Genomic DNA, 72,089 nt, shown 5'->3' with positions numbered 1-72,089 from the left:
AACATAACATCCATCCCTTGTACTCAGTACTTTGGTTCATGAAGGCCAATATGCCAAAATCTTTCCTTCCGTCCCCATCGAACTGTGACACCACTTTCAGTGATTTATAGACCCGTATTCCCAGATCCCTTTCTCCTACAGCACCCCTCAGTGTCCGACCATTCACTGTGTAAGACCTTGATCCTACCAAAGTGCAACACCTCGCACTTGTCTCCATTAAATTCTATTTTCCATTTCCCTGGCTGGTCCAGATGACACTGCAAGATATTAAATTCTTTTTTGCTGTCCACTACACCCCCACTCTTAATGTCATCCAGAAATTTGCTGATCCAGTTAACCATGTTACCATCCAGATTACTGATATAAATGACAAACAACAGATCTAGCACTGATCCCTGTGCAACACCACTAGTCACAGGTCTCCAGTCAGAGAGGCAACCATCTGCTACCACAGTCTGGCTTCTCCCAAAGACAGTGTCTCATCCAATTTACTATCTCATCTTGAGTGCTGAGTGACCGAACCTTCTTGACCAACCTCCCATATGAGTTTGTCAAGTGCCTTGCTAAACTCCATGTAGACAACATCCACTGCCTTGCCTTCATCCACTTTCCTGATAACTTCCTCAAGAGACTCTATAAGATTGGTTAGACATGACCTACCATGCACAAAGCCATGCTGCCTATCCTTAATCAGTCCACATCTATCCAAATACTTACAGTATATATCCGGTTCCTGCACATACGTTCCAGTAACTTTCCCACTACTGATGTCAAGCTCACCAACATATAAAATTCTAGTTTCTTTTTAGAGTCTTTCTTACACGTGGAGCAACATTGGCTGTCCTCCAATCCTCCAGTCGCTCACCTGTCACTGAGGATGATTTAAATATCTGTGCTTGGGCCCCGACAGTTTCTGCACTTGTCTTCTGCAGGGTCCTGGGGAACAACTTGTCAGGCCCATGCTAATTTGCCTTAAGACAGAAAACACCTCCACCTCTGTAATCTGTACAGGGTCCATGAAGTTGATGCTGCTTTGCCTCACTGCTATAGACTCTGTGTCCATCTCCCGAGTAAATACAGATGCAAAAAAATATTTAAAATCTCCCCCATATATTTTGTCTCCTCGTATGGATTACCATTCTGATCTTCCAGAGGAACAATTTTGTCCCTTGCAATCTTTTTGGTTTTAACATATCTGCAGAATCTCTGAGGATTCTCCTTCACCTTGTCTGCTGGGGCAACCTCACCTGAATTTCCTGTACCTCATCAGTACCCCATTCACTCCTATCTGCCTGTACCCGGTGTGCACCTCCTTGTTTTTTGATCTGGGAGAGGAAAGCCAAAGGGGTAATAGAGGATGCATGAGTTTGGGGAACAAAACAAGAATGTGTCTGATATCCCAATGGTAAGACTTGCTAGTGCTGCACGGTGTGTGGGGTCTGTGAAACAAAAGTTGCGGGGGGAATGGGAGCCTGAAGAACAGAACAGATAGTGGAGAGGTTGTGGAGACAGATGTTGTTCAGACTTCAGACAAAGTCAGGAATGAAAAAGTTGAGCGTGGTGCAGTGAATATGCTGAGGCCCATATATTTCAATGCAAGGAGCAGCATAGGAAAAGCAGATATGTTCAGGGCATGGATCAACCCCTGGAATTATGACACTAGGATCTGGCAACTGCAGACTGGGTTGGGCTGCTTTAAGGCAAAGGTGTGCTCAGTAAATGGGAGGCCTTCAAAGCGAAATTTTGAGAATACAAAGTGGGTATGTGCTTGTCAGAATAAAAGCTAAAGATAAAAACTGCAGGGAACTTTGGTTTGCAAGACATATTGAGATCCTGATGAAGCACAAAATGATGATGCATAACAGGGATAGGCAGGTAGATTCTTATGGAGTATAAGAAATTCAAGAGAACACATAAGAAATAAATCAGGATGGCTAAGAGAAGGCAAGAGGTTGCCCTCACAGAAAAGAGGAAAGGTAATCCTCAGGGATTCTAGAGATAGATTAAGAGCAAAAGGATTGCAAGGGACAAAGTTGGTCCTCTGGAAGACCAGAATGGCAATCCACGTTTGGAACCAAAGCAGATGGGGGAGATCTTAAATATTTTTCTCATCTCTATTTACTCAGGAGATGGACACAGGGTCTATGCAGTGTGGAAAAGCAGCATTAAATTGGTGGATCCTGTACAGATTAAAGAAGAGGAGATATTTGCTATCCTGAGGCAGATTAGGGTGGAAAATCCCCAGGTCATGACAAGGTGCTCCCTCGGACCCTATGGGAGGCAAGTGCTGAAATCGTCCTTAGTGACGGGGGAGTTATCAGAGGATTGTAGGATAGTCAAAGTTATTTTGCTGTTCAACATAGAGCATAGAAATCCACAGCATATTCCAGGTCATACAGCCCACAGTGTTGTGCCAACCATGTAACTTACTCTAGAAACAGCCTGGAATTTCCCTAGCACATAGACCTCTATTTTTCTAAGCTCCATGTCCCTATCTAAGAGGCTGTTAAAAGACCCTGTTGTATCTGCCTCGACCACCACTGCTGGCAGTGCATTCCACACACCCACCACTCTCTGTGTAAAAAACTTACCCCTGACATCCCCTCGGTACCTATTTCCAAGCACCTTAAAACTATGCCCCTCGTGTTAGCCATTTCAGCCCTGGGAGAAAAAACCTCTGGCTATCCACATGATCAGTGCCCCTCTTCATCTTATACACCTAAAAAAGGCATAAACAAGGAAATTATATACTGCTTTGAGGATTTGTTGGAAGTAAGCAACATTATGAGGGTACAGATAGGGTAAATGCAAACAGGCTTTTTCCACTGAGGTTGGGTGGGACGACAACCAGCGGTCATGGGTAAGTGACTTCCCCATTTAATGAAAATTTAACAGGAACACGTGGAAATCCTTTTCACTGAATTAATTCTGAGAGTGTGGAATGAGATGTCAGCACAAGTGCTGCATGTGAGGTTGATTTCACCATTAAGAGAAGTTTGATAGGTATCTGGATGGTGGGGGTATGGAGGGCTATGGTACTGGTGCAGGGCATTGCATTGAACGGCTTAAATGTTTCTAGTATTGTCTAGATGGGACAAATGGCCCGTTTCTACACTGAACTTCTCCATGTTTCTATGACTTGATTGGAAGGGGAAACTGGTAGGAGTGACAACGGAGCAGCAATGGCTGGAGTTTCTGGGAGCAATTTGCGAGCTGAGTGCACGGCAGATACATCCCAGTGAAGCACTCTAAAGGCAGGAGGACACAACCGTGGATGAAATGAGAAGCCAAAACCAACATAAAAGCCAAAGAGAGAGCAAAAATGAGCAAAAAATATTGGGAAACTTTGAAAAACCATCTGGGAAACGGTACTGCAGCATAAAAGCCAGGACCAACAAGTAGAGAGTGGTGCAGACAGCCCAGCGCATCTGTAGATGTGAACTTCCCACTATTCAGGACATTTACAGAGACAGGTGTGTAAAAAGGGCCCAAAGGATATTGGGGACCCAATTCACCACAACCACAACCTGTTCCTGCTGCTACCATCCAGGAAACGGTACCACAGCAAAAGGACCAACAGGCTCCGGGACATCATCTTCCACCAGGCCATCAGACTGATTAATTCATGCTGATACAATTGTATTTCTATGTTATATTGAATGTCCTGTTGTACATATTAATTATAAGTTACTATAAATTGCACACTTAGACAAAGACGTAATGCAAAGATTTCTACTCATGTATATGAAGGATGAAAGTAATAAAGTCAATTCAACTGCTCCACTATCTGTTCTGTCATTTTGGCTCCAATCCTCCCTGTAACTTTAGTTTAACCACCACCCCACAGGTACGCACTAGCAAGCCTTACCACTAGGATATTTATCCACTTCTAGTTCTGTTCCCCAACTAACAAATCCCCTATCATCCATCTGAATTTCCTCAGTCAGGTAACCCCCACCAAGAGTTTCTAAAGTGGTCTACCTGCTGTTGTGGGGGATGGCAACAAGAGTACTCTGCAATGGCTGTTTACCCTCATTCCCCTTCCTGACTCACACCCAGTTTCCTGTGTCCTGCACCTTGGGTGTAACTCACCTCTCTTCATGTCATATCTATCACCCCCTCCAACTCCTGGATGATCCGGAATTCATCCATTTCAAGTTCCAACTCCTTAAAGTGCAGGGTTACAAGCTGCAGCTGGATGCACATCTTGTAGGTCAGGGCATCGGGGACACTGGAGGTCTCCGCTCTAATTTCTAATGACCAGTGTGCGGAAAAATCTTGTGCTGTGCAATTTTTTGCCCGGTGACAACGTGTGGGCACTAAATTTTATATTTTGAGGTATTCATTTTAACAGCTAGCAAATCACTGTCAATAGAAACTTTGATGTCCCCTGGGTTTGATCAAGTTCATCTGCACTCTCACATAACCTATGTGGCAAGCCTGTAGTGGGTAATGAAGCATTTTCTCCCCACAGCTTTTGCACACCGTCCATATGTGATTCTCTTGCTAAATAATGCTTGATAAAGTCAGATTTCCAAATATCACTCCACTTCTTCCCACTTTCAAATTCTCCAGTAACTTTTGCATCTCCACAATACACACAGGTAACACCAGTTTCTGTATTGTACAGAAATATTTCCCCTGAACCCTCCCCCAGGTGACTGACGGTGGTGAACTCAGTGATGGCAATGCCAATGAATATGAAGGGAAGGGCAGTAGTCTGTCTCATTGGAATCTGGCATATTTGTGATGTGAAAGCTACTTGTTGCCCAGGGCAAAGGTGTTTGATATCATTATGTATGCAGAGAGAGTGGGACAAAACATGTTCTCACGGGTAGAAAAGTCCAGAACAAGAGGGGGTAGAACAAGCAACAGACACAAAATGCTGGAGGAACTCAGCAGGCCAGGCAGCATCTATGGAAAAGAGTACTAATGCTGAGTTCCTCCAGCAATTTGTGTGTGTTGCTTGGATTTCCAGCATCTGCAGATTTTCTCTTGTTTGTGACTGGAGGCAGAACAAAGGTGATTTTCTCAACAGCTGATGTAAAAGATTTTGTTCCCTTTCTCCGAGTTCCCGATCCTTGCATTTAGACAGCTGGAGCTCAGCTCTGTCTGAGAGATCCATCGGTTCCCATTCCCTCATCAGCCGGAAGCTCCCCGGGGCCCGTGTACGGATGGTGGGGCTGAGAGAGAGGGAAGAGAGCAGGACTGTCCCGGGATTGCGGGTCACGGAGTCCGGAGCTCACAGCAACTACCCGAGATAATCGCTTACCTGCAGCCGATCCTGCAGCCGCGATCCCGAGGCCTTTGTGTACTGTGCGCATGCGTGATATTCACCAACGTCATCAACCTTGACGGCTGCGCACTTGATCGATGCTTCAGCGCCGGCGAAATTTATAACGCGATGCTTTATGGGTAATCACCGTGCCATTAACAGTTTTTTCAAACACTGGTTCTATGTCCATATCTCAGTTTTTTAGTGTCTGTATAGAAAACTCAGCAGCTGTTTTAACGGAGAAAGCGGCTCCAATAAACAATATACTCAATATCAAAGTGTATCTAATGCCAAAGTACAATTCTCTTACAAAGGCAGATATAAAACACAAGAGATTCTGCAGTTGCTGGAAATACGGAGACGCACACATACAAAATGCTGGAGGAACTCTGCAGTTCAGGCAGCAACTAAGCAGAGGAGTACATAGTCTAGGAATTCTGAAGGAGCTCGGCCTACACGTTGTCTGTTTATTCCTCTCCACATTTGCTGCCTGATCTGCTGATTTCCTCCAGTGTTTTGCATTTTTTTAAAAATCAGTTTCCAAATGTTTCTGTTCTTTCATCTGCAGGCACATCTTTTTGGCCTGATTCCTCTTTCTACTCCTCCTCGTAAACTCTAGACCCCATATCTCTCTGGAGCCCCAAAGCACTGACTCATGCTGGCAACACTTTGGTTTCCGACTCTGCTCCATCGAAGATTCACTCACCAGTCTGCTGTCAAACTTCAGAGGCGCATTGCAACAGCCCAGCTGTCTGAAGCACAGTCCTTTGAAATGAGTGAAAATGTCCCAAAACGTTCAAAAGATCAGGGAAGAAGGAGTTTAACCACCTTCGGCCGGACCCCTGGGGAACGTCAAAACCACAGTGAGCTCATCATCTTATTCAGTCTGGAGAAAAACATGCAGGAAATTCATGTAGGTGGAGAAGGTGATAAGAGCCATTGGTCGTGAGAGTAGCCAGAGGCTTTTTCCCAGGACGGAAATTGCTAACACAAGGGGTAAGTTTAAAGTAAGTAGTTGCAAGGGAGATGTCAGTGGTAAGTTTTTTTTACACAAAGAGTGGTGGGTGTGTGGAATGCACTGCCCGTGACAGTGGTAGAGGCGGATACAATAGGGTCCTTTAAGAGAATCTCAGATAGGTACATGGAGCTTAGGAAAATAGAGAGCTATGAGGTAGGGTAATTCTAGGTGTTTTCTAGAGTAGGTTACATGGTCGGCACAACATTGTGGACCGAAGGGTCTGTCATGTCCTGTAGGTTTCTATGATTCTATGACATTCAAGGGAAATCTCTTCTCCCACGGACTGGTGACTAGTTGCAATCTGTCATCACAGGGAGAGTGAGAGGGGGACGGCAGGGATGGATTTTAAAATACTGATATGGAACAGAAACATGGGCAGGGATCAGATGGGCCGAGTGGCCTCTCCAGTGTACAATGTGAGTGTGGTAGAGACAGTAAGCACCTAGGACACGGAATTTGATAGAGAACTGATTTATCTTTCACAGATCCACAATATTAAACACCAGTCTAGTTTAAGGCTAACATCAGCAGAACAGACTCCTCCAATGCTCAGTGACCAGGGTTCAGTCCTGGTGCGATGAGCAGCCACAAGAACTGCAGATTCTGTCAGTAACAGTTCCTCATGACCCTGCAGCTGCCTTCAGTCACCGTGATGGTTAAATATTTAACACGGAGCTTATTTGATCTCCTCGCGGCTCCCTGATGTGAAGTTGCTGGTGCTGCAGCAGCTGGGATGATTGAATAAAACTCTTCACTCACTCCGGACAGAAATGTAGCCTCTACTTACTGTGAACTCACCGGAGCATCACAGGTGGGTTAACTGAATGAGTCTCTTCGCGCACACGGAGCAGGTGAACGGCCGCTTCCCAGAGCGAAGCTGCCGGAGTTTTGGACAGAGTGAAGGATGTTGTAACGGTGCATCAATCGCAGGGTCAAACAGTTAAACAAGGCTGGTAATTGTATTAACAAGTGAGACAGAGAAACACACACACACACACGCACGCACGCACGCACAGTAGAACTTACAGACACTGGATAGCTCGGAGTAACTCGGCCGGAAATTCACTCGGCAAGGATCAGACCGACCGAGCCCCAGGAATTCGCACTGCCCCTTTAGATATACTCCAGGGCACGAAGGAATCTGTGCCCAGACTCGGGACAAGTTTACAGGTAACCAATCTGAAGAGGAACAAAGGTTCATGGATATTTACTTAGATACCTGCAAAGTCTCAGGGAGAATTAATTAGAAGTATCCAAGGATAATTGCATCGTGATTGTCAACTATAGAAGACACAACTCTAACATATAAAAATCCCCGAAGCGCAACAACACATTTGAGTTACAATTCATAAAACTCAGAGAACTGACAAACAAAACAGCAAAGAAAAAAAACAGAGACCTGAGAATACTCTACCTCCGACACGAGGGTGCGACAAATCCCGTCCCACCACGGCCGCATCTGACGGCCCAGTACTGTCTGGAATGTCCTTTGGAATTCTGAATTAAGGACAGGATCCAAAATATTCCTCCCGAACTAGCAAGATGATCCACGGTAGTGAGGGGCGGGGGGGTGGGGGCGGTGGGGTGGCGGTGTCGTGGCGCGGAGGGAAAGGCATGTGAGTCTTCCGATTCGGGGCCAAATAGGGACAACGTAAAAGTTTAAATCCCGATAGGCGGAGTGAATTTTTAGAGAAGAAGGAGGATGTGATATATATGTTGCCGGGACAGTTTTCCTTGTGACTTTAAAGAGGCCGATAAAGCGAGGGGCTAGTTTTCGCGATTCAGGTTTGAGTGGACGAACTTTACTTGAACAGAGACCCGCTAATCAATATTGAAAGAGGGGCCAAACCGCCTTTGTCTGTTGGCCTTGGCCTGCTGCCGGGCTGAACTTTCTTTCAGAATCCTTTGCCCTTGAGACACCTTTAAACAAGTTATTCTGCGGAGGGCAACCCGACATCTAATTCCTGATCAGGAGACAGAGCGGGCAGAAACTCAATGTGACACGAACTGGGTCATACCCAGTGGTGAATGCTGAAGGGTGCTGTGGGTGAACTCGGCCCAGATTAAATGGTTACTCCAAGAGGAGAGAGGCAGAGAAGAACCTGTTCCAGGTCTTGGTTCGTCTTCTCAGCCTGTCCATTAGTGTGAGGGTAGAAGCCTGAGGAATGACAGGAGGTAGCCCCAAGCAGCCTGCAATGTGCTTGACGGAGATTGGAGGTGAATCGGGACCTCGGTCCAAAACAACATCTGTGTGAAAACCTTCATATGAAAACTTGTCTGTGAGAATTTGTGCATCTATCGGGAGAATGGGAGTTTATTTCGAAGAATGTATCCACAGGCCTTGAAGAACTTATAGAACACAACTAAAATAGTGGTAAAGGAATGTGATGGGGACAGGCAGATAATGATATCTACAGAATGGTGAGACCACGGAGTGAAGATATGGGTAGATCTTGTAGAGAAACTCGGCTCATCCCAAAAACCCCTGCATTTACCAGGCCCGGATGGTTTCGTTCAGAAACGTTGACAAATTGTTTTTCCTTTCAGATTATGCCTGACCCAGTCCTCCAAGAGATGTCAGCTGCTATAGAAATCTTGACTTTTGCCTGGATGTTGCATCCGGTAGCAGGTCCAGTAGTTTAGGAAGTACACGGAAGTCAGCATGGACACTTGAGAAGCGGAGTTTACCCTGAGTACAAACACAGTTCAGGTCTGATTTTACAAACAACTTAAAACATTTGAGTTGGTGTCAATATGACAACATGCTGGTGGAGGCTTTGTGGTCTGAGAGGGAGAGATTGACGGTGACTGGAACATCACGACATGTCTCACAAAGTATCAGGGGCTGTGATTTGGATGGAGCTCTCTGATACTCTGATGGAGATGGGTTCACCAGGAGCCTTTAAAGGTAACTGCGTACACAGATGACGGGCGATTTATGTGTAGATATCGAAACAATACAGGAAACAAAGTTAACGAGACGGTCCAAGTGATAGTCAGCGTGAAGAAGGTAAGACCATGAGATACAGGCGCAGAATTACTCCATTTGGCCATCGAGTCTGCTCCGCCATTTCATCATGGCTGATCCAATTTTCCTTTCAGCACCGATCTCTTGCCTTCTCCCCGTATCCCTTCCTGCCCCGAACAATGAAAAATCTATCACTTGCTGCCTTCAATATCCCTAAAAACGTGGCCTCCGCAGCTGCGACTGGCAAAAATTTCCACAAACGCACAGCTCTCTGGCTAAAAAAAAATCCATCCTCTTTACCGGACTTAAAGAGCGTTCCTCTATTCTGAGGCTGTGTCGTCTGAACCTGGACTCTCTCCCCGGAGAAAGCATCCTTTCTGCATCCACTCTGTCAAGGCCTTTCACCATTCGATAGGTTTCAATGAGGTCACCCCTTATTCTTCTGAATTCCGGTCAGTACAGGCTCAGAGCCCTCCAACGCTTTTCATAGGACAAGACGTTCAATCCTGGAATCATTTTCGTGAATGAAACCCTTTTTAGCTTCAACACATCTTTTCAGGTTAATGTGCCCAACACCGCTCACAATACTCCAACTGAGGCCTTGCCAGTGCTGCAGGAAGTCTCCAGCATTAAACTAGGTGCATCAGTGACCTCCTTCTGTATCGTTAACTGAGTTAATTCACTGATGTCAAGGCTGACCAAAGTGTGATCACCTCTCTTTCTCTCCCTTTTCCCATTCGGAATCAGACAAACCTCACTTCTTATCGCCTTAGTAACATAGAAACATAGAAATCATACAGCACAATTCAGGCCCTTCGGCCCACTAGGCTGTAACGATCATGTCCCTACCTGAGAATTACCTAGGCTTACCCATAGTCGTCTATTTTGCTGAGCTCCATGTATCCATCCATGAGTCCCATAAAAGACCCTATCATTTCCACCTCCACCACAGCTGCCGGCAGCCGATTCCACACGCTCACCACTCTCTGCGGAAAAGAATCTTATCCCTGATATCTCCTTTGTACTTGCTTCCAAGCACCTTAAAATTATGCCCTCTCGTGCTAGCCACTTCACTCCTGGGGAAAAAGCCTCTGACTGTCCACACGATCAATGCCTCTCATTGTCTTTCAACTAATTTAAATTCAATCTAACACAACCCTCCTGCATCTGAATCAGAACCAGGTTGAATATCACAGGCATTTGTCGTGAAATTTGTTAACTTTTCGGCAGCAGTAAAATGAGATACAGGATAAATAAATATAGAGGAAAAAAGACTGAGTTACAGGTGGCGGAGGGAAAGAAACTGTTCCTGAATCGCTGAGCGTGAGCTCCCTCCCGATGGTAACACTGTGCAGAGGGCATGTCCTGTTGGTGGGCAACTTGAATGATGGACGCCACTGTTACAAGGATCATCCCTTGTAATAATGATCAGAGAGGTACAGAGAATCTGTATTTACCAACAAGTAAATTTTATTATTTCAACTATAGAGCACGTAGGTTCACACGCTATCTACCTGTGTGCATTCTACTAGAACCCCTGACACTCCATGAACAGTCAATGAAGAGAAAAGATATCACCCGGGGAAGGGAGTCTACGATGCCGTCGTGATCCCGATCTCCACGTGTCCGTGGGGTCCTCCCTATTCACAATAGTTGGTCTCTGGCTGCTGGAGAGTTATCGCCCCTGTCTATTTGGAGCTCCTGAGTCTTATACTGCATCTCAAAAATTGAACCACTGGATCTCTATCCTGACCTACCTGGGTCACCTTCTTACTGGTCATTGTACAGGGCAACAGCCAACGTTGTTTCATGGCTCCACCCACCCCAGCCTTGTGTATTTGTGTCTTTACATCCAGTTTAATGAGGCAGCCCAGGCAGACAGAGGCAACCGAACGAGACTACAGATTGCTTGTTTTGGTAGGTCTGGCATTTTACATAATCAGTATCTACTCCTCTGAGAACGGTCTTAGGTTTATTGTTCTGATTAGATTGTCCCGGAGTCAGGAGTCAGTACAGAGTCCACGCCCTTTACATAACAAACGTATGCTTGTTTAGGAATGGTCTCAGATTTAGCAGATGATCATCTGAAGCTTCCTGTGTCCACATTCACCCAGTGTCTTTCTCGGATCAGCTGTGGTCTGAATGCGCCAGGGTGGATGCTCTGATTAGATTATCCAAGAGCAAGAGTCAATTCAGAGTCCACGAAATGGGGGGAGACAGAGAGAACCGGTTTGTCTGCTTCCCCTGTCCTTGATCAGACTGTAGTTTCCTCTGGACAACAGGGTGTTTTATGAGCCCTGCCATGCGTCACGGACAGTGTCTTTCTCGGGTCAGCTCCAGGGTGGATGGTGGAGGGTTTTACAGAAATGGCAAGTGCTGTCGGGGTCGGAGAGGTTTACAGAAATGGGGAGTGATGTAGGGGTTGGGAGGGTTTTCTTTATTTAATGTTATTTTTTATTTGGATAAGGTATTTTAAGTATTACACAAACTTGTTTTTACATATAAAACCTTTTCCATGTTTATATATGTATAAATCTATATATATTTATATATTCACAAGTACACACTGAGATGATATAAAAATAATTAGGCACTTAAATAGATATTTACGTGCAGTTGTAATTCCACTCTATTAAACTAAATAATAATAATAGTTGTTAAAATAGTAATAATAGTGTACGAATAATAATCTCCATGTATCTCTTCTGGTCCATTTCTTTCTGGTTCAAAATATTGTGTGTAACCTCATGTAGCTTCCTTCGTAGGTGTTAATGTTTGTTCCTACCCACAAACATACTTATCCAATCTCTGTGTACTTATTTACTTCATTTCATCATATTTTTTTCTCAAATCTTTTTCTTTGCTTGTGTTAATTCCTCATTTTCCAGAAATAGAACAGTGAACATTCGAACCAAGGGAGCTTACGTTAACACTATTACTATGTTGATAAGGAAGGCAGTCTAAACCATTAGGAGAGTCATCTAAAAGTCTGCTCGCTTTGGGGTTATAAATTCAATCCATTTATTCCAAATGTGATAATTATTTTCTTTTTGAATTCTTTTTGAAGGTACCTAAAAAAGTGATTGTGTTCCAGGCCATGTTTGTCCTACAGGGATTGAAAACTTCGTAATACTTTAGTGTGTGAATGAGATGTAGGTTGTAAGACCTTTCTCTATCCATAGTTCAAATCTTTTATATCCTCTGCTGGGAAGGAATGTGGTATCATCAGCACACCATCTGAAAAGCTTTAACATGTAATAGATTCCACATGAATTAGCCACCTTCTGCCATACTTTTAGTGTGACATTTATCCAGCTATTTTTAATCTTTTCCAATTGGGTCATCAATCCTTTGTCCGCAGTTGAGTCCTGTAGAGGAAAACTGACAATCAATCCAAATTCTATTTCCTTCCACCTAGCCTTCTATCCCTTATTACACCAATATAACAGAGGGGTTATCTGTGAAGCATAAAAATAATTTCTCAAGCAAGGAAGTGCTATACCTCCTCCTTCCTTTCCTAACTGGAAGGTGTTAAATCCGATTCTAAGTTTCTTTCCTTGCGAAATAAGGCGGGAAATCCTTTTGTCCCATTCCCTGAATTGATTATCGTCTACTTCCACAGGTAAAGTCCGGAAAAGGTAAAGTAAGCGAGGGAGAATATTCATTTTTATGGTATTTATCCTTGAATTTAAACTTAAAAAGGGGATAAGATTCCATCTATGTGGAAGAGTTTTCACAGATGGCCTGGGCTGTTTGGAAGCTTCTCAACCACTGTGGAAATGTTCTTTACTTGTAGTACCAAAATGGCACTGTTGTCTGTGACAAAACGAAACCCGTATCGTATCGGAGTGTTTTGCTAATAATGTTCGTGCATCACTATGCTACGTGAACCTGAGTCCCTGGCTGTAGACCGCAGTCCCTACACTGCATTCCATCTGCCACTTCATTGTCTGTTCTCCAAACCTGTCCGAGTCCTTCATTAGACACCCGCTTAGCTCTAAGCTACCTGTCCGGCACCTATCTTCGTATTAACTGCAAAGCTGGTCACCAAGCCATCAATTCTGTCATCCAGATCGTTGATATCTAACAGGAAAAAAAGCGGTCTCAATACTGATCCCAGCGGAATGTCATTGTTTACTAGCAGCAAACAGAATAGGCTCGCATTGTTCTGAGTCTTTGCCTCCTGCCAGTAAACCACTCTTCGATTGATTGTAGTATCTTTCCTGTAATACCATGAGCTGTGACCTTGTTCAGCAGGCTCATGGGAGCAAGACCTTGTTAATGACCATCTGGAAATCCAAGCAAACAACATCCACTGCCTCTCCTTTGTCTATCCTGCCTGTTATTTCATCAAAGAGTTCCAACAGATTTCCGAGACAAGATTTTCCCTCCAGGAAACCATGATGAATTTGGCCTACTTTATCGTGTGCCAAGTACCCCGAAAAATCATCCTTAATGGACTCCAACCACTGATGTCAGAAACTGTCATAAAATATCTTTTCTTCTGCTTCCCTCCCTTCTTAAAGAATGGAATGACATTTGCAACTTTCTAGCTCGCCAGAACCATTCCCAAGTCTAGTGATACTTGAAAGGTCATGACCCATTCTTTAAGATAAACACGAGGGGGAACTTTTTCCCTCAGAGCTGATGAGAATGTGGAATGGACTGCCAGAGCAAGTGGCAGGGGCGATTTCAACATTTAAGCAAAGTTTGGATGGGTGAATGGATGGAAGGGAATGGAGGTTGCTGGATGAATACTTTGGCACAGACTAGATTGTCATGTTCTATGACTTTAATGCCTTCACAATCTCTTCACCTACCATTTTCTGAACTCTGGGGTGTACACTGTCTGGTCCAGGAGTTTTACGTACCTCCAGGCCTTTCAACTTCCAAAGCAAATTTTCTCCTTAGTAATAGTATATATACCCACTTCTACCCCGATACACTTGAAGTATTGGCATTTGGGGGGTGGAGATGAAGTGAGAGAAACAAATGTAAGGGGGATGGGGAATTAAGCAAAATATCTCCTAAGAACATATTTTCCTTTCATTTCATTTTTTAAATCTTTTTATTGATATATAATCTTCTACAACTATAAAATGCAAAAGTTCAACAAATTAGTATATATAATTAATAAAGCTGAAGAAAAAAGCTTGTATATGCTAATGAAAAAAAAACTTAGAGAAAGGAAAGAAGAGAACCCCAACTAACGAAAAAAATACCCACGAACTACTAAAAAAAACATTAGGAACAAACACACGGAGCATTACGTCTTGCAATTATATATAAAAGATTTTTTTTAAAACAACAATAACAACAACAACCGCCAAATCACATTTATATAACATAAAATTGGAAGGAAACTATATAAATAAATTCATATTAAATGATAATATTTGGCAAAGGAGCCCCACTTTCTCTCAAAATCGAATCGGGGATCAAAATATTTTCCTTAACGAAACTTATTATTTCAGAAAACTATCTTGGTCCCATTCCGAAATGGAACTTCACAAAGAAAAATAAGAGCGGAAAAGACAAATTTAGAAAACAGTATCTGCACTGAAACAGACTTGGATCAACACTACCCAGGACAGAAGGAGGATGAGGAATTACAGACATTAAAAACTTACATAACAGTCAGATAAAACTCCGAAATATATATTTTCTTCTAAAATAAGCAGGATTCAGCACTCCACGCAAGCATAAGCAATTGTGATAGAAGTACACACCAGAAAACTTAAATGAGAGGCCAACTCAGAAAAATGAATCATCACTATTGAAGAAAATGTTAACCAGTGGAATAATTATGACCCTCCATGGAAGACACCCCAATGATCTGAGCAGAAAAGATGTTCGTCAAGGAAGCATCGAACGCCCGACTCAGAGTGGGAGACGTCTTCACAGAAAGAGAGGTTCCTTGCAGAAATACAGGACAGAGTGGTTAACGTAAAAATTAACAAAGATACATAAAAGACTAACAAACAAGGTAATGAATGCAGAAAATGCCAAGAGATACCAGACACAGTCCGACACTTTCCAGGATCCTGCAGCAGTTTAACTCAATCTGATTACTTACAAAGGTACAATCAAGTGGCAAATATCATTCAGCAAAATCTTGCTTCAAGTGTCATAATGGGGGGTGCTGGAAACGGTCCCAAATGCACGACACAGGCACTGAAGCACGAGGGAACAGGAATGGACAAAACTAAATGACAGGACAGGACGCAGACTAGGTGTAGGCACAGGAACACAGATAATCAATACACTTTTGCAGATAAGACAATCCTTAAAACCATCCGGATATAATATTACAGGATAAACAGGCAGGAACAACTCCCTCAATTGATAAAACCATTTCAAAACACACATGTGCCTCGATCAATGGACCACCTCACCACAAGCATTGTTTGTGTCATCAGTCAGACAACAGAATTATTTTCTCTGTCAATCAGCTTCCAAATGTTGCTACTCTGTCATTCGTTGCCACACCCCGCTGCTGATTCCCTTCTCCTCATCATACATTCTTACCCCGACCATCGTCCAGAGCCCCAAACTCTGCCCTGTGTGGACCCGCCTCTGGTTTCTGATCCTGCTCCGTTGAACATCCAACTGTTGGTTTCCCCATTCTGCTTTCAGTCTTTAGAGGACAGTGGTGTTTTCTAACAACCCTTTAGAAGCAGGGAAAATGACCCACATGTGGAAATGAGCCCTGAATAAGGAGGTTAAGTCCCAATGTCATTCTTCCTCAGCCCAGAGATTAGAGGGGCGATGAACATGTCAGACAGAACTGCAGTCAGCTCGACTTCTTCAGCCTGCAGAAAATTCAAGGGAAACCTCTTCACCCACAGTGGTGACTGTTTGGAACCCATCTCCACAGGGAGAGCGAGAGATGAACAACAGGGGAGGACTTAAAAAGGACTGTCGTGAAACTGAATCACTGGCAGGGTCCAGACAGCCCGAGTTGACTCTCTATTGTACACTGGTTGTGTTATAAATTTACTAAGTACCAGAGACAGAGTTTAAAATAGAACTGATTTATTTGTCTCCGATACAGAATATTAAACTCCAGTCCCATTAAAGGTGATTGTGCTGCAGAAGAAACTCCTCCCATGCCCAGTGACCAGGGTGCAGAACTGGGTGTGGCGATAATTGCAGAGTTCAGCACCGACTGTCACTGTCGAAATTGCATTCAGCAACGGTGATGGACAAATATCCAGCATGCAGCTTATTCAAACTTTCTCTCCAGTGTGAACCCGGTAATGTATCCCAGTGTAACATGTTGTAAGGTTTCACTGCTCATGTAACGGCCTCTGTGCAATGTTTCACTGCTGAGGTAATGGTTTCTCTAGCAGCAATGTTTAGATTAGGAATAGAGATAACAGGGATTTGGAGTGCGGGGCTATCCAATAACAGAAATATTCATCCTTGTGAGTCTGGAAGGGAGATTTTCCTAGTCTTTTGCTGGGGAGAGATGAGAAGATGTGAATGGAGAGAGTGGGCCATTTTTCTTCTTTTTTTGTTTACTTCACGAACCATACAGTCAAAATAAGAATTATGAAGCTCAATTGTTTAATCGCATACTGTGTACTGTTTGTTATTTCAGGGTACTGATTTGTAACAGGGGACACATCGCGCAGCATCCACCCAAATGAGATTTCTTAAGTTTGGCCGGGCTGCGGGGCTATCACCCCGTATATTAAGCTGCTGGCCGACTCAAAGGTTACATAAGGTTAGATGACTGAGTGAATCGCTTTTCACATTCAGAGAGAAGAACAGCAACTCCCCAGTGTGAACCTGGTAGTGTGTCATAAGGATAGATAACTGAATGAATCCTTTCCCACATTCACAGCAGGTGAGCGGCCTCTCCCCAGTGTGAACTTGGTAGTGTGTCATAAAGATAGATAACTGAATGAATCCTTTACCACATTCAAAGCAGGTGAACGGCCTCTCCCCAGTGTGAATTCAGTGATGCACATTTGGCTCATTTGGCTGAGAGAATCTCTTCCCAAAGTCTAAGCAGGTAACCAGCCTCTACCCTGTGTGAACTGACCAGTGTCCTTGTAGGTTGGATGACTGAATGAATCCTTTCCCACAGTCTGAGCAAGTGAACGGTGTCTCCCCAGTGTGAACTCGCTGATGTACTTTCAGATTGGATGAAGAAATGAATCCCTTCCCACAGACTGAGCAGGTAAATGGCCTCTCCCCAGTGTGGACTCGCTGATGTTCCTTCAGTTGAGATAACTTAATGAATCCTTTCCCACAGACTGAGCAGGTGAACGGCCAATTCCCTGTGTGGGCTGCGTGGTGTGTCAGTAGGTGAAGTGATTGATTGAATCCCTTCCCACAGACTGAGCAGGTTAATGGCCACACCCCGGTATGAACTGACTGGTGTCTCAGTAGTTGAGAAGACAAACTGAATCCCTTCCCACAGTCCGAGCAGGTGAACGGCCGCTCCCCTGTGTGAACTCGCTGATGTACCTTCAGATTGGATGACGAAATGAATCCCTTCCCACAGACTGAGCAGGTGAATGGTCTCTCCCCAGTATGAACTCGCTGATGTACCTTCAGGTGGGATGAAGAAATGAATCCCTTCCCACAGACTGAGCAGGTGAACGGCCTCTCCCCAGTGTGGACTCGTTCATGTACCTTCAGTTCAGATGACTTAATGTATCCTTTCCCACAGACTGAGCAGGTGAACGGCCATTTCCCTGTGTGGGCTGCGTGGTGTGTCAGTAGGTGAAATGATTGATTGAATCCCTTCCCGCAGACTGAGCAGGTGAACGGCCTCTCCCCAGTGTGGACTCGCTGATGTACCTTCAGTTGAGATGAATTAATGAATCCTTTCCCACAGACTGAGCAGGTGATTGGCCACTTCCTGGTATGAACTGACTGGTGTCTCAGTAGTTGAGATAACAAAGTGAATCCCTTCCCACAGTCTGAACAGGTGAACAGCCGCTCCCCTGTGTGAACTCGCTGATGTACCTTCAGATTGGATGACGAATTGAATCCCTTCCCACAGTCTGAGCAGATGAACGGCCTCTCCCCAGTGTGAACTCGCTGATGTACCCTAAGTTGAGATGATGAAGTGAATCCTTTCCCACAGTCTGAGCAGTTGAACGGCCTCTCCCCAGTGTGAACTCGCTGATGTACCTTAAGTTGAGATGACAAAGTGAATCCTTTCCCACAGTCTGAGCAGTTGAACAGCCTCACCCCAGTGTGAACTCGCTGATGTACCTTCAGATCGGATGACTGAATGAATCCCTTCCCACAGTCTGAGCAGGTGAATGGCCTCTCCCCAGTGTGAACTCGCTGATGTACCTTTAGCTTAGATGAACAAGTGAATCCCTTCCCACAGTCCAAGCAGCTGAACGGCCGCTCCCCGGTGTGAACTCGCTGGTGAGCCATTAGGTCAGATGACTGAGTGAATCCTTCCCCACAAATTCAGCAGATGACCAGCCTCTGCCCAGTGCAAACTGACTGGTGTTTCCACAGGTGGGATGACTGACTGAATCACCTCTCACCCACAGAACAGGGGAATGGCCTTGTCCCAGTGTGAACTTGCAGATGTACCTTATTGAGATGACCTTGAATCCCCACAGTCTGAAAAGATGAAAGGCCTCTCCCCTGTGTAAACTGACAGGCATGTCAGTCAGTCAGATGATCGAGTGAATCCTCCCCACTGTCTGAGTAGGAAGGATGATCGAGTGAATCTCTTGCTCCACTTCTTATATACGTGGACAGAGACAGCAAAGCTGGCGTGTTGTGTTCAAGGTTCCCGTAGATAAATCCCTTGTCCTTTTTAACCTGAAAAAAAAGTTACAAAATCCATCAGTGAGTGAAGGACAACATTTCAGATGAGATCACTTGAGTTTCCAAGGTGTGATCTGGCCTCACACTGTTAAAGTGAGGTTCAACACAAGTTGGAGAGAGAAGTCATCTTCTAACTGGGCACGGTACTGGTATCTGTAATGACCATCAAACTCGCTGATGCTTTTCCTGTCTCTGTGAGAATGGGGCATTCTGGCTGTCTCCAATCTGTGACCTGGCTCAGTCTGATACTATCCTTTGGTATTATTCCCTATTCCCACTGTGCTTGGACAGCTTGTACATGGTGACTTCGACAGGTTGGGTGAGTGGGCGGATGCATGGCAGATGCAGTTGAATGTGGATAAATGTGAGGTTATCCACTTTGGTGGCAAGAACAGGAAGGCAGATTATTATCTAAATGGAGTCAAGTTAGGAAAAGGGGAAGTACAACGAGATCTCAGTGCTGTTGTTCATCAGTCACTGAAAGTAAGCATGCAGGTACAGCAGGCACTGAAGAAAGCTAATGGTATGCTGGCTTTCATAACAAGGGGAATTGAGTATTGGAGCAAAGAGGTCCTTCTGCAGCTGTGCAGGGCCCTGGTGAGACCACACCTGGAGTATCGTGTGCAGTTTTGGTTTCCAAATTTGAGGAAGGACATTCTTGCTGTTGAGGGAGTGCAGTGTAGATTCACAAGATTAATTCCCGGGATGACGGGACTGTCATATGTTGGAAGATTGGAGCGACTTGGCTTGTATACACAGGAATTTAGAAGGATGATAGGGGATCAGATTGAAACATATAAGATTATTAAGGGATTGCACACGCTGGAGGCAGGAAGCATGTTCCCACTGATGGGTGAGTCCAGAACCAGAGGCCACAGTTTAAGAATAAGGGATAGGCCATTTAGAACAGAGTGATGGATATGAGGAATGCTCTGCCCCAGCAGGCAGTAGAGACCAAGTCTCTGGATGCTTTCAAGAAAGAGATGGATAGAGCTCTTAAAGATAGCGGAATCAACGGTTATGGGGATAAAGCAGGAACTGAATATTGATTGTGGATGATCAGCTATGATCACAGTGAATGACGGTGCTGGCTTGAAGGGCCGGATGGCCTACTCCTGCACCTATTGTCTATTGTCTATTGTCCATTGAGCTGCATGGGTGCCTGGCCCCACAGTAACTGAAACACTCTCACGCAAATAGCCTTTGTTGACGTGCAACTGTGTTTTTTTTCATCTACATTCAATTCAAAGTGCCACAGTTTTAAAGCCATGTAAATATTACCTGCCCCAAAGAATGGTTGGTCCGCATAGCTGTTAAAAGGAATTAAATGAATAGTAGTATTATTTCATGTTCTTGTCACAGTCATAGAAAAGTACAACACAGAAAAGGGCCCTTTGGCCCATCTAGTTTGTGCTGATCTATTTAAATTGACTACCCCATTTACCCCTACCATCTAGGTACCTATACAAACCTCTTCAATGCTGAACTTGAGCTCGCATGCACCAGTTGGGCTCTCTGCTCATTCCACACCTGGATGACTGTCTGTGTGAAGAAGATTCCCCTCATGTTCCCCTTCATGTTTCACCTTTCACCCTTAATCCAGGGCCTCTGGTTGTAATCCCACCAAATCTTAGTGCAAAAAGCCAGCTTGCCTTTACCCCATCTACGTATAACCATCATAAATTTTGTAAACCTCCATCAAATCTCCCCTCAGTCTTCTACATTCCAGGGAATAAAGCCCTGTCCTGTTCAATCTCTCCTTATAACCCAAGTGCTCCATACCTGGCAACATCCTTGCGAATTTTCTCTGAACTCTTTCAACTTTCTTTTACATCTTCTTGTATGTTGGAGACCAAAAGTGCACACAATACTCAAAATTAGGCCTCACCACTGTCTTGTACAAAATAAACATAACATCCATCTCCAGTACTCATTAATTTGGTTTATGAAGGACAATGTGCCAAAATCTTTCTTTCTGTCTCTATCGAACTGTGACACCACTTTCGGTGAAATATAGACATATATTCTCAGATTCATTTCTTCTACAACAACACTTCTCAGTGCCCTACCAGTCACTTAGGTCCTACCAAAGGACAACACCTTGCACTTGTCTGCATTAACTTCCATTTTCCATTTGTCAGCCCATTTTTCCAGCGGGTCCAGATCGCACTGCAAGCCATGGTTGTCTTCTTCGCTGTCCACTATACCACTAAACTTGGTGTCATCCACAACTTTGTTGATCCAGTTAACCACCATATCATCCAGATTACTGATATAGATGACAAACAACAACAGACCCAGCACTGATCCCTGTGGCACACCACTAGTCACAGGCCTCCAGTCAGAGAGCCAACCATCTACTACCATACACAGGTTTCTCCCAAAGACAGTGTCTCATCCAATTTATGATCTCACCTTGAATGCTGAGTGACCGAACCATCTTGAACAACCTCCCATATGAGACTTTGTCAAGTGCCTTGCTAAAGTCCATGTAGACAACATCCACTGCCTTGCCTTCATCCACTTTCCTGACAACTTCCTCGAGAGACTCTATAAGATTGGTTAGATATGACCTACGGTGCACAAAGCCATGCTGTCTATCCTTAAACAATCCACATCTATCCAAGTACTTACAGTATATATCTGGTTCCTGCACACACCTTCCAATATCTTTCCCACTACTGATGTCAGGCTCACCAATGTACAATTTCTTAGTTTATTTTTAGAGCCCTTCTTGAACAGCAGAACAACAACATTAGCTGTCCTCCAATCTGCCAGGGTCCCAGGGAACAACTTGTCAGGCCCTGGGGATTTATCCACGCTAATTAGCCTTCAGACAGCAAACACCTCCACCTCTGTAATCTGTACAGGGTCCATGAAGTTGATGCTGCTTTGCCTCACTTCCATAGACCTTGTAACCATCTCCCGAGTAAATACAGATGCAAAAATAGGATTTAAATTCTTCCCATATATTTTGTCTCCTCATATGGATTACCATTCTGACCTTCCAGAGGATTATTTTTTTCCCTTGCAATCTTTTTGCTCTTAAAATATTGGCAGAATTTCTGAGGATTTTCCTTCACCTTGTCTGCTGGGGTAACCTCATGCCTTCCTTTATTTTTTTCATAAGTGTTCACTTGAATTTCCTGTATTTCTATTTGTTCCTATCTGCCTGTTCCTGGAATGCAGCTTCTTTTTATTGATCTGGGAGATGAAGCACAAAGGGGTGATGGAGCTGCATGGTGGGAGGGGGGGGGGGGGTGGTTAAACTAAAGTTTCAGGGGGAATGGGAGCATGAAAAACAGAACAGGTAGTGGAGGGGTTGTGGAGACAGATGTTGTTCAGTCCTCAGACAAAGTCAGGAATGAAAAAGTTGAGCATGGTGCAGTGAGTATGCTCAGTCCTGTGTATTTCAGTACAAACAGCAGTGTAGGAAAGGTGGATGTGTTCACTGCACGGAACAACAATGGAATTATTTCACTAGGATCTGGCAACTGTGGACTGGGACAGGCTGCTTTATGACAAAGGTGTGCTTGGTAAGTGGGAGGCCTTCAAAGCGAAATTTTGAAAGTACAAAGCGGGTATGTGCTTGTCAGAATAAAAGGTAAAGATGGAAACTGTATCCTTTGGATTTCAGGAGATATTGACACCCTGGTGAGGCACAAAATGGAGTTGCATTAACAGGGATACACAGGTAGATTCTTATGGAGTACAAGAAATGCAAGAGAATACATATCAAATAAATCAGAATGGTTAAAAGAAGGCATGAGATTGCCCTCGCAGAAAAGAAGGATAACCCTTAGGGATTCTAGAGATAGATTGAGAGCACTGCTTTTGCCAGATACCATTTTCTTAGGTTTCCATTTGGAATTGCATCAGTTCCTGAGGTGTACCATAAAACCATTTACATGCTATATGAGCACATTGAGGGCAGAGATACTTCCAAGGATGATATTATAGTTTGCGGATCATCTAAACAAGAGCATGACGCCAGACTCAGACAAGTCTTAGAGGCAACATGCAAGGCAAACCTGAAGTTGAATAAAGACAAATGTCAGCTAGAAGTGACTGAACTTACCTTTGTGCGTGATATCATCAGCAATGCGGGTGTGCGTCCTGATCCATTGAAGGTTTCTGCTATTGAGAACATGCCAAGTCCGCAATGTAAAAAGGATTTTCAAAGGTTTATGGGAATGGTCAACTACATGGGAAAATTCATACCCAATCTTTCGGAACAGCTTTCTCCATTGAAACAGGTAACGGAAAAGAAAAAACAAATGGAGCTGGAATCGTGAACAGGAGAAGGCATGGCAAAATCTCAAGAAAGTGCTCACTAAAGAACCTGTGTTGAAATGCTATGATGCTGAGATAGCCATCAAAATCTCATGTGATGCATCTCAAGCAGGTTTAGGGGCAGTATTACTCCAGAACCATGATAAGGAATGGCTACGAGTGGCATTTGCATCTCGTTCATTATCTGATCCAGAAACAAGGTATACCCAAATTGAAAAAGAATTGCTCAGCATTATGTTTGCTTGTGAGAGATTTTATCAGTTTGTGTCAGGGCAATCTATTGATGTTGAAACTGATCATAAGCCTCTGATTGCATTGTTTCACAAACCTTTAAGCGACTGTCCTTTGCAAATTCAGCGAATGATGACCAAATTGCAAAGGTATGTGTTGAATGTGTCATACACATCTGGAAAATTCATGTACACAGCTGACACACTTTCCAGAGCTGTGGATCCAACAACAAAAGGCAGTCACGGGGACGCTGTTGATGTTCAGGCATTTGTTGGTATGATCATAGAGACTGTACCTGTTGTTCCCGAAAAGTTGGAAATGCTGCGTCTTGAGACAGAGAAGGACAAAATTGTCAGTCAGGTGATGCAAGTGGCGATGGATGGATGGCCAGATTATAAGCATGACTGTACCTCAGAAGTACAAGAATATTGGAACCACAGAACAGAACTTTCTGTTGTGGACGGGACATTGTACAAAGGCAGCAGAATTGTGATTCCTAAAAGTCTCCGAAAAGAAATCATTGGGAAAATTCATAAAGGCCTCAGAGGTATTGAAAAATATAAGAGGGGGGTGCGGGAAGTGATGTTTTGGCCCAGGATGAATCAAGAAATTGCAGGATTGGTGTCTTTTTGTCAAATATGCCTTAAATACCAATCTAGCAACCCTAAGGAGCCACTGCATCCACGTCCTAGTCCTTAGAGACCTTATCAGAAGATAGGCGTTGATCTTTTTTTATCTGACGACAAAGATTATCTATTAATGACAGATTACTACTCATTGTATCCTGAAGTGTGTGGTTTAAGCAGAACAACAGCAGAGAATGTAATTACATGCATGAAATCAGTTTTTTTCCAGATATGGTGTACCTGATGAAGTTTTCACAGACAATGGTCCACAATTCAATGGTGAATGCATGAGACATTTTGCTCATGAATGGGGCTTTGTTCATACAACATCCAGACCATTTTTCCCTCAGTCCAGTGGATTAGTTGAGAATTTGGTAGGAATTATCAGGAAACTGATGCACAAACCAAAATATAGTGGAGGTGATTTTTATAAAGCTTTGTTAGCCTATCGTAGTACTCCACTTGAATATCAATGTTCACCGGTTCAGCTCTTGATGGGACTCCATTTGAGATCCAATCTGCCAAAAAATGAGAGCCTCCTGAGAACAGAGGGAGGTGAACAAGTGAAAAGATGGAAAGATGAACAGAAACCAAACAAGAAAACATACTTTGACAGATGTTCTCCGCCATTCCCTGAACTTCACCAAGAAGATGAAATAAGGATACAAGACAAAATGAACACGTGGACACAGAAGGCTACAGTACTTGAAGAAGTACAACCCAGATCATACATGGTCCAAACAGAGGAAGGAGCAGTGTTAAGAAGACATTGCAAAGACCTCAATAAAGAGCCAACTTCAGAGTTTCAGTTTCAGACCGGACAAAACATGGAAATGACAACAAAACACAAGAAACTGTGTGAACCACTTAGAAGATCTACTCGTGTTCGCAGACCCCCAGAGAAAATGATGGAGACATGTTAAATCATGCATTCGTTCTGGTCAATGTTGCTAATTGTTTTTCTTTTTAAGGAAAGGAAGATCTGGTGATATGACGTGTAAGAACGTGATTGCAGAGAGTTCTGAGCATGCGCAGGAATGATAGAAAGATCCAGAAAACATGGCTTTGGAAGACACGTGTGGTTGTTGATAAGTAAAGTGTTGATAAGTTTTTCCAGAATATGGTTCTTTATGAGAAACCCACGGTGTCTATTAAAGAACACAACATATATAACCCGTGTTAGTGTGGGGAGCGGGATTTTACACCATATTCCCGGTACAGTCTCAACAAAACACAAATAATTGTCACTTTGCCCGGACCATTGGCCCCGCTTGCAGGGCAACAGTCTGCCGGTGTTTGCCCCCCAATGTGGTGAATCCCTCTGCTCGCCACCACCGTGGGCTCAGACATTTCCACAGATGAGCCCCTCCTGTCCCCACCGGGACAAACATCCTGTCCGCCCCCTCTCTCACCGTCTTCATCCTTTCAATAAAATCCCCCTCTCCCTCCCCGGGGAACCGGCATCAAACCGACGGGCCGAGCGGTCTCCTCCTACCTCTCAGCGACACATCAGACTCCGGCCGCAGGAGACGCTTCACAAACGCCCCAACTTCCCTCGGAGGGAAATGGAAATAAATCAGAAAGCGGACATTTACTTTGGGATTTGTTCCGCTTTCACGGTGAAGTGAATCAGCGGGGGTGACGCCCTCTCGGCTGGTCCGCCTCCGCTATTGGTTGTAACCAGTGATTGACATCGGTTCGCACCAATGGGAACAGCGCAGCTCATGAATCCTTTGTTGACAGCGGTGGGGAAGGGGCTGATCACGCGATTAGTAGCCCAGCCGTTAAACCGATAATACTCGCGCTCACCAGCGCGTGGGTGACGTAAGACACCGCGCACGTGAGGGCAGATCCCGGTGTGGGGGACCCCTGTGTGACGTCACCTGCGGGGGAGCGCCTGTGTGACGTCACCAGCGGGGAAGCGCTCGTATTTAAAAACACCTGAATGGACGTTTCTGATGATTTCAGTGGGACAACAACATTAATCCCGGGTTTCATCACTGAATCCAGTGTTGTGAGATGTAAAGTCCCCTGTTATGTGTCCGGCTGTGCCGTGTTGTTGGTGGAGTGGGCAGCGTGGTGTTTGTCTCGATTCGGGTCACAACACCAGAATTGCCAGCGGGGTCCACACACAGTGTATTAGTCAACAGAAAACCTCCCATCCCTGCAGTCTCTGTCTCCTGGTAAACTCAACACCCTGACAATGTGGACCATAGACACCCCTTCCTCTCAGAGTCAGGGGATCACTCAGACAGCTGATCGCTGAGAGGAATTATATTTATTGGTCATTAAAGTTCGCCCAGATTCGTTTGGACGGATTTGATGTGGAGTTCGGGGTGTCACAGTGAAAGGGCCGGACGGCCGAACTCTCTCCGTTGTCCAAACATCCTTCCAGGTGAGGCGACACTTCACCTGTGAATCTTCCGGGGTCGCCCGTTGTGTCCGCTGCTCCCGATGCGGCCGCCTCGACACTGGTGACACCAGATCCTCCGCAGTTGTGCGGGGTAGGGTTGTTTTTTTTGGGGGGGGGGTCGATGTTATCGTTCCCTTTTGTGCGGGAGGGGTGGGTTTTGGGGGTTGATGATCGGGATGCCGTTTTTTTATACGGGGGTGGGCTGGGAGTTTGATTTTTCTCTCTGGACGTCTTTCGTGTTCTTTCTTTGTTTCGTGACTCTGTGGGGGAGAACAAAAACTCAGTTGTTCATAAATACCTACTTTGATAGTAAATTAAGCTTTGAACTATCCGCTCAGAGCGGTACTTCCGGTGTCCAAAATTTTCATTCCGATTCCCATTCCTGTTCCGACGTGTCAACTCATCGCCTCCTCTTGTGCTAAAATGAGGCCACACTCAGGGTCCAGGATCAGCACCTTATATTCCGTCTGAGTACCCCCCCCCCCCGCCCCCGCCGCAACCTGATGGTATGAATATCGATTTCTCCTTCCGGTGAACAAATCTCCCCCTCACCCCGCCCTCCCACTCCCTCTCTTCCTCTCTGACATTTCACATCCTCTCACTTCAGCATGTCAGGCAGCATCTATGGATGGGAATCAACATTTCGGACCAAGACCCTTCATCAGGAATCTTGATACCCGCGTATCTGGAATATCAACAAGCAAAGAAAATAGAAAGTAGTGCGAAATAGGGAAAACCTTTGAAAAAATTTAGTTCACGCCTTAAAAAATCCTGCTAAACAGAGCTCAATAGTTGACAAATACAACAAAACAATACACTTTCGTCAATACTGACATTGACTTTTTATGAATATATCTTTCTTCCATTTCAATCAGTAAAATACACAAAGATAAATAAGAACTGAAATGACAACTTTAGAAAAGTCTATTTACACTCAGACCCACTTAGATTAATACTACTGCGTTGCCCTTAAGGCATTTATTTGACTTTGTTGGGGCTGCGCTTTAAATGATTTGTTTGTAACTATTTTCTAGTTAAAGTTAAAGGTTGATAATGAAGTTACAGTATAACAAAGGTTAGTTCATTGTCTATGGTATATCACGGCACGTGATGACGTCACCTCCGGTTTCGCCGCGTGTTGTGTAACTTCCGGTCCGGAGGAGGTGTGAAGGTGGGCGCCATGCGTGCAGCGTGATGGTGAACAGCTCCGTGTCCACCCACACAGAAACATTACAGAAGCAACGCCGTTAGTCCCTGTGAAAGTGTTGCAAGTAAAAATATTAACGCCGTTTCTGTCAAGGAAGCGGCGGTTTGGGTGGCGCGCGTGTAGGCTTTTCAATTTCAAACGCGGGGTGGGCTCGGTCCCGGCGGCGGTTTGACGCGACCCCCCGTCGCTCCCCGACTCGGGGCGGCCGGAGACCCTCGCTAAAAGGAGAGAGCGCGGGTGCTCTCCAGAATGAAACAGATGCTGTGTATGTTTGTATTTTTTATCAACAGTTTTCATCATCCGACGTTACTGTGGAAGAGTGAACAGTAAATGGTTAACCTTACTACGACTCTGTCTTCATTGGCTCCGGTTTAACTTGGTGTTTAGTCGGAGTTTTAACACACTGCAGGAGAACACTACAGTGAAAAGGCGGAATCATTAGATGTTTCGACAAGTGGTACGATGCCTTCGCGATCAGGCACCGAGTCGCTTGCACTCAGCGCCGAGAGCAGTAGGACGTGGACAAGTGTGGCTGCCCTCGCAGGAGCTGAAGCAGAAGCCGCCAAGGTGCGAGCGTCATACACTAACCAAGAAGCAAAACTGAAAATGGAAAAAGCTGCCGGAGAAGCAGAAATCCAGTTGGAAAAGGCAAGGATAGATACAGAGTTAGAAGTGCGGACTCTACAACGAGAAGCTGATGCAGTGAAATGTACGTTCTAGACGGAGCAGGAAAATCTGTGTGAAAGGGCCAAATTGGAACGCACCAGCGAATATGTCCAATCTCAAATTGACCTGCAGATTCATTCTCTCTCTCCATACTTGCCTGTGGCGTCCCATCTCGTGTGGAATCACAGGGAAGCTTCGTTGCATCGAGTCCAACTGGCGAAGACAACTCACAGTATGAAAGGGCTGACTACGAATACTTCCCGACACCAAACTTACCAGATCCGGCGGGATCAGAGACAAAGGCTGAAGTCAGAACATCAAATCCCATCATAAACGTACACGCTCAGTCATATGTCCCCCAGCATATTCCCCCGGCTAGCACGCCACCTGCAGCAGAACCCTTGGCACAGTATTTAGCGCGACGAGACCTCGTCAATTCAGGACTGTACCAGTTTGACGATAAGCCTGAAAATTACCGTGCGTGGTACTCCTCATTCACCAGTGCCAGCGGTGGAGTCCAGCTCACAGCAACCCAAGAGTTGGACCTTATGACTAAATGGCTGCGAAAGGAATCAAGTGAACAGGTAAAACGCATACGCTCAGTGTCCGTCAGCAACCCCAAACTAGCCTTACACAAAGCATGGGAGAGACTGCGGGAGTGCTATGCGGCTCCTGAAAATATTGAGAGGGCGTTATTTCAACGGCTGGATAATTTTCTTAGGGTATCAGCCAAGGACCACACTAAATTACCAGAACTCGGAGATTTACTCATTGAGATTCAAGGTGCTAAGGAAGACGGGTATTTAACTGGCCTGTCGTATCTGGATACCTCACGCGGAGTTGAACAAATTGTGAACAAGCTTCCATTTGGGCTGCAGGAAAGATTGGTGTCTGTGAGCTCAGAGTACAAGGAAGAGAATGGTGGTCGATTCCCTCCCTTTGAGTATTTTAGTAGGTTTGTGTGCAGGGAGGCGAAGAGGCGAAACGACCCGAGCTTCATGAATCAAGGCAGCGCCACAACTCACACCAACCCAGTCAAACCCATTTCGAACAATTTTGTCATCAATAAACCCGTTTCAGTGATTAAAACCGAAGTCTCCGCAATCAAGAATGACCCTAGCAAGAATTGTCCATTGCAGAACAAACCCCACCCCCTCAGAAATGGTACATTGTTAATGATCTCTGAAGTGAGTGAAGGGCAGTGGACAGAACAGACCGCTAGATGGCGCTGGAACCACGGCCGCCGCTCTCCCCGGGCAGTACTTTGTTTTCAGTTTCTGACAGCAAATGGCCACAAACCGATCGGAACTGAAAGTGACGGTGAACCAGACGAAACAGTTCACGGCAATGCGGGACAGGACACGGAGAACAGTGCACACAGAGGTGACGTTCAGGAAACAAACGGGAAAATAATGATTATTGAGTTGATATAAAACGACCTCAGTGATAATGACCAGTAGATCCGCCGCTGCCATTCCCACCAGGTACCGTGTGGTGCAGGTGGAGAATCCGCACTTTCCCCGGGACAGGATCACAATCGCCACTAAATTCACTGGAGAAAGAGAACGGAATAACACAAAAATCATGTTTCGCAATCCGGCACACCCAAATTAAACGTCCTCGACTATACTCAAGGGTAAGGTTGAGTTACTGTTAACCTCAGATTCACAGCTTTTGGAATCCAATGATTCACCAATCACGAGCATTAAAGAATTTCGTCTGATATCCGTCGTGAGCAGTGTATTTATTCTTCTGAAATGCTGCCTCATCGGCCTGGACTGCACGGTGCAGGATACATATTCCCTGAATCCAGACTGTCAATCATAGAATCATAGAAATCTACAACGCATCACAGACCCTATGGCCCACAATGTTGTTCCGACCATGTAATCTCAGATGGAGATTATCTGCAATATTTGCAAATCATTCATCTTGCTCAGTGTGAATGAATGCACAGCTCATTGTTTGAATGAAGCAGCTTGGTGACAAAGCGTTCAGTCCACTTAATCCAATTCCCGTCACAGTCCCGCCACGTCAGAAGCCAAGAGGGTGAATATTTCTGCTTGCGAGCAGGTATTTCTTAAGCAAGGAGCACAAGCTGCACACGATACAACAGTTTTTGCCTCATAATGTCGAGACGAAGTTGCAGTAGGAAAACATTACTCTGACAGTGGGATAAAAGTTACTTGCTGAGAATATCAACTGACCACCTCTGAATCTAACTGGTTGCCCTATTTACACGTGAACAGTGGACAGTGTTCCAGGTGACCTGAGAATTGGCACACGAGGAATTTCCAGTATATTATGCAAATCGCTATTTTGGCAGCATTTCGCTTTTAGCTTGCCCCATACATTACATTTGTCCACGTTATTTTCTTTTTAATTGCCATGAATTTTCGAACACATCGAGATTCATTAAATTGCACTGGATCATCCTGGCGTCCTCATAATTCTCCACATCATGTAATTTCACCTCGCCGGGAAAAACAAAACCTGCCCTCATAATTCCCCACATCGCCCAATTTCAATTCGCCCAGAACGTCAGAAAAAACAAACGTCCACGTAAGTCTCCACATCGCCCAATTTCACATCGACGGGAATGCCAGAAAAAAAAAATCCCGTGCTCATAATTTCACAAAATGCCCAATTTCACCTCGCAGGGAACGCCAAATAAATAAAACCTGTCCTCGTAATTCTGACATCAACCAATTTCACCTCACCGAGAACAATAAAACCCGTCCTCATAATCCTCCACATCGCCGAATTTCACCTCACCGGGAACGCCAGAAGAAAATAATACGCTCGGTCCCGACCTAATAGACATAATCGATCCAGTCTGTATCATGACAGACGGAGTTCCATTCTGTGCGGCACCACACATGTACCCTAAAAAAGGAATAATTTATCGCCAATATCTGTAGTTTTTGTCTGACAACGATTGCTCAACGCAAACTCGCACATCTCTGTCTTTTCCACTGGGGAATTTATCCGAGATAATACTTATTATTTCATATTTTACAGGGGATTGGAGAATCGTTCCTGTTATTGCGGGTGGACGAGACAGTTCATTTTGCCCTTGACAGTTTCTTTAAGTACGCCGTGTTTACCAACACTTGATATATTTGAAATGTTTTGCTAATTAAAACTTCTGAGACTTTTGAAGATGACAAACATCTCGAACAACGTCCACACGACAGCATTGCCCACTCTAGGTACATTTTATCCGGCTCCCGGCGGTGTAACTGTTTTCACTTTATCCACTTCAGCAGTTTAATGAATGCACTTTCCCCATTTATTCCTGGTTTTCATTGGCACCTTCATTCTCGGTCATTACTGGTAATTTTTTGCGTCTCTTTCTTTAAATCGGAACCAGAAGTACTTGCATTGCTGTTGTTTAATTATTCTGTCTTTTATTTCTCGCCATTACAAATTCAGACCAAGTTTCCCACAACTGGAAGTGCTGCGCTCGCTCACCAGGAACTCCAGTGACGGCGATGATCATGTACAATATCTTCTCCACACCGAAACACACTGTCCGCATGTTCCGCTTGGAGTGAACTTTCCTCCAATGATGCGAGCAGCCTCTCGGAATGAACTGCGGAGTCAACGCATTCCAAGTGCCGGGTAGCCAGTACGATCCCCATGGGAATATAATGGTTTAATCGCAGTTAAAAACAGAGAAGGAAAATAGAAATAAACAACCAAGAGAATTACTCCCGATTTGGATTAAAAGGGAAGACAACAACTGGGCTGTAAGATGAAGATAGGATGGTATGGAACTGAGGGGGGTGTATCTGGGACGCCAGGAAGCACTGTTGAGCCCTCTGGAGACGTCGTGGGGTTATCAACGAAACGTCAAAGAAGGAGGGTGCCCACCTGATGACCCCGATGACGTACCTACCCTCCCTCCTTGTCACCACTCCAAGCCCACTGCCAACATCGGGAGTGACAACTTACCATAGGGATTGAAACATCAAGTTTTAGTAGCGCTACTGGGACCCATTATGTTCATTACGAAACTATAAAGAGCAGAACGGCTGATTCCCCTGCTGGGTGAACATGGAGAAATGCGTTCTACTGAATATTCTGTAAGACCCCAAACTGCATCTGATATTGTTTTGTAATTTCTGATACTCTTCGAACTGAACTGTTCAATAATTAAACTACGAACTACAGAGGACAAGTTAAGGCAATATATGGGGACAGACACTACACCACGGTTCTCTCAAGAATGAGAAAAGTAAAATCATAAATCATATGAACAAGAATCTGAAGAGCAGCCGGAACGCTGCCATCTACTGGCCGAAGGAGGAGCTGCATGTAACCTTATGTGCCTATGGGCAGTCCCGATTCCTCTACAAGCAGTACGAACCTTCCCCAGAATTGCATAATGAAACATTAGAAGGTAAAATTGACAATTAAATGAGGCTGTAACATCGGACAACATCAACCTGGAGTCCACAGCACGACTGTAGAAGGCAGACCGTGCACACAGATACTCTGGCGGATATAGTCAATGTCAAAGGCAAAGTAAATGTATCATCAAAGTACCAACGTCACCATACACTAAATTGAGATTGATTTTCTTGCAGGCATTTACAGGAAAGTAAAGCAATAAGTCTGAATTGATGAAAGCTATATGTACGCACAGTCAGGGAAACACCCAATATGCAAAAAGAGACTAGCGGTGAAAATTAAACAATAAGAATAAGAATATGAATATGCTGTGGAACCTAAATCTCCTGTACCTCCTGTCTGATTGAGGTGGCGAGAAGAGTGCGTGGATTGCACGCTGGGGGTCCTTGATGAATATTTATTTCCTGTGGCAGCACTCCGTGTAAATGTTCTCAGTGGAGGTGTGAGATTTCCCGTGATCCTCCGGGCTGCCTCCACCACAGTCTATGGACTTCTCCCTTCCTTGGCATTGGTTTTCCGTATCCGGTCGTAATGTGGAAATCATCCCGCTCGGAGACTTGGCCTATCCCGTGACAGACAGACAGACAGACACACACACACACACACACACACGCACAGTCGAAACTCCCTCCCCTTCCAGCTTCCACCTCCCCGCACTCGCCTCCGAGCGCACGGAGACTGCTAGGGTTTTCCAGCCGCGGCTCGCATCACACCGGGGTCGAGATCGCGAGTCAGGAGTGGGAGACCTAACAGGTAAGTGACGGGATTTTTCCCCAGACACTCAAGGGCACAGGGTGTGACAGCGAGTTTGCGTGAGAACCGGCGAGAGCGTTCTCCACGGTACATCTGTCGAAAATTGCCGGAGTCTTCGGTGTCATGTCAAGTCTTCTCAATCTCCGAATGAGATATATAGCCGCTATCGTGCGTTTGATGTTGTGGGCACAGGGTAGATCTTCAGAGATGTCGGCGGTCATGTCCCTTAATCTTCCCTCCTCTCCCTTCCCTCCACCCCTCACCCATTTTCTGACCACCAGCTCCCCTCTCACTGTCCTCCTCACCCTCCCCATTCCCTCACCTCATCTCGCTCAAATCCCGCCTGCTCTCTCTTCCCTCCACTTCTTACTCATTTCTCACTTTCCCCTCCCTCTCTCTCAACCCCCTCATCCTCCCTATCCCCCTCACCTCATCTCCCTCAAATTCCACCTCCTCCCTCTTCCCTCCACTTCTTACTCATTTCTCACTCTCCCCTCTCTCTCTCTCAACCCCCTCATCCTCGCTATCCCCCCACCCCATCCCCCTCAAATCCCGCCTCCTCCCTCTTCCCTCCACTACTCATTTCTCACTCTCCCCTCCCTCTCTCAACCCCCTCATCCTCCCTATCCCCATCACCCCATTTCCCTCAAATCCCGCCTCCTCCCTCTTCCCTCCACTTCTTACTCATTTCTCACTCTCCCTTCTCTCTCCCCGAACCCCCTTTCCTCGCTATCTTAGTCACTGTGTTGAAGTAAAACTTGAGGAATTTCAGAATTAAATAAAATTAACAGTACCAAAAAAAAAGCGAGGCTCAGTTCACGGGTTCAATGTCCATTCAGAAATCGGGTGGCGGAGGGGAAACAGCTGCTCCTGAATCGTTGGGTGTGTGCCTTCAGGCTGCTGTACCTCCTTCCCGATGGTAGCAGTGAGAAGAGGGCATGTCCTGGGTGATGGGGTCCTTAATGATGGTCGCTGCCTTTTTAAGGCATTGCCTTTTGAAGATGTCCCGGATGCTGCGGATTCTGGTGCCCCCTGGTGGAGCGGGATGGGATTGCAACCTACTGCAGCTTTTTCTGATCTTGTACAGTGGCCCCACTCTCCGGACGAGAAGGCGGTGCGACCGATTAGAACGCTCTCCACGGGAGATCTGCAGAAATTTACCTGGCTTATGGAATGCTTGTTTTTATTAGACGAGGCTTTGAATTCAAAAGTCAGGACGTTATGTTGCAACTTTATCAAACTCTGGTTGGGCCACATCTGGATATCTGCGTGCAGTTCTGGTCGCCCCGCTACAGGAAGGATTTTGAGGCTTTGGAGCGGGTTCAGAAGGGGTTCACCAGGATGTCACCTGGTTTAGAGGCCATGCGCTCCAGCGAGAGGCTGAATAAACTTTGGTTGTTTTCTGCGGAGCGCCGGAGGCTGAGGGGAGATCTGATAGAGGCTTACAAGATTATGAGAGGCAGAGATAGAGTGGTCAGAGAGTATCTGATTCCCAGCGTTGAAATATCTAATTCCAGAGGACAGGCATTGAAGGTGAGAGGGCGTAGGTTCAAGGGGGACGTGAGAGGTAAGTTTTTTACTCAGAGTGTGGTGGATACCTGGACTGCGCTGTCTGGTCTGCTGGTGGAGGTAAATATATTAGAGGCTTTTTAGAGACGTTTGAATAGACACATGGATGTGAGGAAGTTGGAGGGATTGGCGTTTGGGCGTCCGATGTTCTTTGGTGGTGTCCCGGGGTTCCTCAAAATAGAAATCTAATGGCTGCCGGGACTTAGAAACATAGAAACATAGAAAATCTACAGCACACACAGGCTGTTCGGCCCGCAATACCGTGCCAAACATGGACTTACTTTAGAGATTACCTAGGATTATCCATAACCCTCTATTTTTCTCAGCTCCATGTACCTATCCAGGAGCCTCTTAAAATGCATTCTTTGTAACTGCATCGGTATGTCGGGCCCAGGATAGGTCCTCGGAGATGTTGACGTCCCAGGAACTTGAAACTGCTCACCCCTTCCACTGCTGATCGATCGATGAGGAATCTCGATGGATCAGCATCAATCACCATTCAGCCCATCGAGTCCCGGATCCCACTCAACCCATGTACCCGCCTTCTCACCATATCCTTTGATGCCCTGACCGATCAGGAGACGGTCCACTCCCGCCGTAAATATACCCACGGACTCGGCCTGCACCGCAGTCTGTGGCAGAACATTCACGGGTTTGCTACTCTCTGGCTGCTCCCTCCTGTTCCCTCCACTGTTCTCATTCCTGAAGCGAGGTGGACAGATTAGGGAACAGGGCAAAGATGTCGCCGATGCGCGATAGTGTGAGGAATTGTCTGGTCTGGTAGACGGATTAAAGGCACAGACTGTTTTCATGCTTCCGCCCAGTCCCGTGAAATATACGTCTCAGTGGCGACCCCACCTGGACAAGGCTGGGACTGCCGGCAGTGTTCACATGCTCCCTCTGTCAGAATCAGAATCGGGTTTAATATCACCAGCATGTGTCGTGAAATTTGTTAACAGCAGCAGAAGTTCAATTAGAAGAAAAGAAAATAATAATAATAATAATAAATAAGCAATTCAATTACAGTATACCAATATCGAATAGATTAAAATCGTGCAAAAAGAACAGTAATACTATATATTTTTTAAAAAGTGAGGTAGTGGCCAAGGGTTCAATGTCCATTTAGGAATCGGACGGCAGAGGGGACGAATCTGTTCCTGAATCGCTGAGTGTGTGCCTTCAGGCTTCTGTACCTCCTACCTGATGGTAACAGTGAGAAAAGGTCATGCCCTGGGTGCTGGGGGCACTTAATAATGGACGCTGCCTTTCTGAGCCACCGCTCCCTGAAGATTTCTTGGGTAATTTTTAGTGTAGTAGCCAAGATGGAGCCGACTAAATTCACAACCCTTTGAGCTTCTTTCGATCCTGTGCAGAAGCTCTTCCCCCCAATACCAGACAGTGATGCAGGTGTCAGGATGCACCCCCGTCACTCGCCCCTCTCCCATTCCAGTTTCTTTCTCCATCTGTCCCACTCGCTGTCTCTCCTCCTTCTCCCTCTCCGCCTCTCTCTCTCACATCTTGCCCTGTCTCTCCTTCTCTCTGCTTGCCCCTCTCTGACTCCCTCTCTCACTTTCCATTTTCTCCCTCTCTCTCACTCACCCACTGTCTCTCTGCCTCTCACCCTCTCCGTTTCCTCTCTGTCTCTCTCCCCTCGCTCTATTCTCCTCTTCCTTTCCTCTCTCATTTTCCCTCGTATCTTCTCTCCATCCCTCCTCCCTCTCACTTCCCACTTTCACTCACCTCCCTCTCCATTTCCACCTTCCTTCTCCCCCTCTCCCATTCCACTTCCCCACACCCTCCCTAACCCCTCTCCCTTCTGACTTTCACACTCTCTCCATCACTTTCTGTCTCTCCCCGTCTCTCAACTCTCTCTCTCTCTCTCTCTCTCTCTCTCTCTCTCTCTCTCTCTCTCTCTCTCATATGCACACCTTTCTCAATCACCTTCATCTCCCCCCATAGTTCTCCCTCTCTCTATCCCTCCTCACTCTCTCTTTCTACCTTCTGTCTCTCTCTGTCTCCCTCCCCTTTCCCCTTCCACTCTCTCTCTTGCTCTCTGCCCTTACACCCTCTCCCTTTCGACCACTCTCTCTCTCTTCTCCTTCTCCTTCCGCCCCCGCCCCACCTTCTTTATAGGGCCTCTGCCCCTTCCCTCTACAGTCCTGACGAAGGGTTCCGGCCCGAAACGTCGACAGATCTTTTCCACGGATGCTGCCCGACCCGCTGAGTTCCTCCAGCGTGTTCTGAGTGTTGCTTTGACCCTAGCATCTGCAGATTATTATTTTGTGTTATCTATCTATCTTTCTATCTTCCCCTCTCTTTGTCTCACCCTTTCTACTCTCTCTATCCTCCCCCTTCTCCCTGTCTCTTTGCCATTTCTCTCTCTCTCTCTCTCTCTCTCTCTCTCTCTCTCTCTCTCTCTCTCTCTCTCTCTCTCTCTCTCTCTCTCTCTCTCTCTCTCCCCCCCCCCCCCCCCTTTCTCCACGGCAGACCATCGCCTGTCTGGTTGCAATCTGCGCTCTCGCCCGCACTCCCGCCGTCATCCTGTACTCGCTGAACGTCCGCCCGCATCTTCCCCTGCTAGCCCTCATGCCCCCAACTACAGATATCTCCACCCGGCCTTCGCCCTGTACCGCGCCGCTTTCTCCCCTGGTGGTAGCCCTCCCTCTCTCCTTGCCTCTATCTCTCCTGCTGAACTCCCTCCGAACCATCCCTCCCCTCTGTTATAGCGTCTCCTCTCCACTCTCCCTCCCTCGACCGCTTCCTCCGGCAGCTCGTTCCACAAACGGACCACTCTCTGGGTGAAAAGTTTTCCCTCAAGTCCCCTGTGAAATCTCCTTTCTCCTCTCACCTTAAACTTCTGCCCGCTGGATCTTGATTCCCCGACCTCGGGGAAACAGTCCGTGTTCATTCACCCGATCTGTGCCCCTCGTGGTTTTATACACCTCTCCAAGGTCACCCCTACGCTCCAGGGAATAAATTCCCAACCTGCCCGACCTCTCTCCGTAACTCAGACCCTCCAGTCCCGCGACATCCTCGTAAATCTCCCTCTGCGCTCTTTCCAGCTCAGTGGCATCTTTCCGAAAGGACGGAGGCCAAACCCGGGCGCAGGTTCTCCAAGTGCGGCGGCCTCGCCGACGACATGTACAATCGCAGCCTGAGATCCCGTCTCCTGAGCCGGTGCCCTGTCCGACGATGGCGGGCATGTCAAACGCCGCCTTCACCGCCCCGTCTACCTGTGACTCCACTTCCAGCAAACCAAATACCAAAACCTGGGGCGTTCCGTTAAACGGAATGTAAAATTCTAGGAAAGAGTTAACTCAGATTTATCTCCACAGTCTCTCCACCTCCCCACTTCCAAGCACGTCTCCTTCTCCCACACATCTCCCTGTCCCACACATCTCCCTCTTTCACACACAACCCTCTTCCACACCCACCCCTCACCCACACTCACCCGTCTCCCACACCCACCCCTCTCCCACACTCACCCACCTCCCACACTCACCCCTCACCCACATATCTCCCTCTCCCATAATCACCCCTCTCCCACACATCTCCCTCTCCCACACTCACCCCTCTCCCACACCCACCCCTCTCCCACACTCACCCGTCTCCCACACTCACCCCTCTCCCACACTGACCCCTCTCCCACACTGACCCCTCTCCCACACATCTCCCTCTCCCACACTCATCCCTCCCCCACACCCATCCCTCCCCCACACTCATCCCTTCCCCACACTCACCCCTCTTCCACACTCACCCTTCTCCCAGACTCACCCCTCTCATACACATCTCCCTCTCCCTCACTCACCCCTCTCATACACATTTCCCTCTCCCACACCCACCCCTCTCCCAAACTTACCCTCTCCCAAACTCACCCTCCCACACTCTCCCCTCTCCCATACTCACCACTCTCCCACACTCACCCCTCTCCCACATTCAGCCCTCTCCCACACTCATCCATCTCCCATACTGACCCCTCTCCCACACTCACACCGATCCTACACTCACCCCTCTCCAACACTCACCCCTCTCCCACACTCACCCCTCTCGCACACTAACTCTTCTCCCACAAACACGCTCTCCCACACTCACCCCTCTCCCACACCCACCCCTCTGCCACACTCATCCTCTCCCAAACTCACCCTCCTACACTCTCCCCTCTCCCATACTCACCCCTCTCCCACACCCAGCCCTCTACCACACACACCCCTATCCCACACTCACCCTTTCCCCCACTCACCCCTCTTCCACACTCACCCCTCACCCACACTCAGCCCACTCCCACACCAACCCCTCTCCCACACTCACCCCTCTCCCACACCAACCACTCTCCCACACTCACCTCCCCCACACTCACCCCTCTCCCACACTCACACCTCTCCCACACCAACCACTCTCCCCCACTCACCCCTCTTCCACACTCACCCCTCTCCCACACTCACCCCTCTCCCACACCAACCACTCTCCCACACTCACCCCTCTCCCACACTCACCTCCCCCACACTCACCCATCTCCCACTCCCACCCCTCTCGCACACTCACACCTATCCTACACTCACCCCCTCCAACACTCAAACCTCTCCCACTCCCACCCCTCTCGCACACTAACCCTTCTCCCACAAACACACTCTCTCACACCCACCCCTCTCCCACAATCACCCCTTTCCCAAACTCACCCCTTCTCCCACACTCACACCACTCCCACACATCTTCCACTCCCACACTCACCCCTCTTCCTTACTCACCCCTCTCCCACACTCACACCTCTCCCACACCCATCCCTCTCCCACACCCACCCCTCTCCCACACTCACCCTCTCCCACACTCGCCCTCTCCAACACTCACCCCTCTACCACACTCACCCCTCTCCCACACCAATCCCTCCCACACTCACCCCTCTCCCACACTCACCCCTCTCCCACACTCACCCCTCTCCCACACCAAACCCTCCCACACTCACCCCTCTCCCACACCCACCCCACTCCCACATCCACCCACTCCCACACTCACCCATCTCCTACACTCACCCCTCTCCCACATTTACCCCTCTCCCCCTTACGCTGCCTTTCCGTATCCACGGTGTGTACTCACACCTTTCAAACCTATACCCCAAACGCTCCCCTTCCCCTTACTTACCGGCCATCTCTCCCTCTTCCTCTTCCCCTCTCACTATCTCTTCTGATTTCCACCTTCCTCTCTTACCCTCTCTTTCTCTCCCTGGGAACTCCCCCCTCTTACACTCTCTCTCCCTCGCTCAGACTCTCACCCCTCACAACCGCACCGCCTCTCACTCCTCTCTCTCCCTCTGTCCCTCACCTCTCCCTCTCCTCCCTCTTTCTCTCTCTCCCCCTCTCCGTCTCTCGCCCCTCTGTCTCCCACATCTCTCCTGCCTCTGTTTCTCACCTCTCTCTCTCCCCCATTTTCCACCTTTCTCTCCGACGTCTCTCATCTCCTGCCTCTCATGTTTCTCCCCACCCCACACCTCACTCTATCCTCTGTCTTCCACTACTGCCTCTCTTCCATCTTTGTCTCACCTCTCTCATCCTCTCTCTCTCTGTCTCTCTATCTCACGAATCTCCCCTCTATCTCCCCGCCTCTCTACGGCCATCTCTCTCCACCGTTCCAGCTCCCTTGTTACGAGTCGTTCTCTCTCACCCTCGCTATCCGGTCACTCCTGAAACACTCCGCTCTCTGTCCCCTCGCTCTCCCCTCTATCACCGCCCATCTCACCCTGGCTGGCGGCCATTTTGTGATGGTACCATAGGTCACCGCTCTCCCAGCATCGCTGAATGAGTCGCACCCTTTTGCTCACAGTCCATCTACTGTTTATTCAATCTCAACCTCCCATCCCTCCTCTCCTTTCCCTCGTTACCCGCTCTCACAATTCTCCTGTTAACCGTCTGCCGACAGCCATTTTGTAACAGGGTGTGACACTCGCTCCCACTTCCTCCACCACTGAGCGTGTCGCTCCCTCACACTCACCATCTTGTCATCCTCCTTCCCATCCCATCACTCGCAAACCCCTTTCCTCCCTCCCCACCACCTCGATGTTGTTCAGCTTAGCTGGTTGGCTGCCAGTTTCCAAGATCCCATTCCTATGGAAATGGACTGGAAGGGGACCCATTGGAGGCAGATGGTGGGAGTGAATGGGTGGGGCTGGGCCCCATTGGGAATGAACGGGAAGGGGTGGGGTTTCGTTTTTGCAAAATTATCCTCATCTTCCATTTCATCCTGGGCTACTTCTGCATCATAGAAGTCAAATGTGATTGTCAACCGCGAGCGTTCAAATATCCACCTGTATTGCCCTGCCGGTTTGTGCCCCCTCCCACCCTCTCCAGCTCCGTGCACCCTGTATTACTCCCCGTCTCTCTGACCTCCTCGACATAGATTCAACCCCTGTGTGGGATGGAGGAATGTCCCTGTGCTACAGTTCCAACCTGACCTCAGCTGATACATGCTCTCAGACTGCTAAATAGCTGCTCTACCTGACTCTGCTTTGGACACTTATAACTTGACATTAATTGACATGTGGCTGTTGTGTTTTACTAGTTATTGTTATGTTTATTATTTAGTGTTGCGTTTCTTATGTTATGATTGCACTGCCCCTGGGAAACGCTGTCTCATTCTGTCCTGCAGAGCTGATGTAATGACAATAAAGTTTTTTGAATCTTGAATCTTGAATCTCATCTCACGCCACAGAGACAGTTTCTCCGTGGCTGGGCAGGAGAGAGCGAGACTGGACAGCGCGGAGGAAGCTTCACTCTGTGTCTGACCCCGGGAGTGTGTGATGGGACGGTGCGGAGGGAGATTCACTCTGTGTCTGACCCCGGGAGTGTGTGATGGGACGGTGTGGAGCAGTTTCACTCTGTGTCTGACCCCGGGAGAGTGTGATGGGACGGTGTGGAGGGAGGTTCACTCTGTGTCTGACCCCGGGAGTGTGTGATGGGACGGTGCGGCGGGAGATTCACAACAATTGTGCATCCCAGTTTGGCAAAAGAATAAATCAAGGAAGGTAGTGCAACCGTGGCTGACAAGTGAAATTAAGGATAGTATCAATTCCAAAGAAGAAGCATACAGATTAGCCAGAAAAAGTGGCTCGCCTGAGGACTGGGAGAAATTCAGAGTTCAGCAGAGGAGGACAAGGGGCTTAATTAGGAAGGGGAAAAAAGATTATGAGAGAAAACTGGCAGGGAACATAAAAACTGATTGTAAAAGCTTTTATAGATATATGAAAAGAAAAAGATTGGTTAAGACAAATGTAGGTCCCCTACAGACAGAAACAGGTGAATTGATTATGGGGAGCAAGGACATGGCAGACCAATTGAATAATTATTTTGGTTCTGTCTTCACTAAGGAGGGCATAAACAATCTTCCGGAAATAGTAGGGGACGGAGGGTCCAGTGAGATGGAGGAACTGAGGGAAATACATGTTAGTAGGGAAGGGGTGTTAGGTAAATTGAAGGGATTAAAATCAGATAAAGCCCCAGGGCCAGATGGTCTGCATCCCAGAGTGCTTAAGGAAGTAGCCCAAGAAATAGTGGATGTATTAGTGAAAGAAGGGAGAGAGAAACCAGGGCATTATAGACCGGTTAGCCTGACATCGGTGGTGGGGAAAATGCTAGAGTCAGCTATCAAGGATGTGATAACAGCACATTTGGAAAGCGGTGAAATGATCGGACAAAGTCAGCATGGATTTGTGAAAGAAAAATCATGTCTGACGAATCTCATAGAATTTTTGAGGATGTAACTAGTAGAGTGGATAGGGGAGAACCAGTGGATGTGGTATATTTGGATTTTCAAAAGGCTTTTGACAAGGTCCCACACAGGAGATTAGTGTGCAAACTTAAAGCACACGGTATTGGGGGTAAGGTATTGATGTGGATAGAGAATTGGTTGGCAGACAGGAAGCAAAGAGTGGTAATAAACGGGACATTTTCAGAATGGCAGGCAGTGACTAGTGGGGTACCGCAAGGCTCAGTGCTAGGACACCAGTTGTTTACAATATATATTAATGACTTGGATGAGGGAATTAAATGCAGCATCTCCAAGTTTGCGGATGACACGAAGCTGGGTGGCAGTGTTAGCTGTGAGGAGGATGCTAAGAGGATGCAGGGTGACTTGGATAGGTTAGGTGAGTGGGCAAATTCGTGGCAGATGAAATTTAATGTGGATAAATGTGAAGTTATCCACTTTGGTGGCAAAAACAGGAAAACAGATTATTATCTGAATGGTGGCCGATTAGGACAAGGGGAGGTGCAACGAGACCTGGGTGTCATTATACACCAGTCATTGAAAGTGGGCATGCAGGTACAGCAGGCGGTGAAAAAGGCGAATGGTATGCTGGCATTTATAGCAAGAGGATTTGAGTACAGGAGCAGGGAGGTACTACTGCAGTTGTACAAGGCCTTGCTGAGACCACACCTGGAGTATTGTGTGCAGTTTTGGTCCCCTAATCTGAGGAAAGACATCCTTGCCATAGAGGGAGTACAAAGAAGGTTCACCAGATTGATTCCTGGGATGGCAGGACTTTCATATGATGAAAGACTGGATGAACTGGGCTTGTACTCGTTGGAATTTAGAGGATTGAGGGGGGATCTGATTGAAACGTATAAAATTCTAAAGGGATTGGACAGGCTAGATGCAGGAAGATTGTTCCCGATGCTGGGGAGGTCCAGAACGAGGGGTCACAGTTTGAGGATAAAGGGGAAGCCTTTTAGGACCGAGATTAGGAAAAACTTCTTCACACAGAGAGTGGTGAATCTGTGGAATTCTCTGCCACAGGAAACAGTTGAGGCTAGTTCATTGGCTATATCTAAGAGGGAGTTAGATATGGCCTGCAACACACATTAAAGTTGCTGGTGAACGCAGCAGGCCAGGCAGCATCTCTAGGAAGAGGTGCAGTCGACTTTTCAGGCCGAGACCCTTCAGGGGGTATGGAGGAAAGGCTGGCGCAGGGTTCTGAGTTGGATAATCAGCCATGATCATACTGAATGGCGGTGCAGGCTCGAAGGGCCGAATGGCCTACTCCTGCACCTCTTTTCTATGTTTCTATGTTTCTATGACCCAGGGAGTGTGTGATGGGACGATGCGGAGGGAGATTCACTCTGTGTCTGACCCCGGGAGTGTGTGATAGGACGGTGTGGAGGAAGATTCACTTTGTGTCTGACCCCGGGAGTGTGTGATGGGACGGTGTGAAGGGAGATTCACTCTGTGTCTGACCCCGGGAGCGTGTGATGGGACGGTGTGGAGGGAGATTCACTCTGTGTCTGACCCCGGGAGTGTGTGATGGGATGGTGTGGAGGGAGCTTCACTCTGTGTCTGACCCCGGGAGTGTGTGATGGAACGGTGTGGAGGGAGATTCACTCTGTGTCTGACCCCGGGAGTGTGTGATGGGACGGTGTGGAGGGAGATTCATTCTGTGTCTGACCCCGGGAGTGTGTGATGGGACGGTGTGGAGGGAGATTCACTCTGTGTCTGACCCCGGGAGTGTGTGATGGGACGGTGTGGAGGGAGCTTCATTCCGTGTTTAACGCCGATGTTCCATCCCCCATCCCTCTAGTACTCGGGACCTCAGTGTACTCACGTCTGATTTTAACTGCCTGCGAGGGGCAGGAGAGGATCATTTAGCCAGGATGGCATTTGGGTGGAAATGCGATCCTGGGCACCCGGACTCTGCTAGTCCGGCCTCCCTCAGCCTGGATCTGAGACGCTACTGTGCCAGTGTGAGGAGCTCCGACCCACTGTTGCAGTGCACAGGGTGCGGGAGGGCAGCAGAAACCTCAAATAAAACTCAAGTCCGACACCAAGACAGGAAGTTACAGCGGTTTATTGATTTCATCATGACAAATGTAAATTAAACAATGTGTGAGCTGCTGACCTGCGGGAATAAATAAGCTGCTCCCGACTCACTCACAGTCACACACAATTAACCGACCAGCGACAACGGTGACCGGTTGAATAATCGGTCCCGTTTCTCACCGTCACTCTGCATCGGGGAGCCGATGATATAAAATCACACTTCAGGGCCGTGTCCGAGATCGCTTCAGATCCAGAGTCACTGCCGAGGTATTTGTCAATGTAACATCATTATATCAGCCAGACTGACGTCCTCAGCAAACGGAGCAAAAGGATTCACTCCCGGGATAATCCCACCCCGGGACACCGGTGTCCCAGACTGAGCCCCGGCCCCCAGGCTCTTCCTGTATGTGTAATTCCCCAGGGTCTCACGTGGGGAGCCTCGAACCCGCACATCCGGTGGAAGGTGTGCCCCCCGGACAGGAGGCGGAAATACGTCACTGTGGGACCTCTGCAGATGTCACAGAGCGTGAGACTGGAGGCAGTTCGGTTAAAACCGTTGGGAATTAAACCTGGCGCGCAGCCATTAAATGTATAGGTCAGAGTTAAAGGGAAGGGCGCGTGTTAAAGGGGAGGGCGGGAGTTGAAGGGGAAGTCGGAGAATTGGCCAAAATGTCCCCATCCCGCTGGCGGGGATGTTCACAGATCCACTCTCACGGTCAGTCCGGGTCTGAGTTCCTGCAGAGATCTCAATTCCTTCATCCCGGTCTCACTGAACTGATTCCCCACCAGCCTGAAACAGATGGAAGAATAAAAATGACATATATAGATTACACAACAGTGTCAATAACAGGGGACTGGGGTTAATGTTTCAATAACACTCAGACAAATATCACCAGAAAACCAAAAGATCCGCTGATATTTTATCACATTGAACATTAACACAAACACTCACCAAATCAGCTCCAGTCCCGGGAGGGTCAGTATGAGGTGGCGGAGAGCGGGGACAGATCGGTCTGTCAGCGAGTTCTCGATCAGGATCAGCTCCGTCAGTGATGGTTTTGTACTGAGAGCGGAGACGAGATCCTCGGCACCAGAATCTGTGAGACCGACACTCTGCAGCCTGGAGATGAGAGAGAGAGTGAGGGTGACGGACACAGAGAGACAGAAGATGGTACAGATCCCCAGTGTTTATCAGTAACATAATTACTGATCACATTAATGTTCAGTGTCAGTCACCCAGTGACTGTAAACACAATCTCCCACAGTCTGGTACTTACCACAGTTTCTGTATGTTACACTCGGAGGTCCTTAGAGCCGCCGACACCAGTTTCGCTCCTGAATTCCCCAGTTTATTACCACTCAAGTTCAGATCCGTCAGTGATAGTTTTGTACTGAGAGCGGAGACGAGATCCTCGGCACCAGATTCTGTGAGACCGACATTCCTCAGCCTGGAGATGAGAGAGAGTGAGGGTGAAGGATACAGAGAGACAGGAGACGGTGCAAATCCCCAGTGTTTATCAGTAACACAATTATTGATCACATTAATGTTCAGTGTCAAACACCCAGTGACTGTAAACACAATCTCCCATAGTCTGGCACTTACTGCAGTTCCTGTACTTTACACTCCGGGTTTCTCAGAGCCGCAGACACCAGTTTCACTCCTGAATCTCCCAGTTCATTATCACTTAGGCGCAGCTCCGTCAGTGATGGGTTTGTACTGAGAGCGGAGGCGAGATCCTCGGCGCCAGAATCTGTGAGACCGACACGGTCCAGCCTAGAGATGAGGGAGAGTGAGGGTGAAGGACACAGAGAGACAGGAGACAGTACAAATCCCCAGTGTTTATCAGTAACACAATTACTGATCACTTTAATGTTCAGTGTCAGACACCCAGTGACTGTAAACACAATCTCCCACAGTGTGGTCCTTACCGCAGTTTCCGTATTTTACACTCCGGGTTCCTAAGCGCCGCTGACATCAGTTTCACTCCTGAATCTCCCAGTTCATTATCACTCAGGTCCAGCATCGTCAGTGATGGGTTTGTACTGAGAGCGGAGGCGAGATCCTCGGCACCAGAATCTGTGAGACCGACATTGTCCAGCCTGGAGATGAGAGAGAGTGAGGGTGAAGGACACAGAGAGACAGGAGACGGTACAAATCCCCAGTGTTTATCAGTAACACAATTACTGATCACATTAATGTTCAGTGTCAGACACCCAGTGACTGTAAACACAATCTCCCACATTCCTGTATTTACCACAGTTCCTGTAATTTACACTCCGGGTTCCTCAGAGCCGCAGACACCAGTTTCACTCCTGAATCTCCCAGTTTATTACCACTCAGGTTCAGCTCCGTCAGTGATGGGTTTGTACTGAGAGCGGAGGCGAGATCCTCGGCACCAGAATCTGTGAGACCGACATCGTATAGCCTGGAGATGAGAGAGAGTGAGTGTGAAGGACACAGAGAGACAGGAGACGGTACAAATCCCCAGTGTTTATCAGTAACAAAATTACTGATCACATTAATGTTCAGTGTCAGACACCGATTGACTGTAAACACAATCTCCCACAGTCTGGTACTTACCCCAGTGTCTGTATTTTACACTCCGGGTTCCTCAGAGCCGCAGACACCGTTTTCACTCCTGAATCTCCCAGTTCATTCCCCCCGAGTCTAAAGACAAACAGACAAATTGATGGACAAAGTGATTCAAACCGTGGGTCTGAGGGAATTTCTCTCTCTCGGATATTTCAGGAAACATTAAACCCTTCAGTAAATCACTGATCGGAGTTCCCATCACTGTCAATGTCCCTCACTGCCCAGCTCCAGGGTATTCACCGAATGTTAGTAATTTAGTCTGTCGGTGTGACCCTGTAAACTCCACATGTTCTGTCCCATTTCCTGATGGGTAGAAAAGTGTTCATGATGTGAGAGGGTCCGGAGGGGCTGGGATGAAGGGGAGAAAGTCCCACAGTGAGGAAAAATTTTTATGAGGAATTGTCGATGGGAGACGGTGGAAGAGACCACACCTGAGGAAAAGGGATAGGAAGATATAATCTGCAGGAGGAAAGGGGATGAAGATGAGAGGTTCCACAGGAAGATACCGATGGGCAAAGATAATCCCACAAGATGAGAGATGCAGAAATAGTTTGTACGGGAGGGGTGGGTCTGAACTGAGGCCCACAATCGGGGGAGGAGATGTGCCCATGGGGTCTGGGTATCTGGTAGCGAGCACAGTCACACAGGTGGACTGATGGTGATAGTCACACACGGGGAAGGGCAGGGAAGACAATTTCACAATGGTATTTCTTTCCTTCTCACTGGGGCAGTCTGATGACGGTCTCTGTCCCTCACTGGGAAGGGGGTGTGAATTTCTGACCCACCTGCTGCAGTCAGTGTCGGTATGGGTGTCAGTAACAGTGAGAAGGAACATTGTCAATGGACGTATCACAGGCAGCGAGAAACACAGCCATCCTGTGATTTACTACCATTAAACCAATGGCCGTTGTTCACTGATCTGATGAAGTCTCCAACATCCCTTCACAAGGAACCACAGAACCCTCCCGTCCTTGGGGAATTACTAACCGATCCCCTGGTCATTGTCACAATTCTTCAATGTCTGATTCACTACAGTTTTACAATGAAACAACACAATGGAACAGTTTCACAGTTCAGAGTGAGAGTTAAATCAAATTACCCCAACTCTTGGCACTTGTGCAGCCCGGGTCCCAGCCGCTGGATTCCTTCACACTGAATGTGGCAGTTCACCAGGTTGAGGTGTTTTATTGTATCACACAGTCCGATGACATGAGACAGGACCGCGCAGTCAATCGGGGTCAGTGTCATTCCACTGAATGAAAGTCTTTCCACTGATCCCAGTGCGTCCTGAGCCAGCCCACGATTCTGAGACTCAAACAGGTAGTGCAATGTGTTCAGGAGGCTCCTTTTACCAGCTTCACTCCATGTGTTTCCACTCTGGCGTTTAACCTCCTCCTTCACCCAGTCAATCACCCGGCAGGTTGCTTCATGAGGAAATGGGCCCAGAAACTCTGCCAGGCCCCGAGCTGTCATTGGGTTGGAGAGACCAGCCACGAAACGGAGAAATACCTCAAATCGTCCATCTGTCGTGCTGTGGGCTTCAGTGAGGAATTTCAGGATATCCCTGGGACGTATAGTCAGGAATTGCGCGACTGCAGCTACAAACTCTTGAATGGTGAGGTGTGGGAATGTGTACACCACGCTCCGGGAAGAATCCTCTCTCTCCAAAAGCTCCACCAGGAACCCGGACAGGAACTGGGAAGGCTGCAGACTGTAGCTGATCAAATCTCCATCTGTAAACACAATCTTCTTCTTAGACACTCCTCTGAAGGCCATCTGACCAACGCTGAGAAACACATCACGGGGTCTCTCAATCTCACGGCCGTGGTTTTTCAGGATACTGTAAATATAGTAGGAGTACAGTTGGGTGATGGTCTTGGGAACTAGCTGCGGGTCCCTGACTCTTTGTGTGAAGAAGGGACCCAGTGCCAGAGCGAGGATCCAGCAGTAGGAGGGGTTGTAGCTCATGGTGTACAGGATCTCGTTCTCCTTCACGTGTTTGAAAACAGCTGCTGCCACCGTCTGATCTTCAAAATACCTGATGAAATATTCTTTCCGTTCCTCACCAACAAATCCCAGGATTTCGGCACAGACACTGATCTTCGCCTTTTCCAGTAAATGTAACGCAGTGGGACGGGTGGTCACCAGCACTGAACACCCTGGGAGCAGCTTGCCCTGGATTAAACTGTACACAATGTCAGACACTTCACACCACCACTCGGGATCTGGGCACTGGTGCTTGGGTTCTGTATCTCTCCGACTGTCAGCAAAATCAATGTTGTGTTTGAATTCATCCAGACCATCGAATATAAACAACAATCCCTCTGGGTTCTTCCAGACTTCTGTCAGTAAATTCTCAAAGTAAGGATATTGATCCAGAATGAGTTCCCTCAGGTTTATTCTGCAGTTAATGGAGTTTAAATCCCGGAATTTGAAACTGAAGACAAAGTGGAATTGTTGGTATATTTTCCTTGTAGCCCAGTCATAAACAATCTTTTGTACCATTGTTGTTTTCCCAATCCCCGCGACTCCGGCCACTGCTGCCGAACTCCCAGATTTGGATTTACTGCGGGAAAAGCTGCTCTGGAACAACTGATCAGTCCGGATTTTTTCCAGCTCTCCTCTGAGGTGTTTTTCTCTCCACTCCTCGTGGTCTCTGCCTCTTGCCAGCAGCTCATGTTCCACCAGTCTCCGATCTCGAACAGTAGAAATGACCGTAAGCTCAGCGTATCGATCAACCAGCTGGAAAACCTTCACCTTCTCCCTCATCAGGATCGTGTTCACTCTCAGTGTTTCAGTTTGTGCCCGCAGAGTCTCCTTGTGTTTCTGTTGAACATCTTCCATGGGAACAGGAAACGTAGTCAAAATGTTAAATGGCTCAACTGGCAAATAATTTTATAAACTTAAAATTCAGTAGTTGAGATTAAAATAATTAATTAAATGCTTCCATTCATATTAGGACAGAGAGTGCAACTTTGTTCACAGACACCGGAATTGACAGCGATGGGTATCCCAGAAAATGCCCAAGCTTTATATTCTGGTACTGATGACCTGTGAAGGTGAGCATTCCCCTGATATCCTATTGCAGTCCGTTACAACATTTCACTACATTTAAAGCGTAGTTTGCACCATTAACAGACGACGTTAATGTTGATCTGGTGTGGAAATATGGAGAGCAGGACACTGTGCATCTGGGCAAAGCTGCACACTGGGGAGTCACAAGTCTCCACTGCTCTTGCATCAGAACAGGAGCAGAATATGCGTAAAATGCTCAAGTCGGGCAGCATCTGTCAGCATTTGATTTGGACGCTACTGGGAGAATTTAATAGGTCATGGGAGCTTATCCCCACTACCAGCCCACGGTCTAACAGTCGAAAGCAATGCAGGGGTGCGGTATTATTGACAACAATAAATCGGTTAATCGGTTTATTATAGTCACATGTACCGAGGTAGGATGAAAACTTTTCTGCACGTGATACAAAATAGATCATTTCATCACATCAGTGCAACGAGATTGTACAAGGCACAACAGTACAGGGAAACTGTGTTGCGGCTGCCGGGAAAATGCACTACAGACATGCAATAAGGTACAAGGATCTTCATTATCAAGGATGCATCTCACCCTAACCATGGACTTTTTACTCTCCTCCCATCCGGCAGGCGCTACAGGAGCCTCCGCTCCCACACCAGCAGGCACAGGAAGAGCTTCTTCCCTGAGGCTGTGACCCTGCTGAACCTCACATCACAGCGCTAAGCAGTATTGCATCCGTATTGTACTGTCTCAGTACTTTTATATTTGTGTGCTGCAGTACTTACTTTTTATTCAGTTATTTTGTAAATAACACTATTCTTTGCATTTCTGGTCAGATGCTAACTGCATTTCATTGGCTTTGTATCTGTACTCAGCACAATGACAATAAAGTTGAATCTAATCTAATCTAAAAATAAAACAAAGGAGCTGATTGTGGACAACAGGAGGAATGGAGACAGGCTAACCCCTATAGACATCAATGGATCTGGGGTTGAGAGGGTGAACAGCTTTAAGTTCCTCAGCATAAACATCACCGAGGATCTCACATGGTCTGTACATACCAGCTGTGTGGTGAAAAAGGCACCACAGCGCCTCTTTCATCTCAGATGATTGAAGAAGTTTGGCGGGGGTCTCCAAATCCGAAGGACTTTCTACAGGAACACAGTTGAGAGCATTTGGACTGCCTGAATCACTACCTGGTATGGGAACTGTACTTCCCTCAATCGCAGGAGTCTGCAGAGAGTGGTGTGGACAGCCCAGTGGATTTGTAGGTGTGAACTTCCCACTATTCAGGACATTTACACAGACAGGAGAGTAAAACGGGCCCAAAGGATCATCAGGGACACAAGTCACTCCAACCACAAACTGTTCCAACTTCTGCCGTCCGGGAAACGGTACCGCAGCATAAAAAAACAGGACCAACAGGCTCCGCGACAGCTTCTTCCACCAGGCCATCAGACTGATTAATTCTCTTTCAGCAATTGTATACATATATACACGCTCACCGCACACGCTTTACTGTAATTGTGTTGCTGGCGCAGAAAGACAATTTTCACAACATTTGTCAGTGATATTAAACCTGATTCTCAGAACTTTTATCTGACTGTTGTTGTCATTTTTTTTAGATCTCTTATTCATTTTCCTCATACTGTCCCAGTTCGGCTTAATCTAAGTGAACTTGTGTGCACATGGTACTTTCTAAAGATTATTATTTAAGTTCTTATTTTTCTTTCCATGGTTTTCAGGTCTATTTCAGACCGGGATATGACACCAATAGACTACATCAATACGGGCATAGGGAGTGTTTAGTGCCTTTGTCATATTTTTACTGTTCAGCTCTGTTTGGCTGATTTTCTTTATGCACCTTCCGTTATGTTTAATTTTCTGTACTTTACTAGTCTAAAGCTCATTTTTTTTGAGAAATTAGTTCCATTATTTGAATTGATTGTTTTAGCTTTACCGATGCAAGAGTAACTAATTTCAAATTATCCATGTATAGCTGTGTCAAGGTATAATTCTTTTTTTCTGATTTGATACCCGATTGTTGTCCATTTTCACTAAATTAGAGAGTGGGTTTAAAGCTAGACAAAACCATAGTGGGCTTAGAGAGTCACTCTGGAAAATGGCTCCATTTATTTTGATAACGGTTGTTGTTGCTTTGTGGTTGTTAATAGGGAGATTATTGTACACCAATGCTCCATCAGATGTTGCAGATATTTCACAAGTATTGCATGCATCTTATATATATTAGAACTTCCCTTAACCATGCTAGAGTCAGAATGAAATGGTTTTGATAGACAATATAAGATTAAAAGATTTCTGCTTTCCGCAGGGTTTGATATAGAACCTCATAAGATATTATCAGTTGTTCCTTGAATCCGTTCATACCCCAACGGTATCTTTCTGCTCTTCTGTAAGTATGTTGTGGTTATCTGAGTGGTTATTAGTTACGAAATGCACGATGTTACAATTTTATATATAAAATTGTCTAATTATTAATATGAAGAAAGACTGGATGAACTGGGCTTGTACTCGTTGGAATTTAGAAGATTGAGGGGGGATCTGATTGAAACGTATAAGATCCTAAAGGGATTGGACAGGCTAGATGCGGGAAGATTGTTCCCGATGCTGGGGAGGTCCAGAACGAGGGGTCACAGTTTGAGGATAGAGGGGAAGCCTTTTAGGACCGAGATTAGGAAAAACTTCTTCACACAGAGAGTGGTGAATCTGTGGAATTCTCTGCCACAGCAAACTGTTGAGGCCAGTTCATTAGCTATGTTTAAAAGGAAGTTAGATATGGCCCTTGTGGCTACAGGGGTCAGGGGGTATGGAGGGAAGGCTGGGTTCTGAGTTGGATGATCAGCCATGATCATAATAAATGGCGGTTCAGGCTCGAAGGGCCGAATGGCCTACTCCTGCACCTATTTTCTATGTTTCTATGTTTCTATAACATAGTAGGTGAGCATTCAATAGTCTTATAAATGCAGAATTATAGTTGTTCTTGAGGCTGGTGGTACATACATTCGGACTTTCATATCTTCTGTCCCACGGGAGTATGAAAGAGAGAATGTTTGAGGTGGCTTGGGGTTCAGCAGCAAGGCTTTGGGCAGGGTTTGCGTCATGCCAACTTGATTGAGTTCTTTCAGGAGGTGACAAAGGTGATGGATGAAGTTACACATGGATGTTGTCTACTTGTATATTGGTAGAGTCTTTGACAAGGTCCCACATGAGAGGCTCATACAGAACATTAACATGCTTGGGAACCGTGGTGAATTGTCCTAGCTGGCAGGGACCCACACTGGGAGAAATTTCTTTCACTGGCAGGTGGTGAATCTGTGAAATTATTGTCATAGACAGCTGAGGAAGACAAGACATTGGGTATATTTAAAATGTTCCTGAATAGGAAACGTGTCGACGTTTACTGGGAGAAGGCAGGATAATGGGGTAGAGAGGAATTGCGGAGGAAATTCACTGAGCCGAATAGCTTAATTCTGCTCTTAAGTCTTATAGTTTTAGGGTGCATCTGGAGTATTGTATTCACTTCTGACTGTCTTGCACTTGGTATTATTGGAGAGGGTGGAGGGCAGGTTCATCAGGATGTTGCCTGGATTCGGTGGCATGTGTTACGAGCAGAGTAACTTGATAAACTGGGCTTGTTTACTCTGGAGTTAGAATAGGGGTCTGACAGAGGTGTACAAGTTTGAGAGATAAGAGTTTAGTTAGACAGCCTGTGTTTTGTTTTTTCGTTCCCCCACATATGGCTGGTGTCTAATACTAGAGGGCATTTGTTCAAGGTGAGATCTGGTAAATTTACAGCACTTGTGGGTAGTTTTTTCACAGAGTGTTGGATGCCTGGAACTTACAGCCTGGGTCGTGTCGGAGGCAACTCTATGGAAGTCACGAGGAGAATTTCGAAAAGTAAAGAGCATCCACGGACAGAACTGCGTGCAGCTGCTATTACGAAAGAGAAGGTGCTTCGGAATCTGAAAGGTCTGGAGATAGAAGTTGCATTGTATGAGGAGCCTGCCTGGCATGTGTGAGGATTCCCAGAGCGGAGTGAAGGGATCAGCAGACCCAATAGCTGGATTAACACATTCACAGCTGGAACAGCTGGGAAAATACATTTTAGAACATTCAGGCTGCGATGAGAGTTTATCTGAATTGTAGCCTGGATGAAGAGATCAGCAAGTGATTAGTGGTGAATTTTCACTCCCAGGTTTTGCCAAGTCACAGTATAACACCTGAGGTGCGGTTTGAACTGAGCATTTCATCACTCACCTATCAGTTGAGTGGGTAATTCAGATAACCCTTGGGCAATGTTCATGTATTCCTGTGGATCAGGATCTGTTTAAATCAAAAAAGAGTTCACGAAAACTGAGCTAAAATGATTAAACCTGTTTATTTCAATGTGCCTTTGTGTTCAGTGCATGTTTTTAACATACCGAGTTCCTGTATTTCCCTCAGTATTCTGTCCAACTTCGGTAAGTCAGTCCTCCAAGTCACAAAGGATTCCCACATCGCCCTCCGGGCCCGGGAGCCTTTGCCCATCACCAAACTGAGGAAGAGTCTGGAACTCTCTGTCCGGTTTCCCTTCTCTGTCAGTTCGGTGACTTTCTAGAAAAGGAAAGTAATAAATTTACTGTGGAGCAGACAGACAGACATGGAGAATGTGCAGGAAAATATCTGTTCATGGTCCCAGTAGCTTCAGAATTGATGCAGTCACTGGGCTGCTGCCTTATCCTCTCTGGGTTCAGTCATTAACAGAGAAACAGTAACTGAGGGAAATTCTAAATCAATATTGTGAAAGAATAAGGATTTACTGACACCCTGCAGTATATTCAACGTGATTAATTTACTTATCCATCAATGTGTAACATTACGTCACAAAGATGTGACAACAAGAACGGAAGAGGGGGAGAGCGAGGGAGCAAAAAATGGATGGTGGGCGTCACTGAATCGTGGCTGAAAGAAGATCATATTTGTGTGTTCACATCCAAGGATAAATATTTAATCAAAAGGAGAGGCAGGTGGGTGAAAGGGTTTCGTTGACTCTGTTGTCATAAAAAATGAAATATCCTTCTAAAGAAGTGATAGCAGATTGGACGGTGTAGCTGTTAAGATACTGTGTAGGAAAAAATGACCCTGATGGAACAGTAACCGGGATGTGGGATACAAATTCCAGTGGGAGAGAGAAGAGGCATGTAAAGAGGTCAATGTGAAAATAGTCATGGGGAATTTCAATATGCAGGTAGCTTTGGAAAATCAGGTCAGTGCTGAATCCCAAGTGAGGGAATTTATAGAATGCCTATGAGATGGCTTTTGAGAGAAGCCTATGGTTGAGCCCACTATAGGAAAGGCAAATCTGGATTCGGTGTTGTGTATTGCACCAGATTTGATTGGGGAGCTTAAAGTAAATAAACCCTTAAGAGGCAGTGATCATAAAATAGCAGAACTGACACTGCAGTTTGAGAGGGAGAAGGTAAAGTTAGATGTATCAGTATTACACTGGAATAAATGAATTACGGAGAAATGAGAGAGGAGCTGGGCAAAAATACATTGGAAGAGGACACTAGCAGAGGCAACAGCAAAGCAGGAATAGATGAATATTCATTATTCATTCTACTGCCTCTGTTAGTGTCCTCTTCCAATGTATTTTTGTCCAGCTCCTCCATCATGCCTCTGTGATTCCTTTATTCCACTTTACCTTCTCCCTCTCAAACTGTAGTGTGAGTTCTGTGACAATTCGGTGAAGGATGTGGAAGCATTGGAAAGGGTACAGAGGAGATTTACCAGGATGCTGCCTGGTTTAGAGAGTATGGATTATGATCAGAGATTAAGGGAGCTAGGGCTTTACTCTCTGGAGAGAAGGAGGATGAGAGGAGACGTGATAGAGGTGTACAAGATAATAAGAGGAATAGATCGAGTGGATAGCCAGCTCCTCTTCCCCAGGGCACCACTGCTCAATACAAGAGGACATGGATTTTCGGTAAGGGGTGGGAAGTTCAAGGGGGATTTTAGAGGAAGGTTTTTTACTCAGAGAGTGGTTGGTGCGTGGAATCCACTGCCTGAGTCAGTGGTGGAGACAGATACACTAGTGAAGTTTAAGAGACTACTAGACAGGTATATGGAGGAATTTAGGTGGGGGCTTATATGGGAGGCAGGGTTTGAGGGTTGGCACAACGTTGTGGGCCGAAGGGCCTGTACTGTGCTGTACTATTCTAATACACTAAATACACTCACCTCATTTTCTTCTCTACTGAAATATCCCTCCTTTGTCAACATCCAACCGAGTCTTTCAACCTTTTCTTCAATTGCTTGTATGAGTCTGTCTCTGTAGAACTTTGTCAGTTGGTACAGTCGATATTCCTCCCCCTGTGCCAGGAGGTCAGAGATTGTAAACCCTGGCTCTGCAAATATAAAAAGAGAATGTCAACTCAAACTCAAATATTACTTATTTCCACCGCTCTCACTCAACTCAACCTCACAGTGAATGGTGGTGCTGGCTTTAAGGGCTGAATGGCCTACTCCTGCACCTATTGTCTATTGTCAACAAACCAGTCATGTCTTGAACCTCAGTGTTCACCTGCCTTCAACTGGAAACATGGATTTTGTCCTAATCTCCGACACTGGACTAAAACCGACCCATCAATGCGCTGGGCATGACGTTACCAGAAGGATCACATACACCAGAACCCTGTCTCTCCCACCGTCCCACCCACTCACCTATAGCAGTTTAAGATGGGCAATAAATGTTGGGACAGTCAAGGATAATCGCTTCCCAGAGACACTCTCCATCCTGGCGAATACATTTCTCATAACTCAACTCCTGGAAATACTCTCTTATCCGGACAGCTGCATTTCCTCTAATACACATCCTGGAAATCATCAGAGCAGGTAGTACATTTCCTGTAGTGGGGTTAACGGGTGCCCCACTACACCACATGTACCACACCCACACATTTCCCCTCTCTGACCAAACCTCCAACAAGGAATCACATTTACCTGCCTCCAGCCTCATCCTGCGAGCACATCACCTTCATATTTCACTCACCTGCTCCTTGTTGGGGACTTGACAATTCCGTGTTCAATGAGCTTCCGAGCTGACAGACAGTCGCCTCACTTGTACCGGTTCCAGGGTCCTGATCAGTGTCTCTGACGTCACTGTCTCTGGGCTGACAGACAGTCGCCTCACTTGTACCGGTTCCAGGGTCCTGATCAGTGTCTCTGACGTCACTGTCTCTGGGCTGACAGACAGTCGCCTCACTTGTGCCGGTTCCCGGGTCCTGATCAGTGTCTCTGACGTCACTGTCTCTGGGCTGACAGACAGTCGCCTCACTTGTACCGGTTCCAGGGTCCTGATCAGTGTCTCTGACGTCACTGTCTCTGGGCTGACAGACAGTCGCCTCACTTGTGCCGGTTCCAGGGTCCTGATCAGTGTCTCTGACGTCACTGTCTCTGGGCTGAACTTGCTCCATATCCGCTGCGGCCGGACTGCATTCCATTGGGACATTGCTCTCAATCTGACCCTGCTTTGGTACCTTGCTTCCCGTGTCCCGATCATCTTCCCTGGATGAGTTGCCTGGTAAAAACCTCCTGAGTACTTTCTGTACCCGATTTAATTTCCCACCTGAAGAAAATGATGAATAGCAGGTTTAGTGTGATTTATACTCAAACAAGGATTCACAATGCGTGTCTGCAATGGAGCCAAGACTCTGGCTGACCAGTTTTGGAGTGGGACTGTGCTGGTGTATGTGAACCACACTTCCTGCTAGGTGACCATCATGATAAGCCGGTGTCTGGACACATCCACTCCCAGAAAAAGAACTGGATAGACACAGTAATACTGATCACCGACTACGCATTAGTTGAACACACTGATAACCAGCGGTTATTAATGGAATGGCATCAGGTGATACCGGGAATTATCACTGGGATTATCTTTCATAAACATAAATCTCCCTGGGTTACAAACTGTCCAGTCACCTGTGTCACTCACAGACAAGCCACTGGATTACTCATGGTCCGATCCTCTAGATCACACGTTCTCCGTTTGCTTTGTCACACATTGTCTTGTCCTCCGGGTCACAGACTGACCATTGCCTTGAGACAAACGATGTCCAGTCCCCTGGGTTACAGACTGACCATAACCTTGAAGCCCATGATGCCTGGTTCCCTGGGTCCCATCCCGTCTCCTGGATGATGATTGTCAGGTAACAACTATACAAGTCATTGGCAAAGGGAGAGTCTTGCGTGCTGAACTTAAAGTCTAGTAGCTAATCTTAAAGACTCGCTTTTGCAGTTGCTAATCTATAGGATGGATGTGATTCAGCTGGAAAGAGTGTCGAGGAGATTGACAAGTACGTCACTGGATGGGGCTGTTTGTTTTTTGTGTTATATGTTTCGGCTGTGACAGTTTGCCCTGGATCATGGGAGCTTGAAGGGTGACCTTACACACGTACATAAAGTAATCAGGGGTGCTAATAGGGTAGATAGTCATAGTCTTTTTTCCCAGGTTAGGGGAGTCTGAGACTCGAGGACAGAAACTTAAAATTATGTATAAAGTAAAAAATTGTCAGTTACCACAAGGTATCCAAAAGTTGTTTAAGATGAGAAAAAGTCAACGAGATTTGAGAGGAGCATGTATATTTCAGAAACAAAGGATAAGAACAAATGTAAAAAAAAAATCATTGTATTTCAGTCAGAGGGGTGAATCTATGGAACAGTTGTAGTGAGAATTTAAAAACATGCACCACATTTAACAAGTTTAAAAATATTTAAAAATAATTTAATGAACAAATATTAATATACATGATTTAAAATCAATGGGCGTAATGTAAATAAATGATATTTGGAATTGGATTTTGTGTTAAAAGATTATGATTTTTTGATATGATTGTTGACACCAAATATACTTTTTATATAAGTAAGAGGGGTAGGTGTAATAAGCTGTAGCTTCAGCCTACACCATTTCAGTTAGCGTTAAAGAATATCCATGTTTTCTTGTTTTTTTATTATTTAATTTTGTCTTCTGAAATCATCGTTGAAAATGAATTTTTTTGTTATGTTTGTACTGACCGAAATAAAACTTCATTCATTCAAAAGGAACCGAAAGGGCAATTTTTCATGTGGTGGGTGATGGGTATAAATTACATGCAGCCAGAGGAGGTTGTAACACAAATAAAATTACAAAGTTGAGAAGCCGCCAAGGGAAATTTGGGAAAAGCTGCTGGGAAATCGGGCAAGCTCAGGGACATTTAGAACAGCATGAATTAGATGGGCCGAAGGACCCGTTTCCCGGCTGTAATGTCTGCTTTATTCCACCTGGAATTACAGAGTTGAGCACAATCACAATGCCCACCGGAGATAGAGACAGTTGGTCATTGGTTATACCGAGTCTCCCATCAAAGATACTGGGAATTTAACTTCAGGTATCACATCATCTCAAGAGGGAAATGTTGAGAACATTTGGCCACAGACCAGACATGGACTGGGGTATTAAAACAAAATCAGAATCAGGTTTATTATGACCGGCATGTGATGTGAAATTTGTTAACTTAGCAGCAGCAGCTCAATGCAATACATAATCTAGCAGGGAAAAAAATAATAATGAATAAACAAATAATAAACAAGTAAACAATTACGAATATTGAATAGATTTTTTTTAAAAAACTTGCAAAAAAAGAAAGACCGTATATTAAAAAAAGTAAGGTAGTGTCCAAAGATTCAATGTCCATTAAGGAATCAGATGGCAGAGAGGACGAATCTGTTCCTGAATAGTTGACTGTGTGCCTTCAGGCTTCTATACCTGCTTTCTGATGGTAACAGTGAGAAAAGGGCATGCCCTGGGTGCCGGAGGTCCTTCATAATGGACTCTGCCTTTCTGAGACACCGTTTCCTAAAGATGTCCTGGATACTTTGTAGGCTAGTACCCAAGATGGAGCTGACTAGGTTTACAAACTACTGCAGCTTCTTTCGGTCCTGTGCAGTAGCCCCTCCATACCAGACAGTGATGCACCAAACCAGACCACAAGTTTATCTAAAATGAAGTGTCTCCTGATCCTCAGCCATTTCCAAGCCTGGCAATATTCTCAGCTCGGTTACAGAAAACAGAGTTCAGAAAATTCCCCTCATCTACTTCGTGCATCGAGGGGGAGTTGATAGCTGCCCTGCCAAAACCTGAAATGTTGAATTATCACATAATATCTGAAATCCCGGAAATGCTCTTATCATTGGCCTTTGAATTTTATAAATGAAAGTTGGAGATCTCTTTCACCTCTAAACAGGCCTTGATGTGCAGCAAACCCTGAACCTGGATTTTTACGTAACAAACAACACCGCTGTCACATTCCCGTTTGTGTTTCACTCTCAACCTGCTGATTCAGGGTCTCCGGCTCCTTTCACTCAGGTGAAGCTTTGCCTGGTGAACGGAGTCATTCGACCATTACTGGTGTCAGGTCCCTGTGCTGGAACTGTTGGATTGATCGATTACACAGAGCTACTTTAATATTGAAAGGCAGAGTGGATGTGGCAAAGTTGTTTCTCATGATGGAGGAGTCTAGTACGAAAGGGCATGACTTAAGGATTGAAGGGCGCCCATTCAGAACAGAAATGCGATTTTTTTTTGTAGCCAGAGGGTGGTCAATCTATGGAATTTGTTGCCATGGGCGTCAGTGGAGGCCAAGTCACTAGGTGTATTTAAGGCAGGGATTGATAGGTATCTGAGTAGCCAAGTCATCAAAGGTTATGGTGAGAAGGCAGGGGAGTGGGACTAAATGGGAGAATGGATCAGATAAAATGGCGGAGCAGACTCAATGGGCCGAATGGCCGACTTCTGCTCCTTTGTCTTATGGTTTACCAGTGGGATCAATGACACTGCTTGATGAAACTTTTCTCTGCCCTGTTAGCTCCCCTGTAAGTTTCTTTATCTGAACTGTTGTGCACCAACAGGGCAGAAGTTTAATTATAAAGATCCCAGTGAACGTACCTGTAGCCATTATGACTCTGACTGACGATTGTTGATTGTTGTCTTGTTTACATTTGGTCGCGGTGCGGGACAACTCCACCTGCTGGTTAGGCCCTGAATTACACACAACATGCAGACAGTGAATCAGAGAGAGTAGGATTACTTTGCAAATGTGAGAGTATCACCATCCTGTGTATCAGAGCAGCAGTTCGCTCAGGGACAAAACATTCCCTGTTAACATTAACTCTCACACCATGTCTGTATGTCTGTCCAGTGATATCTGGCGAATCCTACTGACAGAATCACAGAGCAACAGAGCACAGACACAGACCCTTCAGCCCAATGAGACAATGCCGACCACAGTGCCCACAGAGATGGTCCCAATTTCCTGTGTCGGGCCCATTTCCCTCCTGGACTCTTCACTCCATCTTCACATCCCAACTGCTTCTAGAATGATGCAATTGTGCCTGCCTCATCCACTTCTGGCAGGTCCCTCCACATCGTCACCAGCGTCAGCGTGAAACCGTTGCTGCTCGTGTTGGTTTTACAATCTATTTACCACTCCTCTGCCCATTTATATCCCCTATAAGCTACGATAATCTTCACCGTGGGTACAATCTACTAATTTTGTGTCATCCACGAAATGACTGGTCAAGCCTTGTGCATTTGCATTCAACTCATTGCTATCAAATAACGAATATCAAATGTTCCAACGTGCAGCCTTGCGGTACACCACTAGTTACCCACCTCCATTCTGAGGAGAAACCTTCAACCACCACTCTTTGCTTGCTACCTTCAAGGCAATTTTTAAATCCATCTAACTTTCTCTCTCTGTACCACATGGGACCTTAACTTCCAGACCAAGCTGTCATGAGGCATCTTGCCAAAGGCTTTACTGTAGTTCAATGTACAACATCCACTCCCCCACCATCATTGACAATCATCTTCAAAACCTTAAACAGTATTGTTGAACACAACTTTCCATGCACAATGCTATGGTGACTCCTGATCAGTCTCTGTCGATCCAAGTGTTGGTAGATATTCTGTGTGTGACTGGTCCATATTTGTGGAAAATTATCTTCGGCACCTCCCCTTCCATTTTCTCCACTTACCATCAAAAAGCCAAAAAGGCAACCCGTAATAAGTTTATGCTTCTCCAAATGCTGTCCCCAAGTATACGTTCCAAGGGTTGGCCCACCCCCAGTGTAACACTCACTGGTCTATAATCCCCATGATTAAACCCATTTGGTTTATTGAACTAGAGAACATTTGACAGCCCCCAATCATGTGTTACTATCCCTGTGGCCGGAGAGGATACAATGATCATTGTCGATGCCCCGCAACCTCCCCCCTCAATTTCTCTAGTAACGTGGTGTTTATTGGTAGATTCAACAAAATCTCTTTCTTACCATTGCTATGCTGCTATGCTATCGTCACAATCACTGTCCATCTCATTGGTAACTCTGAAGCAAAACATTCATTAGGCACCTCCCCTATCACCGCATCCTCCAGACACGTTTCCACCTTTACTCCTGAGTTGTCCTTACCTCAATTATTCACCCTCCTCTTCTTCACCCACAAGTAGAACGCTTTGGGCTTTCCTTCATCCTACCTCCCAAGGACTCCTCAAGTTCCCTTCGACCTCTAAGTCACTTCTTAAACTACTTCCAGACTACTTTACAATTCTCTGGAGCCTTGCTTGGATGTTGCTTCCTAAACCTAAATAATGCTTCTTTTTCCCTCTTGCTTAAATGTTCTCATCTCTTGTGAACCACGGTTTGTTTATTTAAACATTCTTTCCTGAAACAACCTTCACAGTTCCATCGGGCATTTCCCTTTGAAAATGTTTTCCCAATTTACACTCCCAAGTTGCTCCGAATACCATTGTAACTATCCATCCACTAAATAAATACTGCCTTGTATGGTCTGCTACTATCCTTGTCCATGACCACGATAAAAGTTGTGGTGATGTGGTCACTATCTCAAAAAGGTCACCCATTGTGATATCTGTCACCTGACCAGCATCATTACCTCATACTAGATGCAGTATGGCAACTCCTCCAGTTAGCCCATTGACATACTATGTCAAGAATCCTTCCTGGACACACAACACATTCTGCCCCATTGATACATTTTGGAACAAGGAAGTGGAACAAGGAAATGAACATCAGGAAAGTTGAGGTCAACAATGATAACAACCTTGTTACTTTTGCACCTTTCCCAAGGCTGCTAAGTTACCTGCTCTCATTATCCCTGTGGCTTTGGGGGAGGCCTATAGAATACTCCCAGAATGATAGTCCCCTTCCCGTTTCTGACATTCACCCACATTGACGTCCTCTGTTTATGCAGCTGTGATACCATCCGTAATTAGTAAAGATAATTCTCACCATTTCGCACCCCTCCATATGTAGTATGAAATAACTAAGACCTGGAGCATCAAAAACCAATCCTGCCCTTGTAACAGTCAGGTCTGTGTAATGGTGATAACATGTACCATCCATGTTCTAAGTTACTCTTATTCTTAATACTTATTGTATTGAATTAAACACATTTCCAGCTAGCTACCTGATGCTCTGTCCACAACCGATCCTTCCGCAGTCTCTTTGAACATTGCATCTACCATTATATCAACTCTTCTATCATCTGACCAAACACCCTGGTTCCCATCCCGCAACGACTGGGTTTAAACCGACCCCGGCAGCTCCAGCAGTCCTGGCTGCAAGAACATTTGTTCATCTCCAGTACAGATATGACCCATGCCTTTGGTACAGGGCCAAATGGGAACATAACTTCATTGTAAAACCTAATTCTGCTTCATCACAGATTCGTAGGTTCTGACATTTATTAGTAGAAAAGTACTTGATGACGACAGGGTATGTAAATGTACATTATTGGTTGGCATTTGCTAGTTAGGACTGAATGAAATGTGGTGCTGGGACATTTGGCTTCAAGAGGGTTTGCTCTTAGCAGAGGCTTGCACGACCATATATTTGAAGGCAAGTATGTTATTACAGCTTGCAATAGACCACAAGACCATAATACAAAGGAGCAGAAGTCGGCCATTCGGCCCATTGAGTCTGCTCCGCCATTTTATCATGAGCTGATCAATTCTCCCATTTAGTCCCACTCCCCCACCTTCTCACCATAACCTTTGATACTCTGGCTGCTCAGATACCTATCAATCTCTGCCTTAAATACACACAATGACTTGGCCTCCACTGCTGCCCGTGGCAACAAATTCCATAGATTCACCACCCTCTTCGCATTTCTGTTCTGAATGGGCGCCCTTCAATCCTTAAGTCATGCCCCCTTGGACTAGACTCCCCCATCATGGGAAACAGCTTTGCCACATCCATTCTGTCCATGCGGAGGAATCAATGACATGTTGCCGTAGTTCATAGTAATTCCACATTTCTGTAATCACTACAGCAGGAAACAACTGCGGCGTCTTCTGAAGAGAGGAAATGCTCAGCGCATTTTGAGATAATTGAGACCTAACACAGCCAAGTAAGGAAACATCAGAAATGATGTTTGAAATGAGCAAACAATATGAGGGAATGTGTGTGGCTCCACAGAGATGATGATGACAGCACATTAGTAGATCTGGAATTATTGCAACTGGGTCTGACAGAGGCATAAATGGTATTTCTCGGTCTATTCAGACTCACTCCAGCTGTTTCCTACCTTCCTTGGTACAGAAATGTAATGTCTAAAGGACCAGCGTTTGAGTAAATGAGACTCACCAGACTTTCTCCTGACTGAATCAATGGAAACCCTGAGTCAGAAGGGTTCTCTTCAGTTGGTGCTCTCAGTCCTCGGGCTGGTTCACTTGTTGCTTTTCCGTCACCTTCAGTTGTGGCATTTCAGTTGTACTATTTACTAATAGTAATATTACTATTACTATTTATTATTTATGGTGCAACTGTAATGAGAACCAATTTCCCCCGGGATCAATAAAGTATGACTATGACTATCTCAGTTTTAAAGTGCAGCTTCTTTATTCTGAGGCAGCACTCTCAGATCCCAGACTCTCCGTCTAATCAAGACACCCTCTCCATTCCCACTGCATCCAGACTTGCTGTTATTCAGTTGTATTCAGTTGGTGTAAATAATCACCCCCGCCCTAACTTCCTGACCCCCCCCCCAAACCCCAACCATCATCCCTCTCAACTCCACTGAACACAAAACCTGATATGGGATACAAAGGAACACACACAAAATGCTGGAGGAACTCATTAGACCAGGCAGTATCTGCATGTCGACTCCACTCTCTTCCATAGACGCTGCCTGGCCTGCTGAGTTCCTCCAGCACTTTGTGTCTGTTGCTTGGATTTCCAGAAACTTCAGATTTTCTCTTCTTTGTGATAGGATACAAAGAAGTCAGCGTTCAGTCATAGTATTATATACAAGTCATAATACACAGGAGTAGAATTAGGAGTTCTGGTCATTCTAGTCTGCTCCATAATCAATCATGGAGGATGTTTTTCCAACACCGTATTCTTGCTTCCCTGCTATAATATTCAACCTATTTAGCAATCCAGAACATGAATATACCCAACGATAGCCTCCACCACTCTCTGTGGCATCAAATTCCACAGATGAACCAACATTTGGCTATTGTCTATTGTCTATCTCAGTTTTAAAGTGAAGCTGCTTTATTCTGAGGCAGCACTCTCAGATCCCAGACTCTCCGTCTAATCAAGACACCATCTCCATTCCCACTGCATCCAGACTTGCTGTTATTCAGTTGGTGTAAATAATAACTCCCGCTCTGACAGCCCCCCCCCCCCCCACCACCAAACTCCAACCACCATTCCTCTGAACTCCACTGAACACAGGCCCAGGGCGATCAAATGCTCCACATGCATAATGCTTATTACTCAGATTATTCCTGTGAACCTTGTTAGCAACAACCATACTGAACACATTTCCGGGAAAAACAGGACAATTGCTCCCACGATAATGCACTGGTAAAAGCTCTGGTTTCCTTACTCTTCTATAAACTCTCACAAAACGAGCGCTGGTGCACTGGTCCATTCGCAGGAGATTTAAAATGTTCCAGGGTGAATGTGGTAAAGAGAAACTGGAATCACTAGAAACACTGAGCAGGTAAGGAACATCTGTGGGGAAAGGAAAAATGTGAGCGATTCGGTTTCCTAACCTTTCATCAGAATGGATTCAAACATCATCCAGTTTTTAGTGGAAAATCTTGGGTTGTTCTCCATGGAGTGGTAGGGACTGAGGGAAGATCTGATAGAGGTTTATAAGATTATGAAAGACATAGACAGAGTAGACAGGGAGTATCATTTCGCTGTTTAGAAATGTCTAATACCAGAGGACATGCAAAGATGGTGTGAGGGAGTAGATGCAAAGGAAATGCGAGAGTAAGTTGTTCTACTCAGAGAGGTGTGGATGTCTGTTATGGTGGTGGAAGCAAATACATTGGAGGTATTTAAGAGACATTTAGATAGGCACATCAGTGTGAGGAAGATTGAGAGGATGTGGACATTGTGCAGGTAGGAGTCATTAGTTTTTTTTTGAGGGGGTGGTTTGATTCACTTTATATCTGGTGTGGCACATTATTGTGAGCACAGGGCCTGTTCCTGTGATGTACTGTTCTATGTTCTGTTCTATCGTCAGCAGCTTGAGTTGCTCTTTGACTCCCACCGGCAGACAGACAGGTGACAGTGAGGGGGATTTTCCAAATGTGAATTGAATTCTGAAATCCCGGTCTATTTCTATTGGGGCAAACACAAAACAGCGTATTTAATCACAGCCTCTCCCTGTGAGGGATGGAATGGGAACTCATTCTCTGCTTTGCTTCAGAACTTCAGAACCAAACATCTGAGCACAGAACAGAAATACTCGCTCAACATCTCATAAACTCAGACAACTTGATCCCCTGATTCATTTTATCTGGGTGAAAACGTGTGTGGTAACCCAGGATCCAACCTCAGAGGGTCACAGCCCACACGGAGAGCCTCGCACATCTTTCCCACATCTCACACTGAGAGATTCACGCTACCAATATCCAGCCCCCGGAGACGTCTGCTTCACTGCGGAAGGAGGAACATCCAGCCGCATCTGTAAAAGCACCAACGTAGACTGAAGCCCAAACGCTGTCAATTCCATATTCCTGGAGCCGCCATCCCAAGATTGTATCTCAAGCACCAACTCTCCTAGGGCTCTTTGCTGCTGGTAATATGCGGCAGTGTCTCAACTAATCCCAGTTCAAAAACTTACACTCACACACCAACCCATGACAGAACCGGAACCTGATGATCCTTTGTCTGGACAGGGATCAGACGGAAAAGATAGGCCTTGGGTCACAAAGAGAGTGTTGATACATTTCAACTTGTCCCCACATTTACATTGAACACGTTTGTTCATTATTTTAGTGTTGAGTGCGGTGTAGCTCAGGTCAATTAGCCGGCACTTTCCCTGTCGTGTAACAGAAAGAAAGTTTTTTAAATATAAAATTGAAACATAGCACTGGAAACTCAGTACAGGAGATTTTTATGTTCTTTTAATGCACAAAACACTGACTGACTGCAAGATGTTTGACACACTGAACAGAATTGCAGAAATGCAATCCCTACAATCATTAGGTGTTTCTTCATTCCAACACAGACATCATCCATCCCGCACAGTAATTGCTCAAAGCATCCTCGTATCAACACCGGCTGCTGAGGCCACCGTCTCTCCGCTGAGAGTCAGTAACCAGAGAGCAATAAAAATGTTCAACTCTCCTTGCAGCTCTGGTGAGCTGTTGCCCTGGCAACGGAGGAAGAGGCTCACAAAGATATTCGAAAAAGGAAATAACACACTCAATGTGGTTTCATTATCACAAAGATGAACTGAACATTCAGCCATTTTGAAATGGCGATACTAAAATTCCAGTGGTTGTTTTTACCCTTTCGAGGTGCATTCAGTAAATGTGACGGTAGTCCCAGCTCGACAGAACTCTCAGCAGTGCAGACGCTGGTCCAAAATGAAAACACATTGTTGGATACGACCTGTCTGTAACAAATGTCGATCATGTGTAGAAGTTTCAACTGAGATTCACAGAGCCCTTAGAGCACAGACACAGGACTGTTAACCCATCCAGTTCGCCCCATGTTCGGTCTGGTCCCATCCCCCTGCACCCAGACCATAGCCCTCTATATCTCCCTCATCCATGTACCTACCCAAACATCTCTCAGATCCTACAACTGAACCTTCATCTCTCACTTCTGCTGGGAGCTGGTTCTGCATTCGCACCACCCTCAGAGTGAAGTCGTTCCCCCTCAGATTCCCCTTAAATGTGTCACTTTTTGCCCTAAGTCCATGATCTTACCCAACCTGAGGGGAAAATGCCTACCTGCATTCACCCTGTTTATACCATCATGGATTTCTGCATCTCTAGCAGGGGTTCCCAACCTGGGGTCCATAGACCCTTCCTTTAATTGTAGGGGCAAATGGCATAGAAATGTTTGAACCCTGCTAGGATACCCTCTCATTCCCCTGTATTCCAGGTAATCAAGTTCTAGCCTGTTCAACCTATCACTATAACTATTTATGGAAATACCAACAATGTCCGTGTAATTTTCCTTGCACTCTTTCACGCTTATCGATATCTTTCCTCCGAGTAGCTGAGCAGAACTGCACACAATTCTGCATATTTTGGAATCACGGTGTCTTTTACAACTTTAGCATTAATATCCCGACCCCTCTTCTTAATAGCCTGTGTTATAAAGGTCAATATGCCCAAAACTCTCTTTACGACTCTGGTGCTACCTTAAAGGAATTGTGGATCTGTAACATCCACGCCAGGACAATCAGGCTGAAAGCAGTTACTTTCCACAAGCAGGATGTCTGATCAACACCTCTACTCACTAACACACCTTCCACATCCCACCCACTACTAGTTTAACATTTCCTGACAGTTCTAGACACTCCTGTGCCTAACGTCACTTTATGGACATACAGTCACTGTCAGTCTCATACGACCAGACATTCCTATGCCTAAAGTCACTTTATGGACATACAATCAATGTCAGTGTCCATATGTCAACACACTCCTGTGCCTAACGTCAATTTAGGGACATGCGATCAATGTTTTTTTAAGCTATCGTACTTTTTGTGTTGTGTTTTGTTTATTATTGTGGTCTCTATCATTTTGTTTTTCTCTGTCTTGCTTTGGATCCACAGTAACAATTATTTTGTTCTCATTTACACTTGTGTACCAGAATGACAGTAAACAATTTTGAAATCTTCAACCACGACCAAACACATTATCTATACGGCCTCTTAATTTCATCAGCTCCTACAATGTCACCCTCATTCTCCTCTCGCCTGCACCGTTTCCAGATTGATAATATTTTTCCTGCAGCAGGGTGAACACAACTGTACATAATACTTTATGTGGCCACACAAATAATTTATATATCTGCAATATAATGCCCATAGCCCAGAAGTCAATGTCCACACTGATGAAGGCCAGCATGATTAAAGCCGTCTTTTCCACCCTCTATATTTGCATGCCCACTTTCAGTGAACTGTACTCTTGTACTCCCAGGTCACTCTGTTCCACAACACTCGATGCCCTCCCATTCACTATACCAGTCCCTTCTAGTTTGACTGTCCAAAATGCACCATCTCTCACTTGTCCAAGTTAATAAACCATTTGTCATTCCTCAGCCCATCTCCATAACTGACCAAGATGTCTTTGAAATTCATTGTCACCTGTTGCCTTATCAACCAGTCTCCCGAATTTAGTCTCCCTGTATACCCATGACTGTGTCTCCACCCATAGCTCTAATTTGCTAATAAAATTGGTCGACGACACTACATTGATTGGCCTCCTCTCAAACAATAATGAGGTGGCCTACAGGGAAGAAATTATCTCTCTGACACAGTGGTGGCAAAATAACAACCTTTCCCTCAATGTCACAAAAACAAAGGAGCTGGTTGTAGATTACAGGAGGAATGGAGACGGGCTAATCCCTATTCACAGCAACGGGGCTGAGAAGGTGAACAGCTTTAAGTTCCTCGGCATACACATCACCGAGGACCTTAAATAGTCTGTACACACCAGCTGTGTGGTGGAAAAGGCACAAAAGCGCCTCTTTCAGCTCAGACAGTTGAGGAGGTTTGGGATGGGCCCCCAGATCCTAAGAACTTTCTACAGGGACACAATTGAGATCATCCTGACTGGCTGCATCACTGCCTGGTATGGGAACTGTACTCCTCTTAATCGCAGGAACCTGCAGAGAGTGGTGCGGACAGCCCAGCGCATCTGTAGTTGTGAACTTCCCATGATTCAGGACACTGACAAGAACAGGTGTGTAAAAAGGACCCGAAGGATCATTGGGGACCAGAGTCATCCCAACCCCAATCTATTCCAGCTGCTACCATCCAAAAAACAGTACCACAGCATAAAAGCCAGGATCAACAGGCTCCAGGACAGCTTCTTCCACCAGGCCATCAGACTGATTAGCTCACGCTGATTTGAGTGTACTCTATATTATATGTACTGTTCAATTTATCATAAATTATTATAAGTTACTTTGATTGCACACTGCACACTTAGACCAAGACATAACTTAAAGATTTTTACTCCTCATGTATGTGAAGGATGTAAGAAATCAATTCAATTCAAACTTGTTAATCGTGCCATGTACATTCATATACAAATCAATGGCATGAATAGTGAATTACAGAGGTCTCAACACTGACACACACATCCCACTCGTCACAGGCCTCCATTCGCTAAAACCATCTTCAATCATCTCTCTCTGCTTCCTGTTCTCGAGCCCGGTGTGAATCCACCTCGCCAGCTCCCCGTGAATCCAACGTGACTGAACCTTCCAGATCAGCTGCCATGTGGGATCTTGTTACAGACTTTACCAAAGTTCAGGAGAACAACATCACTGCCCTAATTCACCCAACTCCCTAGTTAACTCTTAAATAATCTCCAAAAATACTTGACAGATATGATGTCCTGTTGGGCAGTGTAGACGGTGATTTCCCCATAACCAATGTCCTACCGCCCGAGACTTCAGGTTCACTGCAGACTGAGAAAATTCTGATTCCGGCTGTCGAATTACCTACCTGGACTGAAGCCCGTATACTGCCAGTTCCATATCCTCAGAGTCACCAGCCCAATATTATCACCCATACAAAGACACTTTGGTGCCTGCGATTTCCCGTGCTGTTCCTGCCATTTCCGATTCACAAACTGAGGTGGAATTGGAACCTAATGACCCTCTGCCGGGGCCGGGGCTCAGGCTGGTTCCCCGGTCTGTATAGAGGATGCGGATACACTTCAGCCTGCCCCCAGCAGCTAATCTAATCTAATTTTGTCACGCTGATACTAAAATTGAAATGGCTGCTTTTACCCTGCCACGTGCTGTATTCAATTAAACCTCTGGTAGCTCCAGCTATCAAAAAAACAATCCTGGAAAAGATGAAAAACAAA

General features: G+C 46.0%; 1 protein-coding gene and 1 long non-coding RNA gene across 2 annotated transcripts; both read right to left on the bottom strand.

Annotated features, from left to right (window-relative positions):
• Positions 1-26,391: 26,391 nt before the first annotated feature.
• On the bottom strand, positions 26,392-28,246 carry LOC134341504 (uncharacterized). The gene is made up of 3 exons (XR_010016774.1): positions 28,186-28,246; positions 27,237-27,319; positions 26,392-26,894 (listed from the first exon to the last, which is right to left on the bottom strand). It is a non-coding gene; the product is annotated as an uncharacterized LOC134341504 (long non-coding RNA).
• A 16,825-nt stretch (positions 28,247-45,071) lies between these two features.
• Positions 45,072-66,678, bottom strand: LOC134341507 (NACHT, LRR and PYD domains-containing protein 12-like). The gene is given in 15 exon segments (XM_063039378.1): positions 45,072-45,789; positions 45,791-45,833; positions 45,996-46,163; positions 46,321-46,491; positions 46,647-46,817; positions 46,973-47,143; positions 47,299-47,469; positions 47,625-47,711; positions 48,736-50,473; positions 54,946-55,011; positions 55,110-55,281; positions 56,908-57,074; positions 57,719-58,294; positions 61,652-61,744; positions 66,623-66,678. Coding segments are annotated over 14 exon segments (3,741 nt in total). The 5' UTR covers positions 61,662-61,744; positions 66,623-66,678; the 3' UTR covers positions 45,072-45,759.
• Positions 66,679-72,089: the final 5,411 nt, after the last annotated feature.

Source organism: Mobula hypostoma, unplaced genomic scaffold (genome assembly GCF_963921235.1).
Source record: "Mobula hypostoma unplaced genomic scaffold, sMobHyp1.1 scaffold_100, whole genome shotgun sequence".
Lineage (NCBI taxonomy): Eukaryota > Metazoa > Chordata > Chondrichthyes > Myliobatiformes > Myliobatidae > Mobula > Mobula hypostoma.
The sequence above is the reverse complement of the archived record's forward strand: the minus strand, read 5'-3'. Positions and strand labels throughout refer to the sequence as shown.